The sequence below is a fragment of the Haliotis rufescens genome, unplaced genomic scaffold (assembly GCF_023055435.1).
Source record: "Haliotis rufescens isolate VD_foot unplaced genomic scaffold, xgHalRufe1.0.p SCAF_9, whole genome shotgun sequence".
In the NCBI taxonomy this organism is placed as follows: Eukaryota; Metazoa; Mollusca; class Gastropoda; order Lepetellida; family Haliotidae; genus Haliotis; species Haliotis rufescens.
Genome location: NW_025964383.1, coordinates 45,504,012 through 45,576,100, shown reverse-complemented (window position 1 = coordinate 45,576,100; position 72,089 = coordinate 45,504,012). Strand labels below are relative to the sequence as shown.

Below are 72,089 nucleotides of genomic sequence, written 5' to 3'. Positions count from 1 at the left end.
ATAACACCAAACGATTCGGGTAGGTTGGGGTTGGATCATGGCCATGCCGGGTCCCACAACGAGCGCATTTAAGGGAATCAGGAACTTGAATTGTTCTCGAAGATCAGATATACATGGTAAATGAGGCAGCCACGAGTGGACTTGCGATGGCGGCGGCGGCGGCGGATGTGCCTGTAACAGCCGGTTGGCTTGACGCAGCGGCGGCGGTGGGTGGACTTGCGGCGGCGGTGGCGTTAGCGGGTGGGCTTGTAATGGCGAGTGGACTTGCGGCGGCGGGTGGGCTTGTAACGTTGGCGGTATGCTATGTTTATTTCTTCTGTGTCGTAACATGACATCTCTCCTTGCAAACATTTTTTCACAGTCCGGACAGGTGGCAATTCCCATGGTGATCCAATAATGTGTGCGATTAGAGGGTATGAAGCTTTCTTTTATACCCTTGACTCTGTTGATGCTTCAAGGCAGCAAGTGCCCGTTCCACCACAGCCTTCACCTCCGACACATGTTGTATTTTCATGGGTTGGGGTGTTGTCTTTCGATTCCTGTTTAATTGTCATCGTTTTCATTTTAGGTGTTACCTGTCTCTTCTTTGTCTTCAGCGTCGACTTCTTGGCTGCTTGTGGTTTCTTTCTCTGTTGTGATTTTCTCAACGTAGTCTTCCTAAATATATTTCTAGGGTCAAGTCTAATCTCTGATGCTTTCTTCATGTGTGAGTATGTTAAAAAAGCGATTATATTAGTATATAGTCTTTGTCATACTACACCCGTGAAGGTCCAGGTTATAGAATCGATCTTCAGTAACCCATGCTTATCGGAGACTGACGGGGATTGGTTGGTCAGTCTCGCCGACTCGGATGACACGAGCCATCGGTTCCTAGTTGCACAGATCGCTGCTCATGCTGTTGATCACTGGATTGTCTGGTCCAAGCTCGTTTATTGACAAACCACCGTCCTAGAGCTGGAATAATGCCAAGTGTGGCGTAAAACTAAATTCACTCACTCACTGATACCAATACATCTGAAAAGTAATGTCATCATTTAAATGGTGAGTTTAAACGCGTATTTTATCCTTACAAGGACGAGTGCACTCCACACACCCTTCCTGTTATCCAATGTGTCACTGTTTACAGTTCGGGCGAACATAACCGTATAGACATGTGTGCAGGCGAGTTCATTCATCAGAAATCTGTCATTTACGATGTGTTTATAGATATGAACTGCTAACCACGCTCAAAGTCACGTTGCGTGTCGTGGTAGTCAATGCATGGTGACGTGACTACCTCGTTGTTGTGCGCTAAACGTAAACTACACCGCTAGCTTGCTGATTGCGTAGTCTTATCTATTTTGTCTATGTTTTTTTTTCCATACAGGTTGTCTAACGTTCATGGTGTACAACGTGTAGACCATATAAGATGAATTTGATCCAGCTAGACGTACATATTTTTTTCCCTACCTACATTACCCGGCGTATATCGTGTTGACACAACTCGTCTCTATTGTGGTATGGTGGTACTTTCAACACACACCCTGCATTCATCAAATCAGGTCGCACGCTCTCGCGAGCGCGGTCAATTTGAAACGACTACGTGAGTTGTACACTAATTGTAATTTCTACTAACGCCTGAAATTAACGAAACCATTATGACCAATAAACAATTTGAAACGACGTGCTCACGTGAGTTGTCAAGCGCTCTCAATTCAAACGGGGCTGCTTGTCTATTCAGGGCAACACGCCATACACATAGCTCTAATGAATACCCTTTACTTTTGTTTACTTACAAATTCTTTTCTGCCTTATAAACACACACACCTTTCATTCCCCCACACCTGTGACGCGCTGTCCCTTGCGCTCGCTCCGATAGGCTGGGGGACCCTTTCAGGCTCCCTCCACTTTTCCATCCATCAAAAGGAGCTCCTGCCTACTGATACTATACTACTATTGCCTGAAGTACATTTTACTCCAAAGGCAAATTACCCTGTAGCCATGTCTCCATAACTTAATTCTCATTAAGTTTTAGGCGCTAATCCCCGTTGTTAATCCTCACCAACATTTCATTGTATATTGACTGACAGCCAACCTGGACTACTTTATCACTTCCTGACTGACTGACTGATATAGGACATTTAACGTGCGCTTTCCGACTGTAGCGTATTTCGCACACGGGCCTGGCCGGACCATTTAGTGTATTCCGAAAAGGGTGAAAGTGGTGTGTGCAACCCAAGAGGGGGCTTTTAGGGGTTGCTTATATAGAATTTGTAGAATTGTTAAATTTGGAATAAATGCTGAGGAGAGAACTAAGGGAGCTGGGTGAGGTGGGTGTTTGTATGTTTATTGGATTTTAGATTGGTAGATTAACGAGTTTTTAGATGCGCTTAATTAGATCTGTTTTGATTAGGAATACGCCTAGGGCCTTGTAGTTTTCTAGTTTATTTTAAGGGTTTAGTATTTCCTCTGGAGTAGGAACCTTATTTAGATTGAGGGTGGTTTGTAGTGTGGTTCTGTGTATTTGGTAGTGGGTGCAGTGGATGAGTGCGTGTTCTGTGGTTTCGGGTTGTTTGCAGTGGGGGCAGTTGCCTGTGGTGTGTCTTTTAAGTTTTTTTGGGTGGTTATTTAGGTTCGTGTGTCCTGTTTGGAGTTTTGTAATTAATCTGTCAATTTTACAATCACTTCCTGTTAATAACTGTTATTGATACTATGACATTTATTGCCTTAATTGTTCATCCCCCCACCCCAGAAGTCCCATGTCCAGAGCAAAGTCATTGTCTTTCCATTCTTGTTCATTACTATAAATGTGCTACCATTACACTGTTGCTACGGTGTTAGTCAGGCTTGGTATTCCGAGTGCTGGTGTAGGGACGACCTCCCGGCAGGATGTGCCGCTCGTTGGAAAAACGCCCAAAGTTGACACTGATTTAACATCAGAAGTCACTAAAAACGAAAACCCAACCCTACTACGATCAGTAGCTATCACTAAAATTCAAACTACCTGGGACAGCTGGGCCAATATATAACTGATAGATCCAAGAATCCTATCAACAACAGTGCTGGTTACAAGATCCATATCCACAGCTCCAAACCCCAAGCACTTTCAGTTCGCTTGCCTGATGGTCAGTCTGGCATGCGTTCAATAGGCTGAGGCGCTTTCTGAATGCTTACTGGGCGCTCTCCGCTGGCGCTCGGGTGTAATTGAATGATCTGGCAACTGCCGCCGGCAGAGGGCGCGGTTATCAAAATGGCGTTGCAGACTGATTTTAGCAATATTGTTGACCATTGTGTATGTGAAGTATTATTGTTTAGAATAAAGATACGATAAACTTTCCGTTAGTTAGACGGTAACCGATCAGACAACAAAACTCTATTTCATGGCATTATCGTGATATACATCGACCCAACTCATGTAATCCTACCGACTTAATTAACATTTGAAAATCAAAATATAGACTAGATTGTCAGTGACACTTGACACTGAATGAGATTTCTCAGTTTCGCTGTACAATTCACTAATTTGTGGTAGACAGGCTCGTCTTGGATCAGATACCAGCTCGCTATATCCGTTAGTTCGCTGAAGAGAGTTCGTTATGTACGTAAATTTTATATGATAATATATAGGAGATAAATCTTGGATTTTGTTGCATCCGTTTGTTCGCTCTATCCGTGTTCGTTATATCCGTGTCGTACTGTATTTAAGAACGTACTGGGGTAAATAAAATAAAGTCGAATTGGAACGTTAATTGAATAAAGACTTCTGGTTCTGCATTGAAGTTATCGAAGATGTTGATTTAAGAACCCAAATAGAATCTTATTTCTTTAAACTGCATTCCAGGTATTTTAATTACCAGTTATTTGGGTAAAACATTATGGTTTGATGTTTATATTCATATATATTTAATTTCAATATATTCTGGACAGTAAATGAAGGGGAATAAATTAAATACATCGGGTAAGACATGTCACTATATTGCCAAAACGGCAAGAACAAAGTCTCATAAATCACAACAAAAAAAATTAATTACCTATAGGGTTAGAAAAAAATCGAGTTACTAAAAATCGCATGTGCACTGGTGCAATATCGTTCACGCGTACTAGTATTTGTTATTACTTGCGCGTGAAGAGATCACCCGTTTAATAAACATACAGCTGTATTACACATTGTGTAATACCAAAACGTGTGCTTATGTACTCTCGGAACACGTTTCACGAGCAAATATTGAAAGCTCTCAACATCCCTTGGCTTATTCAACGACATTGCGTGTAGAGTTGAGTTGAGAGGAGCTTATGCACAGTCGATGACCCCAGCAACCTTGTTGCTAGGCTGACGTCACACTGCATTGTTTCGCTGATGGATCTTGCAAATCAGGCTGAAACCATTGTTTACGTGTTACTAGAATGTCAAGACCATGCCCCAGCCCGAGCTAGGTTAAAACAAGAATTGCAGTTAGATCCGCTATCTGTCATAGATCTCCTAAAGCCAAGAGATGCAATAGCGAAGACCAAACTAACTCTATTTCTGAGAGATGGACAGCTACTCAAACGTATATAAACAGAGCAGCCAAGGATAGAAATGAAATCATATCAATATATGAAAATAGAAATAATATCAATGCAAAAACAGAAATTATGTGAACACCAAACTCAGAATAGATAAGTGTACCCTACTCACACACAGGAGTCCCAAAGAGAGACAGGTCAGCCGAAATTGCCTAGGCAGAAGGCGACCTCCTAAACACTTAATGCAACAACAACACACACGCACGCACTCACACACATTGAATCTCACCTACAAGCGGAACTGCGGGGATAATCTAAATGCATGATGTAGTAGTGATGTTGCTTTTGTAACTTCTGACTACATAAGGCTGACCTCGAAATATGTTCTGCTTAGTGAACATTTAACTACATAATGTCTTTAACGGTGGTGTTCTTACCTGGTTACGTGTTAAACCATCTTTAAAGTATATCACACAACTAGTTTCACTTATCTTTCTTGTTACAGTGTCTTGTGAAAGGATCAGGTGCTTACCTGGTACCGCCATCATGGTCATCGGATCTCAGATATGAAGGAAACTCTACTCACTCACGTAATCAAATTACATTGCTACCATTCCACTGAATTACGCCACCACTCAAAACTGTATCTGTTTGATGCGATTCAACATGGTGAGTCTTTGAGATTGGGTTAATTTATCTCACCATGCCCGAAAAACTAGGATGTACCATTTAGGCCGTCTTTTCTGCAGTAACATATGCATTTGAAATATCTAGATGTGTGGCATTTGGAGCTTAGAATAAACATTCTCTATTAAAGTCTCTGTTTCTTTAACTTGCGTAAAGCAATGCTCATGATGTCATTCACTGGATTTTCTAATCTCGATTGTGTACAAACAGTCGTCGTAGAGCTGGAATATTGCTATTAATTAAATAGCTAATTAATGTAGCCAACTGTTTATAGTTCCCAACATGTTTACAGTAGGTGAAATAGTTACTTTTTTTACAAAACAATTCACATCTGTCACAGAATTATTCTATTTATCAAAAACCCTTTCTACGCACTTAGTCCACTCCCGATCGCCTAAGACATTTTCCCCGAAAGAACAGTGACAACAAGCAAGACAAACATCTGTAATGGGGGTAAATGACCAGCAAAAATGTCACAAGAGGACAAAATTCTGCATTCTTCACTTGCTCAATACTGATCAATGATGTAAGTATAGGCATTTGGCTTGTCCCGTTATAGCACGAGTTGGTCACGAATGATCACGTGCCTCCATGGAAAGGTGACAGTGACACGTGGTCTTGTGCACAGCGCACAGGTCACAGATCGATCCAGTGCTCAAATCTTCTCTGATCCATTGACGGAGTAGTACTATTGTGCCGCGACCCCATCTATCTTTTCAAATGCTTTACTATTAGGTCACAGTAGGGACTTCCCTGTATTGTCGTGAGCGTGTGTCCCGGTGGAGCCGTGGTTTACCTGATGCATCCTGTTTCTGTTCACACTCTACACATTGGTGCCAAAGTCAAAACAAGTGGCTTATTCGGATTCTGATCACATAGCCCAACCCATCTTTTCATTTTCTTAATGTCAGATCCACAATTTTGAATCTGCAATCTATTACTATGTGGTTCCAGGACATACAGATCCACAACGTCCACGTAGTTTTCCCACTCACACGCGGAGATAATAATCACCGAAGTGTGGTCCCAGCCGTTTACATTGTATAGCAGATCGTATAGTCAATCTGACTCAATCTAAACATGACATTATACTTCTATTAAGAATAGTCAACTTCTTGCGTTCCCCTTGTAGGTAATATTGGCGTGAGACAAGTGTATAGACGAACCTCTACTTTCACCAACGGTGCCCTTATTGATTTGTGTGAACTGCCAATAATACAACTCTTGGGGAAACAACAACTTGGATTCAGCTCTGTTCCCTTTTAAGTCACCATGCCGTATGACTCATTACAAGACTCGGTTCGGGTCTCCATATCTGTAAAAAGTGTGAAGCTCTTTTCCAGTCTCGAAATGTAAGTACTGGAGATGACTTGAAATAAAAAGACTCACAACACGGGTGTAGGATGATGTTTTAATGAGTGACAACAACATAATCATTCAATATAGGTCCATGAAATAACAATAGTCGCTCACACCTCGTGTTCATACATCGACAAACACTCCAAATGACACAATGCGTAAAATGCAAAGTTATAATCATGACCCTCTTAATAAATATGTAACAAAAAATGACATTTAATTGTGATAACAAATGTACAACTGTATGATATACTGAGAGAGCAATAGTTTCACTGTGTTTGACACACTTACCAATCACACCTTACACAATGCACATGTACAGTTGGCAAACATATCAAGTATTTTCCCCCAAGCGGAGCCTACACAAACCCTGTGCAAGACAGACCAGTTAGGAGATATATTAATGTTAACACGAACATAGATAACTAATAAAAAAACAATAAAAAAGAAGCTAACAAAACACGTTGTTGATACATGTCGGCTATATTTATAAAAACACAAATGTAATAACATAATATAAAACATTAGGACAGTTAACAAATTAGCCAGACTCCCGTTATGCAGGTATTGTCATGGCGCTCAACACTAGGAGACAGTTGAGTCAACTATGTGGTGTCGGATTGTAAACATAAAATGATACAAAAATACATATTACAGCTAGATACCTCGTGAAGACATAGATCAAGTTGGAATGTCAGTGAAACGTACAAGCATTATATGTCAAAGCTCAGATGATATAATGATGCGTACTCCAAATGTGTCGACCGCATACAGTTCGCTTCTTTGAGGAAGTGAGTTAGTATTCATTACGTAGGAGAGCTGCATGGGGAATAGGGACAGGGAGGGTAATTCATGACGCACAATGCACTGTACTTTCATTTAAACGGCCGCGCCCGCGCCCGCGAAGCTACGACGACATTTGGTGTCTTTTTTTCGAGCCTTGTCCACCAACACGAGATTATGATATCGATAACTTGTTGAAGCCTTCCCATAATGTTAAGTTCTGTTGTTTGCATTTGACTTGTAACTGTCGCCGGTTTCCCGGTACTCCATGCGAGGCGACATACTCCAGGATGGTGCGTGGGTGATTCTTGAGAAACTAACGGTTTTTCTCACGCTATTTAAATGTAAATGTTCTTTGTTTTGCAGGCGACCGCCTACGTGGTCTAGTGGATTCATACTTAAAGACGTTAAAGTATGATACTTGAAGATACCGTGCCTGGCGCTCGCCATTAAAGAGATAAACTGTGGTCTGGTCGGCTCGAAGTATACTGTGTCTGAGCTGGATAGCTAGGTTACGTGAATGAGTGAGTGAGTATGATTTTAATTCACTGTTAGCAATATTCTAACAATAGCACAGTGGGGACTCCAGAAAAAAGGTTTCAAACAGTGAAGCCACGAGGGGAATCAAACCCTGTGTCTTCGGCGTGACTAGCGAACGCTTTAACCACTGGGCTACGACGCCGACCTAGTATTCATGTGAAACTGTGGCATGGTATCTCAGTGGCACTAGAAAACCGGCATCATTCGGGACTAGTACAAGTAGACAGACAGACGGACATGTACACGAGTGTCGCAACAATAATCTTGCACGCGACGTTAACGCGGCATTGAGCTTCATTTCACCTCACCTGATGTCTAAATTTTGGCACGTTAGATTTTGAATGATTTGAAAAAAAAGAATCTTCCTCATGATAAAGGTTATCTGCATGACCTCTTTGTGCAGAATGTCAAATAAAAGAGCCCCAGATCTGATATCATGTGTTCAAAAAGACATGGTGGCCAGCGGCCCACAAGACATAGTGTTACATATCCTATATAAATGAAAACATAGTTTTAGCATGTAACAATTAAAAGGGTAAAGGATAACCAATCAAAACAAACAGAAGATTTCATCCCTGTACGACACACGCGTGACCTTTACATTCAGTACATTCTATTTTAAGGCCGCGTGGAGAAAATATTTTCAAGTTTGACTTATTTTAATATCCAGTCAGTCATAATAATTTATGTTCACCTCGACTCTCGAACCGGTTAATATAAAATGCCAATGCAAGATATTAACCAGTCTTGATTATCCACTGAAACAGATACCATTTGGCTTAAAAGGCTAAATAGTTGTGAACATGATATGGCTGGGCAATCTAAAACCGGTGATGATACCAGGTGTTAGCGAAAAGGGAAAGCATGTCCTGCCCTACCGGTAGAACCCGCCACTCACACAAATAAGTAAGTATTTATTGTCTGACGCTGTACAGCAATACTCCTGCAATGTGATGGCGGCCTGTGATCAAACAAGGGGTCGATGAACGAACAAATCTAGTGAGACAATGGTGCATTTACTGATTTTGTTGAAACGATTAATTGGTTTTGAATTAAGCCTGTTGTGTAAACGTGCAGCGATTCTACAGCACCTTAGTAAAGAAAAACGTTTAAGAAATATAATTTTTGAAAACAGTGTGTGTGGAAGGTGGGGGTTGGGTGGTGTCAGTGTTTATGCCTCGGCCCAAGTACTGCTATCAATTGAGTGTCTCCATGTTCAAGGTCAGATGACACGGATTAAGCCATAAATATAAACAACAGTAATAATGGGTAGTGACATAGGTACACAGCTCGTTCAGGATGCCTAAAAGTCAATGGGAATTAACAATTGTGATTAAGTGATTCTAGATATATACATGCCATGGCTACAGTGTAATTAGCCTTCAGATAAAACTGTTCATCCATACCATGTCTGTTCCACATCAGTCGCCGTGACAATACAGTTCCATTTGATGCTTACGTTTTCCAACTGTGGAGGCTGTCACACTTTGACTATTACTTGCACAATCTCTATACTTCCTGTGTCACATTCGAGATGAAGAATGAGGTTTCATGATCATTGTCTTTCTCAGTACTTGGTCCTCGCCCTGTTGGAAAGGAGATAACGATTTTATTTATACGCGTTTAATCATGTAGAACAAGTATCCACTCTTACAAAAGTAGGGAATCATGAAACATAAATGTTAGTGCCAAGTATGTAAAAAAAGATAAGTTATGAGGACACAAATCCTATGCAAGAACATGTATATCTGTAAAACGTAACACCAAAACACATCCTATAGTTTGCACGTGTCGCACTCAGTAGCGCCATGCACATACGTTGGGTGTTATTCTTGATTTGACACTTTCAAGGAAGGTTGATAATCTCTGTGGACCATTATTTCTGTCAATGTCCTTTTATTTTAATTATCACACGGTTGTGATTTAGTTCATTTCATTCATTATTTGTAAAGGAACCAGCGATACGGATCTTGCAGCAGGCAAAGGGCATGCTAGAAACTGGCAAAAGGCAGCTTGCAGTGGCCAATACGTTCAATGTTTAATGTTTCACAATGATACAGGCATACGTTTTAATTTTTAAAAAATGAGTTGTTACAAGTTTCACCAAGAAACAGTATTACTGTCGTTTGTAGTAGTGCGACAAGGTGAGGAATTGGCGGAGAGATCGCAGGGAGTTCTTGTTAACCAGCACTTCTTGTGTAAATAATATTCGGAGTTTACAGTTGAGTAGAAATCAGATAACAACTGGGCTCAAAACACTGTGATACTAAGGAGGGCTTTTCAGATACGTGAGGCAGTATGCATGTTGTATTGACAAGGTCTAATGTAATGACAAGTGAATATAACTGGCAGGTACTTTCTGTGATCAAGAGAAAATTCCGTCTTGAGAAGCCGTCTTGGGTTGTTTGTGCACATCCTGCTGCCGTTTGCGATTCATGTCTATTCGTAGCTCCAGGATAAATCCTTGTTTTAATATCGATTGATTTTGAATTATGTTATTGAGTTTAACTCTTGTCAATTGCAATTATGTTATTGTATGAAAGGCCACAGGCCCATATACAACGGAGTTACATAACATATTTTATAAAACAACGTCAAGGTAACAATTCACTTCGTAACAAAAAAGCATTATGTATGAACAAAGCCAGTTGATGTTGTGTTATAAGATCCTTGCAAGACTGTAATGAAGACAATCTTTTAGCATTAAAATGAGATAGAGACCACTGCGGTAAGTACTTGTCTCTTAGATTTTCGTATATAGGGCAAATAAACATGAAATGGTATTCATCTTCGACAACAATGTCACAAAATGGGCATAATCGTATCGATTTCTCAATAGATGAAAATCTCCCTGTGTTAATTTTTAGATCATTCAGGCCAAGTCTAAAACGAATAAGGGTGTTACGAGAATTCCTGTACCGTAAATTTGATATATAGGATTCTGGTTCAAGCAATGACTTGAATTGGCGTTAAGTATCATATCTTTAACTTTCATAAATATCTGAATGCCATTTCTGATGAAACATGTCAATGGCACGCATGCGAAAGTACTTAATGAAAGCATTTGCATTACCAATTGTCTGGGACAGCCAAATGAAACCGAAGCCATATGTAAAAGCAACGTACGAATACAAGAAGCCCATGTGTTCTTTCCAAGATTGTCGAGGTGTACGAGCATGTTGTAGGCTTTCTTGGGTAAACGGTGTTCAGGCATTATTATTATTTTACACCAATACTTCAAACAACGAGTGTAAGATCCAATGTACAATGGGAATCTCCCGCATTCTCCATAAACCATATTACTTGGTGTTGACATACCAACATGTCAAAGTGATCAAGTGGTCGGTTGTAGATTTGTGAATGAATGAAATGTACAACATTTTTTACTTCTCAAATTACATAACTTATCATTAAGCCAATCATATTTCGGCAAAGTGACACTTACCCTCTGAAAAATTAATGAAACGTTTCATCAAACCACAAGTCCAATTTGAGTAAATATTTCTTTTATATCACACATCGTACGTTAGAAAATTAAATAGAAATATGTCTCACTTACTATTTTGTAAATGACTGAAGAGAAAAGAAAGAACAAATTGAACAAATTAAATACATACATAAGCAGTCAGTACATGGCGCTGCTTAATGCTGGCAGTTCAATGCTTAATGAATGTTTACAATCACGAGGATAATTTAGGCTTGTCATCTCCAAGTCAATCTATTGTGTCCAGACATATTTAAATACATGAGCCATGAAACTTACCATAATGTTTTGAACTTTGCAACTAAAGATTATCCAAAGTAAATATTACAAATTAACAAAGAGAAAAATAAGCTGTCATGCACACTGTAGTTTTACTTCTATATCTTGTTACCACCGTATATATTTCTAGAATCAGTGACAATGATTTAATAGTGGTGGATTATCCAACACTATGGTCTTACTGGGAAGTGTTTTGGATATGAACTCTATGTTTAATTGATACGCTCGCGGATACGTAAGAGGTCTAACAGGTTCAGGTGCTTCTTGCATAAGCCCAATAAACACACATTGAACACACTTCTACTCAGAAGCGGTCGTAAAATGTTCAACTATTGTCGAAACAAACGTGTGTGGCGGTGTAAAAGTAATATCAGTTGAACTCCTATTTCATTTCTGAAGCGGCTGCTATTGCTAGAGAGCAGCGTATATATGAAACATAACAGGAGATATCTGTGTACTTAAGAGCTCCTAATACCATTAATCACTGTGTATATATTTGCAAAGTAGGAATTCCTGTGCAGCAGTTTACGCATAGACATGCTGCACTGACCAGCTTCTTTCAGAAATACAAAACTGATTGTGTGGTCGTGCATGCTCCAATACCATATAGGAGAGGTTGTGTTCACTGTCGTGGTATAAGCCGTTTCGTCAATACGATTCAGACGTTGTTCTGTTTTGGGCATTAGGATTGAAAACGTATCCTCACAATTCCAACTTGGCTCTACTCCAAGTCCTTTGTGTGTATGACTTTTACTTACTACTGATTGGTTTTCAGGTTTTTAATGGTGCTGTTACAAAGATACAAAAAGTCAAACACGGCAGGACAATCTCATTTAGCTAAACTGCGTTGTGCCTACATGCCAATACGGCATCAATAGTACATATAATTAAGACAGTTATTCCATTATTCTGTAGAGATTAATGTACTTATAAGATTGCCCCTCCGTGTTCTATATATTTCACCATCAGTAAGTTATGTAATGAGTTCATCTTACACCATTTAGTGTTTCTGAGGGAAGATGTTTCCGAATAAATGTAAACAATTGAGAATTCAAGAACAGAAGCTGCTCGTCATCACGTCTTGGAGACGCCAATGGGGGTAATGATGCTTTTAAGGGTCGTGATTTGAATGAATGACAATATATGTATCTGACCACTGACGATATTGCGCGCAGGCGCAAACGTACCGAATGATATCCATACAAAGACATAAATTGAAAAGCAGAGTTGTATTTACAATCCTTAAGAACATCAATGCAACAATTCAAGGAGGCACTTGAGCTTGGGATCCGAGTGATGCTATGTTAGTAGTTGCCCACGTTTGTCATATTACTGTATTGAGAAGAGAATCGTGTTTTCACGATATCTTACAAGGCTGATAGTATGTCATCATGCCTCTTGTGTGCATTTCCCAGTTTATTTATAGGCTGTCAAAACATGGAATATTACTGAGTGGGGCATAATTCAGTAACTCATTTCATTCACTCATTTACTCGTAAGTATAGGCGAAAAACTTGATAACAGAACAGAAAATTACCAAAAGAAGCCCTCATCTACAGTAAAAGTATATACGATACATATATTGGCTTAACATACCAAGAAACTACATACAATGTACAACAGGAAGTTTGTGTTATGAGTAAATGAACTAAATAAATGTTTGTTTTGTACAAAGTGTGTAAATGTGTAAGGGTGTGTTATTCATCTTTTGTTTGACAGAAAATAGCAAATATATCTCACCCCAGTGCAGTATGTAATCGGGGTATATTGTTCCTTGATATAGATCATAAACAGCCATGTCACATTATAAATAACATAGGTCGGGTAAACATTTGAGTACATAGAGGTCGTTAACGTGGAACAAAAATACATGTGTAATGACGTAATCAAAAATAATATTCAAAATAGGGATGGTTGCAATACACCCATATACAAAACTCAAAATGATTACATAAATACACAATATAGCACAATATGGTTATGCATACGTTTCATGTTCATCTTGATAATTGACACATGTTTATACAAAATGAAACTGACATTATGAACAGTCTTTATATATGTAATTTTAAATTACGTATTAACTTACCGAAAAATCGTGAAAGATACACGATCGTCTCCAAACCCACATGCATATACTTAGAGCACAGCCACAGTCAAGCCTCAAAGGCGTTCGTTGAGTAATTATATCCAGATAATGTACACCGACTAACAGGACTATACACAGCGCAGCTAGCTCGAAATACATCGAGAGCTACACACACGCCTCGGCTTCAGTTTGAATTGAAACCAACCAGTGCGACCCATTCACTCAATACATGGATATGCTTCTCATGGAACTCAAGTTTTTGACTGCATTTGACCCTAGGTTATTACACCATTCATATCCCGACAACGCAAAACTTTGACTCCTCCTCTCTCTGTACATTACACTCATGTCCAGAATTTCCTAGACTCTTCTTTTATGAGATATTTCTTATGAGTATGGACTTTTCCCAGCTTTTATTTCAACACTAAGCTGCAGTGACAACGGCAACGATTTTCGAATTCCAGCTAATGCATTAAGGAGCCTAAAGCAATCAACGGAATTTTAATTATTGGTTGTGATGTCCTCTGCTGGTGGTATATATTTATGGTACACAGTTGTCTCATCATCAAAAGGGATGTCCCTCACTAGGTGGGAGTAGGACAGGCTGTCTTCAGAAGTACCATCCGATGCAGCATCATGGTCAGTGTCACGGTCTTGTACTTCCCTGAGTTGTTCATCATTCGCCTGGTTATCACGGTGCTGGTCTTCTAGGTTCACATCTTCATCTGCTATTTCCCAATACATGGACGCAGGCTGGTATGCCTCCAAGTAGTGGTCTGCTTGATTTGTCCTATAAATAATGAAGGTAATCAAAGAAATATCAGTAAGCTACAAAGGACCAACATTTAGTAAGCTAAACTAGGTTATGTTAAGATTTGGCATATTGAAATACGAATATATTAATTTCGAGCATATTCAGACTTTAGCTTACCACGACCACAGGTCCAAGTGAAATTATGGCGGGGCGTTTTATCGTCTGCCCATAAACGTTTTCGTCTCTGAGAGCTCTGAACATTTAGAGGTAGAGTTGTTTACAAAATGCTTTACAGAAGCAGCCCCTTCCTGCCGCGGCTATTTCCTCCAGGCTTCGAAGTCTTAAAATACCACCATTTACTTAACAAAGTAAACATTACTTCCAGACCTTGACCTTAATCAAAGTAACTCCTCCATATCACAACAATTATAATTTATTCTCGGGATTTGTGTCAGTCGCATTAATGAATATAAAGGATGTTACCTTTATCAAGCATATGTTACATTTTACATTATTTTATTGTATTTCATTTCAAGAGAAGAATTTATTTAGACTATGTGTCATTCAACTTCGAAATATTGTATTATATATTATAATTTATTGTATTATTTGATATCGCACAGGATGTCGTAATGTAATGTAATGTCAGTTATGTTATAAAGTTTAGGTAAACATTTGTTGTATACATGTAGCTGTAAGGGTCTAGAATGGCGATTTGCATGCTATCATGACGGTTATATAGGTGATGAAAATGTTATATTTCAAGCTGTATATAGCATATGCCGCATTGTTCACAAGGCATATACTTCTCCAACCCGCCTGTCCAATTTCCTCTGTCATGTACTACATCGCAGAGAGTGACTAAATGCAGAAACAAAGACGTGAGGTTTATAGTTTTCATTGAATACAGTATTGTTTGTGTCTTAAGCAATATATAGATAAGAAAGTGTATGTGTTGGCATCCAATTACAAAAACTCAGTATTTCCGTATTTAGGGAACGCGCGGGAGAAAAACGCAAGTGCAAAGTTGTAATTTATCAATTGAACTGAAAACCATATTTGTTGCGATTCTAGAGTCCGTATATTCAAGTATCACTGACGAGTCATGATGTAGGCGCGAGCCCAAGGTTGTTGCAAAAATCCTACAACTGATGTGAGGGAAATCATCATTTGTATGTCATATATATTTGCGAATAAAACATTTGGTGATGAATAATAGATTGATTTTAAGATGAATCACAACAAGGAAATAACATCCTCTTATTTGCAAACTCTGATGAGATATAGCTTAATCTTAATTAAAAGGGCGTCACTCGTTGTTATCATTTAGACGATTGATTACGTATCAATTAAATCACAAATCTGTAGGAGAGTTATTAGTTAAGGTAACTATAAACATAGGTAAACGAACTGCAGACAAATATAACAGAAAGCATTCTAAATTTCTACTGGACTTTATGTTACAAAAAACACTTTAAAATTAACCTTTTGGCGCAGTGACGTCCGTATGCAATGCATATTGCTACTATGATGGCAGCAAGGCAAAGCACACACGCTGTTGATGTTCCGATAATGAAAGTGTCACCAGGAGTACGCTCTGAAGAAAACAATAATGTTAATGTTAACAATTAATATCAGGACGTTCAAGTCAAGGTGTGTGTGTGTGTGTGTGTGTGTACTAGCACTTAACACAGTTTGTTTGAAAACACTTTATTAATAGCTCTAAAACCTACAGCCTTGAATTTTTTAACTTATTAAGTACAAAAACATGGCTAAAATGTGTAAACAGGATGAAAGTTCGAGAGATGATCTAAATATGATGAAGTCAATGACTGAAGATATTTATCATATGTGTATACTATCCGTATCTGTATGTCTCGAAATAATAGATTGGGTCATGTTCAAATAATAAAATGTTTTTGGCGAATATTTGACTTCCATTTGCATGTGTTTGTGACGGGTGCCAATACCTGGTATCATCTCTGTTTGATAGTGATTCATAAACACATATTACCCTAATATGTTTTCAAATCATGCAACCTTTAAAGCTAAACACAAAACTATGGGCTGGCTACGGGCTGAATAAATGAATGATTCAAAATACTTTAAAAATCATAATCTGGAATGGAAGTCGCTAGTTTGAAACTAGTGCCGCAAAGCCCAAGAAAGCTGCTTTCTTAGTGGCTAATGTCGACTTCCTGTTAGTTATGTCATTGGTCGGTCAAAGTTCGCGAAAGGTCTTCTGACGTGACCCGTAATGGGATGTCCTCAGCGGTAGCGAGAACTTGCATGTGATTTTAATAAGATTGAGGTAAACATGTGATTACTATTGTAATGTTTATCAAAAGCTTTATTTTGTTTATTGTTAAGATAGTTTATCTCTACAGTCGTTGTAATATGCAGCTACCAGCCGGCTCGGCGCAGATCAAAACACGGGGCTGTATATGTAAAGCTACGTCTAAACAAGTTCAAGTAAAATATATGTAAATCTAAGCTTTAGTAGTTTGAGGAACACTTGTCACCTTCCGTGAGTGAATACAATGAAAAAAACATTGTTCAAAAACTCAATATTTACACTATGTCGCCCATGGACCTGGCCAATGGATAGGCCCATGGGCGAGAATATGTTCCTTTCCTCAAAACTCATGTTTTTGTTTCGCAAATACATTAAATGTATTCATTCAAGTATCATGACACAAAATTTAACTCATTTTAATTTAATTCAACGATTTTATTGCGATATTGGAATATTTCGCCCATGGGCGAGAATATTTTCCTTTGCTAAACAGTTTTAGTCTCGCAAATACATAAAGTTTTATAAGCTTGACACATGATTCTACTCATTTTACCTTAATTCAACTATAACAATATTTCGCCCATGTTTTCGTCAGTCCCTTTAAATAATTAACTAATTGTGTACAGACTATTTTGTATCATGTGAAATATACTTTATGTTATATCATTACATTACTATTTAAAAAGGGCCTTTGGTTGGATGTTTCCTTTACAGAAGTTTTACAAATTTCACCTTTTTTACATATTGCAACGATACGCCAATTCGTTGGCGACATTTTCCAACACTTTAAAGATTAGCTAGTTTCGTTTTCATTTCCCATTTTATGTCTCGTTGATACATCACACTGGGCAATTACGTGACACTAGGTATGCGATATACAGGTACACGTGCGCGTATTTTAATGGAAACAAAAAAAGTTTCGTCTTTCATTGCATAACGTCTGGCTGAATATCCCACATTCTAACGAAATATCGAAATAATTATTTAATTATATGCGGTGTCGAACTGACCAATGGGAATTATGTGTACAGGCGATTGAGGAAAACTTGAGTGAATATTATAACACTAAAGCAACTTTTAAATGCATTGTCACTTTTGGTATGAAAATGGTAACAGTTCAGAAAAAAACAACAGCCTTCTTATGATAATTCTCATATTCTCATTAGGACGTTGTAACTAATTACAGTGTCGGCCTTATTTACAGGTGATTCTACAATACTTGCTCTCGGTCAATTACGATCTACCACACCACGCGTGAATAAACAGTTATGCAGGTGTTGCTGTGGGCAAATACCTAGCCTGAAAATGTATATTTTTTTGTGGATACATGTTTTACAAATTTCCGTTGATATGTGGATATATTAAGCACAAAGACAAAAAATGTTTATGAAAGATGAATTAGTGCCTTGAAATATTCATCGAGATGTGTATCATCGTTTAATGGGGTCATTCAATAAAAGTATGTTTGGAGGAGATATCAAAGGAGCCGCCCAATATACACAGTGTCGTCCGGTAAACTACCACCCCACCCTCTCCATAATAGTTATGTAATCGGTACACAAATATATTTGATGCGTGTCAGTGTGGAAGGAGTTTGAATTACGTCCGCCACTGGCCACAGAAATCCTCAAAGTATAGTAACAATCAGCAAGGTCAATGCCGTACTAATAACCTAGTGACTCACGTAACAACGGCTGTCAAACTGTCTGCTACAGCTACCATACCATCATCTCTGTTACAACTGGCTTATTCAAAATATTAATTGTAGAAACGTCGTTAAGAGACTAACGTATGTCGTATACAGTCCTCATATATGATTAAAAACAGTAAGTACGTCAACTGGGAATTCAACTGGATGTTACCTTCCTTATATCAGCTAACAGCCCTGTTTGTGAAAACATTTACTAGACATAAGATTTAAAGACTAATAAAATCAATTGTAAGACCGCATAGACCATAAAACCGAATAACATATGTCTTGGTATCATCTCTTGTGTATTAGATGATGGTAATGACCTGAAATGTTATAACGTTAGATTAAGACGGAGAAACATTAAAGTGTTTTATAATACTTGAGAACATGAGCAATAAGATGTAGCAACATAAACATGCATGGAATAGGGAAAATGGTGAAAACAAATTGAAATAGATTTTTATAAAACATTATTGTACTAATTAACTGGCAAGTAATTGTCATGCTGTACGCATGGTTCCATATACAAATTCAGACATACAACCGGTATGAAACTGAGAACTGAGATGCCAAATACAACCTGCATTCACACACGGAAGCAAAATATACTTGTGTGTATGCCCTCTCCTCTAAAAAATGTATCACTAAAGTATTTGCATTATAAAAAATATAGGAATGATTAAACTTGGTAATTTGGTAGGTCTCCGACAGATATGATTTTCAGGGTTTATTTACACCTTTGATTGATACGGATAACGTACATGTAGTCTAGTCACTGTCTCTAATGTATCTGCTTGTTAGAAATTTTCTTTTATCGAATATAAATAGTTGATTCGTCTTGTCACGCCGTCATTTTTACTTGATCGAATGATTTCGACAAAAAAAAACGGCAGAGCGTTTTGTATTTAATTATATACATGTATTGTTGATTGTAGAAAATGCTTACATCACTGTATCCCAGGGGGGCACGGGTGGCCCAGTCGTCTAAGGCGCCGCGATTCGCTGTGCAGAGATGCGTCCCTTGGGCACGCCAGAAACCTATGATTGTGGGTTCGAATCCCGGTTCGCCCTGATTATGTTTCTAGGTTTGTCAGCACCATACCCATGCTCGTGGGTTTCACCGAAGTGGTAAACGTCTGAGACCTGCATCACTTCGGGCTTTCCTGCCACATTAAGCTGACACGCCGCGATATAACTGGAATACTGTTAAAAGCGGCGTTAAACCCAACTCACTCACTGTATATCAGAACGCAAAACTGATAACTTAAAACATGTTATTAGTACACAGTTAACTGTTACTGTTACATATTCCTTTTCGAACAAAAAGCCTACATGTATACTGAAATCGGTGTCCACTTTTAAAAGGCTATTAGTGCAGTCAGCCATGGTAAATGGAGAGACAAAAATAAGGTGATTAATTATAGTCTGTTGCAGAATATGCGGTATAAGTGTAGTCATTTATACATATACACATTACACATATATACATGAAATACACGATAAGATACAGTGCAAGAACAAATTAAGACACGGTTTCTATTAACAATAATTATACGATTATGGATTTAATGAGCATGCTTAAATTTTCAGGCCAACACGGTTGAGATACAGCATCGGCATACTCAAATGGAGTTGTTTTCGGCCGATCGTAAGTTCATTGTTTGACTGAGCACACTTGTGTCGGGGTTGCGATATTTTCTTCTCTTTGTTGGCAGCCTGCCATCTGCCTGTATTTTGAGAAAGGTCTCAGCATGGGACACTTGTAGATGTTGGGGCGGTTAGGGCCAAACTTTTTCAGCTCAGAGTGTTAGTGGTCCTGGAACCCATAGTGTCAAACAGGTTCTGCACAATACGTCCATCAGATTCTACTGTTCAGCAACATTGTCACTTAATTTCAGAACTGTGGCATGATATAATAATCAAGGATTTCGAAGGTGAACGAGGGGAAAGGCAGACGCACGTGGATATACTCTCAGGTTATTATTGTCTGGAGTTCACATTTTGGGGCATTTCATATACTAATTGAACAGAGTTCACCTGCACATGTACACTTTAGTGAGACAGACTGTAACCAAAAATGCAATGATCCGTAGCTCTTAATCCCTTATAACAACGGTAACGACAACCAGGGTGAGGACACAGGTTAAACAGTGTCCAACAGACAATCTCAGGTGGCTAACGCCATATATCCCATCAAGTCAGCTCTGTTTTTAAGCGCATAATTATTTTTTTACATATTGAAATAAAGGAATTAAAAAATCATATTTAACAAACCTACACATTACCAAATACAAAACTGTATAACCCTTTCTAGACTTCGTTGCAATTAACCTGGATCATTCAACTCGCTCGCGAAGGTCGTATACGACTTTAAAGTGAATACATCTACAGTGTACAAGTAACTTTTAACTGTATCATATATACTCATGATAAGCAATTATTTTCGTTCCCAATTCGAATCAGCACATTCTGAGGCTAAATCTGCAAAAGGACACACACAATATTTCTTTGGTTCACTCCCAATTGACAGGCGACCTTATCATCCGACAGACCAATCAAGTGTGACCAGTGTACCTGCCTAGTTTTACCTCCTAATTACTAAGCTGCCCAATACTGTCATACTGTGGGCAGAGTAAGCAGCTCCAACTTGTTGAGTGATACAGACTAACCAGATTATGATTGTGTTTGTAAGTTGCGTTTAATCTGTGTCGGGTTGCAGTTGTGTTATTAGGCAAGACCAGGGGTAGTTTTTTCAATGAAACCGTTTAGCCTTTGAGTTTGTTTTGCATTCAGTTCATTAAATACATTGTTAGGTAGAATAATAACACGTTATATGGATTAAACATCTCCCTAAACTGATTATAATCCTACATGTACTCTAAGTTCCGTACTATATTACTTTGCGGAGACATTTAGTATAATTTTTGAGTTGGCATTGTATGCTGTCTGAATGACTTTACACAAATCCCTGCGTCAATGGACCCGTGAAGATCTTCAACAACCCATTCTTGGCGTAAAAGGGCGACAGCGCTTGTTGTAAGAGGCGACTACCGGGATCGCGTGGTCAGGCTCGCTGACATGGTTGATGCATGTCATCGTATCCCAATTGCGTGGATCGATGCACATGATTTCAATCACTGGATTGTCTGGTCCAGACTCGATTATTTACAGACCGCCGTCTTACAGCTGAAATATTGCTAAGTGCGGCGTTAAACAACTAACAAACAGACACAACTTTGAGAAATTCACAACAATCACTATGACGAGGCATGCATATCTTGCAATCAACCTGAATCCAATTACTGGAATGTCAAACCCGGGCTCGGTTAAAACAAGAATTGCAGTTAGATCCGCTATATGCTGTAGATCTCCTGTAGTCAAGAGATGCAATAGCGAGGCAGAACTATGTCAATTTATGAGGGACAGACAGCTACTCGAACATATAAAAACATAGCAGCAAAAGATAAAGTGAAATCATATCATGTACGAAAATAGAAATCATATCAAAACAAAAAGAGAAAGTGTATGAGTACTAAAACTTGCAATAGATATGTGTACCCTACGTACACACATGAGCCCCATTCGACAGTATACAACACACGAATAACTGTCAAACAAGTTTGGGTACCCCTTCTGTTCAGGCAAGTTATTTAGTTCAATAATTTTGTATTAAAATCCTTTTCAATTTGTTTTCACCATTTCCCAATTAAATGCATGTTTATGTTGCTACATCTTATTGCTCATGTTTCCAAGTATTGTAAAACACTTGAATGTTTCTCCGTCTTAATCTAACGTTATAACATTTCAGGTCATTACCATCATCTAATACACAAGAGATGATACCAAGACATATGTTATTCGGTTTTATGGTCTATGCGGTCTTACAATTGATTTTATTAGTCTTTAAATCTTATGTCTAGTAAATATTTTCACAAACAGGGCTGTTAGCTGATATAAGGAAGGTAACATCCAGTTGAGGACTGAATACGACGTACGTTAGTCTGTTAACGACGTTTCTACAATTACTATTTTGAATAAACCGTTAATACGCCAGTTGTAACAGGGATGATGGTATGGTAGCTGTAGCAGACAGATTGACAGCCGTTGTTACGTGAGTCACTAGGTTATTAGTACGGCATTGGCCTTGTTGATTGTTACTATACTTTGAGGATTTCTGAGGCCAGTGGCGGACTTAATTCAAACTCCTTCCACACTGACATCGCATCAAATATATTTGTGTACCGATTACATAACTATTATGGACAGGGTGGGGTTGTAGTTCACGCGAAACGGACGACACTGTGTAAACTGAGCGGCTCCTTTGATATCGCCTCACAACATACTTTTAATGAATGACCCATTAAACGATGATTCACATCAGGATCGCGGAGAAAATACAAGTTTCATTCCCGTTGAATATATATATCAAGGCGCCAATTCATTTTTCATAAACTCTTTGTGTCTTTGTGCTTAATATATCCACATACCAACGAAAATATGTAATACATGTATCCACAAAAAATATACATGTACACAGCAACACCTGCATAACTGTTTATTCACGCGTGGTGTGGCAGATTGTAATAGACCGAGAGCAAGTATTGTAGACTCACCTTTAAATAAGGCCGACACTGTAATTAGACATAACGTACTAATGAGAATATGAGAATTATCATAAGAAGACTGTTGCGTTTTTCTGAACTATTACCATTTTCATACCAAAATTGACAATGCAGTTAAAAGTTGCTTAAGTGTCACAATATTCACTCACGTTTTCCTCAATCACATTGAAACACAATTCCCACTGGTCAGTTCGACACCGCATGTAATTAAATAAATATCGAGATTTCATTTGAATGTAAGATATTCAGCCAATCGTTATGCAATAAAAGACGAATAGTTTTTCCCATTAAAATACGCGCACGCGTAACTGTATATTGCACACCTAGTGTCACGTAATTGCCCAGTATGATGTATCAACGGGACATGAAATAGGAAATGAAATAGAAACTAACTAAACTTTAATGAATTGGAGTACACGCACATGAATTCGTATGATAAACTGTCAAAACGTTTTGAGAGGTAAGGCCGGATTCATTACAGATTGCTACTATTTGTAAAACAGGTGAAATTTGTAGAACTTCTATAAAGGAAACATCCAACCAAATGCCCTTTTTAAAAGTAATTTAATGATATAATATAAAGTATATTTCACATGATACAATATACTTTGCACACAGTTAGTTGGTGCTTTAAAGGGACTGACGAAAACATGGGCGAAATATTTTAATAACGCCGTAAAATAGTTAAATCATGTGTCATGCATGTAGACACACCTTTATGTATTTGCGAAACTAAGACTGTTGAGCAAAGGAAAATATTCTCGCCCATGGGCCAAACTTTCTCGTCCAGGGCGAAATATTTCAATAACGCCGTAAAATAGTTGAATTAAGTTAAAATTTGTTAAATTATGTGACATGAAACTTCTAAGAACACCTTTGTGTATATGCGACACTAAAACACAAGTTTTGAGCAAAGGGAAATATTCTCGCCCATGGGCCTGCCCATGGGCCAAACCTTTTCTCGCCCATGAGTGAAATATTTCAATAACGCTATAAAATAGTTGAATTAAGTAAAATTGAGTTACATTATGTGCCATAAAAATGGTAAGCACACCTGCATGTATTTGCATAACAAAAACATAAGTTTTGAGTAAAGGAAAATATTCTCGCCCATGGGCCAAACCTTTATCTCGGCCATGGGAAAACTATTCGAATATCGCTATAAAATCGTTTAATTTAGTTAAAATGAGTTAAATTGTGTGTCATGATACTTGAATGAAGACATTTAATGTATTTGCCAAACAAAAACATGAGTTTTGAGTAAAGGAACATATTCTCGCCCATTGGCCTGCCCATTGGCCAAACCTTTTTCTCGCCCATGGGCGAAATATTTCAATATCGCTATAAAATAGTTGAATTAAGCTAAAATGAGTTAAATTTTGTGTCATGATACTTGAATGAATACATATATGAATATGAATGAATATATCCCTTGGTATGTTCCCATGAAAACAGCATGTTTAATTTTGTAAATACCTTTGACCGCAAGTCGGCAAAGACCGTAGAGTTTCTGAACTTTTGGGTTTCCAGAATTAAAATGGGACGTGCTAATATAAGTAAATGGCAGTAAAGACAAATCTTGCATTGACGATAAGTAAGAATTGTTTGTCCATGTTTACCAGAACACCTTCTGTCTTCAAGGCATGTCTCTATGGGACAATCATGTCGACATGTAGATTTGCAAGTCTGGTGAGTAATATTACATCCTTTGTTGCAGAATCCAAACTTCCGGTCACAAACACCATCAACGCATATCTCACAGGTGTTGTTACAAAACGCACCATAATAACCATTGTTACATCCTTTCACACAGGTTCCGTTCTCCGAGTGGCAATCAAGATCGATGCAGTTCTCGTTGCATGAGCAGTCAGTCCCAGCATACCCTGGTGCACAACCATCTACACACGCCCCTGACTCAGCGCAGGCCACATACGAACACTCTGGGTTACAGCGGGATGAACAGTTTTTACCATACCATCCGGCATTACAACCGACGACACAATCTCCTGTGGTTTTATTGCATTCGGTGATGCAATTGATGGAGACGTTTCTGTCACATTCCAAGATAGAAACTGCATCTGTGTCGGTGCCAGGACGGCAGTTTTCACTGCACACCTTATCACACCAAGGTCCATAGAAGCCAGGTTTACAGCCTCCTTCACATCCAGACTCACAAGATCCTGGACAGTTCTCACATGACATATCACAGTTCAGACCCCTGTATGGGGCGTGGCAATCGTCACATATCCCTGAAGACCTTTTACAGGATTTACATCTCTCAGAGCAGTTCTTACAGTCAAGGCCATAGTAGGAGTCAACACATCCAGAAACGCAGGATGAATTCAGCCTGCAGTATCCTCCATCACATCCACCGTCACACACTGCACATTGTGTCCCAGGGTTGTCACATGGTATGTTGCAGCTTGTACCCTGGAAACCTGGAACACATCCCTCCGTGCATGTCTCGATGCCTCTTCCCTTTGTGAGTTCACACGACCGATTTGTGCATCTGCTGCTGCACTCTGACCTGCATTTCTTGCCAAAGTATCCACGTTCACACTGTGAACAGTCTCCGTCATCGTCACATTCTCGGCAGTGCTGACCATTGCGGCATGGCGTGGCTGAAAATATAGAATCAGTATGGTGTTCAGTATGACATCAAGAAGGGCGTGACATGATCAACTTTGGAATGTTTGATTTGCATTGACCTGTTTTGTAATGCTCATTTTTTCATTCGTATTAGATTTCGTTATATCTTCACAATTATTTTGATAAATGTGAGTTTGCTATTTGTTATCCTTAACCATGCATTAATTACAATCGAAGCCCGTTATTTCTAACTCCTTTGGGCTAGATATATAGCTTAGGATCTTCGACAGATACGAATCAACCTTACAACTGAGAATAATAAAAAGACCACTGAAATATAAACAATAAAAGAATATGTTAGTTTGTTTACTCCAACCCATTGATTCTCGGAAAGCATCAACGGGGGTACATGAAATACAATTATATGCAATTTATTACATGTACAAATTGAAATGACAGCATTTAACACGAATTATGAGAATAGGATACGTTTATAGTAATACAATTTAACAATCCTATGACACATTGTTAAGGCATTCAGATCGGCCTTTTTATCTCTTACATTGTTAATGATCATAAATGTCTTAACTTGGAAAGTTTGGAAACTCTTTAATTAAGAGTTCACATCGCTGTATGAGAAAACCTTTACATCCATAGGAATAATAAAACTCATCTCCCACAGCAATTGAATCACTTAAATATTCTATAATTACCAATGTCAATGTATCATACTCGTTTGTAGAGGTTTTAACGCCAGAACCCGTGATCACGATGATTTTGCATATGGAGTTGATTCAATACCAAACCGAGATATCCGCGATATATCAGTAAACATTCGTGGGTAGTTATTGATATATTTCCTTGTTGATACCAACTTTCGTAAGTTAAATGGGTGGTTCCAATGTGGAAAAGAATTTAATTACATTATTGTAGACTATGCAAAATAAATCAACAAATCCATAGGAGATTTTAGTTACGTAAACCAAGCTCAAGATGACCTTGTTTTTAATTAAGACATGGAACTTAAAATACCCGTTTTGAAGAATATACCCAAGTATGTAAATTATGTACTAGCTAGTTGGAAACAGAACTACGATTAACTGTATTCGGTGCTACTATCGCTACGATAATAAGTTAACTAAATATACGCAGCACGGGGACCCGGCGCTTACTCGGGCTGAAGTAGTAAAGGCAGTTTCCTGGTCGAAAATCGGTAAAGCGTCTGTGTTTGATAACATATCAGCTGAAATAGTGACGAATGATTGCTGCGTTGACCATTTATTCACTTCGTTACAAATGCATGGAACAGTTTCTTCTTAAGAAGTGCCCCGTAACACTTCTAACTGTGACTCTCGATGCAAAATGGGCAGGACATTCTGCTTGGCTTTTCAAGAACTCCCCCTGTTGGGCTTACTTATAAGACACTTATCAGTGACAGGAAAGGGCTCCTTCTCTTGTTGCATCCATAGACTGAGAAAGTAGCTACGTATTGACAATATTTTAACTGGTGCGTAATCTATCCCGAGAAGTATGTTCCTCATAAAAAGTATTTGAATGACATTTAGAAGCGATACACATAAGGAAAATAATGTATGGAAGTCAAATTCTTTTTTATGAGAAACATCACTTTTTGGAGTTCAAAGTGTATCACCATTTCACCTGGTGAAGAAGTAAACATACAATTCGAAACATTGTGTTACTCATAATAAAGTGATTGCCATCCATAAATTCTTTCAGATATGTATGATTATCCCTCCACTACATGAAAATCGAATTTACTAATCAGAAAACATTTTCAACATGTGAAAATGTTTGCACATACATAGGAGATACCATATATCAAATAAACACATGGAAAGAACATAAGATTAAAATGCTACATAATGAAATTTACAGACCATCTGTTCCCTTGAGCTGGCCTTATGGCCAGAGAGTCGAAGAACTGAAGCCGAGCGACCGACCGCTCGATCGTGATTAGCAGGTGAATCGCTAAGATCAGTGGAGCATGACGACCTCTCATTTCAACTTCTTTGAGAAGCGTTTAGAAGTTAGGGTACTAAGTAGAGATAAGATAAATGGATGAAAACTTTGTAAATGAGAAGTTGTAATAAAGAAACTGTTCATCAATATACCCTATCCTTACTCTTATTTCAATTTATAAGTCAGTGTTGGAAGAAAAGTCAGACAAACTAATGCATTACTTATACACTGATCTTCTGTAGCAGAGAAAGTGATTAAAACAAGGAATATGTTAAGAACTTACCTCGTATGATTAGTACATTGAACGCCAAAAACAGCATCGTCACAGAAGTCTTGAAGTGTCTGAAAATGTAAAAGATTGTATACCGATATGAATAACAATTAAAACAAGGTCATGGCACTGTAAATGTGTGTACATTAAACCTACTTACTGATTATTAGAGATAGACATTGTCAATGTTGCTGTGTTCAGCTAACTGATGGGGCTAAGCGTGTGACCAGCAGTCGTGGAGTCAGAGTTTATATTTCCGGGAAACTGTATTCTTCCTCAAAATGGGGAAGTATAAATGAATCACCTCGTGTCTCATAAAATAATAGTTGCTAACATGAACGCAAAGCCGAACGATCGCTCACAAAAGTTGGAGTGATATGACAATCGGTGTTGTGAAATGGGAATACAGATGCAGATAATCGACGAAAATTGTAAAATGCCAAACATAATCCCACCTGTAGAAACACTGAAGTTGTCCGACATTGCCGAGGTCGGATTGTATTCGGGAAGTCATAATTATTTAAATACGGGTTAATTTGTAAAAGCTTGTACAATTTATTGACATCCTTAAGAAACATGAGAAATAAATGACTCGTAAAACACTGCGCACCTCATGGTTTATTCTTCCTGCACTGTTGTATTGTACCATAAATAACTCTAAATCGTCGTTTATTTCTTATATATATTTATATGTGATTGGTTTAGTCCCTGCTCACATGACCCGTTCGTCTTTCAACAAACTTAAAAAAGTGACGTTTACAAAGTTTAAGCTCCACTTTAAGACTTTACACGACTTTTAGACCGGAACTACTTTTCATGTGGCAACCCGAGTTGAACATTTGTGGATCGGCAATAAAGGACAATAAATCAACATTACTTTTCCACTCAAGGTTCATTAAAAAAACCTGGATGCCACATTCTCGTCCCTCGTCTTCTGCCTTCAGTTTGAAGTCAAATAACATTAAAATTACATAACACATACACATACACTTGAAGGATTTCAATTTCGTGGGAAATATCCGGTTCTGTGATATCATCAACTGTCATTTTAATCAAAGGAAAATTAGGAACATAGTAATTATCGCCATTTTTGGCATATTATTAAATCATCATTTAACATGTAATTACAGTTTGCCTTGAAATCAAAATATCTAATATTCGCACCCAGAATTGAGTTTTAAAATAGCACATATAAATGTAGGAACAGTGTAATGACGATTTGCATGTATGTGTACATCTCCTGGTTTATTCGTCTGGAAAGGGTGAGTTAACGGACTGACTGGCTCCAGGTTCACATGCTTTAAGTCTACTCTATTATGTCATTGTGGTAATTTCCGTTTTCTTTCCTTTGGTTAGAGAGAATAAAGTCGAAAGCTGCTTCTTCCTAGGCTTCTGTTGACAAAATAGTGATGCGGTTCATACAGATTATGGTAAAATGCTTTCCCACATGGTTCAAAATAGATTCATCAAAATCTGATACACAAAACATTCGATGGTATAAAAAGAATGACTTAACGCTCAATGAAGTCACAGTCTCTGACGTCATAGCACCTTATATGTTTTTCATCGAATGACAACATTTTGTTTTGAGTGTTTAAAACAACCACTATATCACAAATCACGATACAGTGATACTCTGAGGGGGGAGCAACGGGATATGTGTGCATATATCTACATAGAATCAACATACTGGTTATAACTAGAATTGTTTTAGAATGTTAATTAGTTTGACGCGTTTTCAACACATTTCATCTGGAATAACATGGCAACTGGTGTAATTTGAATTGAGAAGAGTAGCGTTCATATGTTGACTTCCAAGTGTAAAGTTGACTTGCAGAAGATTGAATGGGTACACAAGGGTTTCTTAAATTGCTTTATATCCAGTTTTCATGCATATGACATGACACTTTTAACACATTCATAATTCCAAATATGTGTTTTAATTGACTATCTATTTTTGAATTCTTCATTGGTTAGTAATCTACCTTCCTTATGTATCAAATTGTTCTTGTACCAGACCTTTCTAATTTACATAATCGGTATTTTATCCACATTAATATCATCATTAGTCCATAAATGTTGGGCTTGAAATTCTTGTTTTCATCATGTTTGGAGTTCTGAATTTAATATTGAATTTCGACCAAACTCAAAGGACATCTTTCCCGAATACGGGGTATTTGTTTGAATTATGTAGTGGCTGCCTGCAAACCATATCAAACATTTATTGGTTAAGAAGGATAAATTCATCTTTCGATTGCTGGTATCTTATCAATTTACACACCTAAACTTCTGTGATGCTATCATTTCCTTCAAAAATGAGGTCCTTTAATTCAGGCATGTTCAGGATTAAACATCATAATTCATGATATCACGTTTCATTTTATCAGGTATACCCTTCCATATGAATTTAAAACACTTCATTTGAAGTTATATTTATGACTATTTGGAGGAACTATATATGATTCAATTTTGAGGGTAAGAGTGACTTTAGAAGAGTGCCTCTCCATCAAGGAGTTAAGTTCAGTGACTGCTGTTATAGTGATGGATTATTGCTGACTGCTGAGATACAGGTGGAATATTGCTGACTGTTGTGATATAGGAGGAATATTGCTGACTGCTGTGATACAGGTGGAATAATGCTGACTGCTGTGATGCAGGTGGAATGTTGCTGACTGCTGTGATACAGGTGGAATATTGCTGACTGTTGTGATACAGGTGGAATATTGCTGACTACGGGGTTATTGCAGATTGCTGTGGTTTTGATTGATTATTACTGCAAACTGTGATATGGCTAGAGTTTTCCTTACTGCTTTGATAAGCCGAATCGTTGGTGTCTCCTGTTGTCTAGATTTATCATTTCTGACTGCTGTGATATAGCTGGATTATGTCTGAGTATTGTGATATAACAGGGTTGTTGCTGACTACTAAGAGAAAGACGATATATATGATTAATGTGATCTAGTTGCATTATTGCCGAATGCCGTGACAAATATAGGTTATTCCTGACTGTTGTGATATATCTGGATTATTCCTGACTGTTGTGATATATCTGGATTATTGCTGACTGTTGTGATATGATATGACTGGATTATTGCTGTCTGCTGTGTTATGACTGGATTATTGCTGACTGTTGTCAAACAGTTAAATTATTGCTGTCTGCTGTGATATAACTGGATTATTGCTGCCTGCTGTGATATGACTTGATTATTGCTGCCTGCTGTGATATGACTTGATTATTGCTGACTGCTGTCAAACAGTTGGATTATTGCTGCCTGCTGTGATATGACTGGATTATTGCTGTCTGCTGTGATATGACTGGATTATTGCTGTCTGCTGTGATATGACTGGATTATTGCTAACTGCTGTCAAACAGTTGGATTATTGCTGTCTGCTGTGATATGACTGGATTATTGCTGACTGCTGTGATATCACTGGATTATTGCTGACTGCTGTGATATGCCTGGGTTATTACTTACTGCTGTGAAACAGCTGGATTATTGATGTCTACTGTGCTATGACTGGATTATTGCTGACTGATGTGATATGGCTTGATTATTGCTGACTGATGTGATATGGCTTGATTATTGCTGATTGGTGTGATATCACTTGATTATTGCTGACTGCTCTGATATGGCTTGATTATTGCTAACTGCTGTGATATGGCTTGATTATTGCTGAATGCTGTGATATAGCTTGATTATTGCTGAATGCTGTGATATGGCTTGATTATTGCTGATTGGCGTGGTATGGCTTGATTATTGCTGATTGATGTGGTATGGCTTGATTATTGCTGACTGCTGTGATATGGCTGGATTCATGATGACTGCTGTGATATGGCTTGATTATTGCTGACTGCTGTGATATAGCTTGATTATTGCTGACTGCTGTGATATGGCTGGATTCATGATGACTGCTGTGATATGGCTTGATTATTGCTGACTGCTGCAATATGGCTTGATTATTGCTGACTGCTGCGATATGGCTTGATTATTGCAGATTGGTGTGATATGGCTTGATTATTGCTGACTTATGTGATATGGCTTGATTATTGCTGACTGCTGTGATATGACTGGATTCATGGTGACTGCTGTGATATGGCTTGATTATTGCTGACTTCTGTGATATGGCTTGATTATTGCTGTCTACTGTGATATGACTGGATTATATCTGTCTGCTGTGATATGACTGGATTATTGCTGACTGCTGTGATATGACTGAATTGTTATTGTCTGCTGTGATATCACTTGATTATTGCTGACTGCTGTGATATGGCTTGATTATTGCTGATTAGTGTGATATGGCTGGAGTCATGGTGACAGCTGTGGTATGGCTTGATTATTGCTGATTGGTGTGGTATGGCTTGATTATTGCTGACTGCTGTGATATAGCTTGATTATTGCTGACTGCTGTGATATGGCTGGATTCATGATGACTGCTGTGATATGGCTTGATTATTGCTGACTGCTGCAATATGGCTTGATTATTGCTGACTGCTGCGATATGGCTTGATTATTGCAGATTGGTGTGATATGGCTTGATTATTGCTGACTGATGTGATATGGCTTGATTATTGCTGACTGCAGTGATATGACTGGATTCATGGTGACTGCTGTGATATGGCTTGATTATTGCTGACTGCTGTGATATGGCTTGATTATTGCTGACTGCTGCAATATGGCTTGATTATTGCAGATTGGTGTGGTGTGGCTGGATTCTTCGTGACTGCTGTGATATGGCTTGATTATTGCTGACTGCTGTGATATGGCTGGATTCTTGGTGACTGCTGTGATATGGCTTGATTATTGCTGATTAGTGTGATATGGCTGGAGTCATGGTGACAGCTGTGGTATGGCTTGATTATTGCTGATTGGTGTGGTATGGCCTGATTATTGCTGACTGCTGTGATATGGCTTGATTATTGCTGACTGCTGTGATATGGCTTGGTTATTGCTGACTGCTGTGATATGACTTGATTATTGCTGACTGCTCGCAAACAGTTGGATTATTGTTCTGCTGTGATATGACTGGATTATTGCTGTCTGCTGTGATATGGCTTGACTTTTGCTGTCTGCTGTGATATGACTGGAATATTGCTAACTTCTTTGAAACATTTGGATTATTGCTGTCTGCTGTCATATGACTGGATTATTGCTGACTGCTGTGATATGACTGGATTATTACTGACTGCTGTGAAACAGCTGGATTATTGCTGTCTACTGTGATATGACTGGATTATATCTGTCTGCTGTGATATGACTGGATTATTGCTGACTGCTGTGATATGACTGAATTGTTATTGTCTGCTGTGATATCACTTGATTATTGCTGACTGCTGTGATATGACTGGATTATTGCTGACTGATGTGATATTACTGGATTATTGCTGACTGCTGTTATATGGCTGGATTCATGGTGACTGCTTTGATATGGCTTAATTATTGCTGACTCCTGTGATATGACTGGATTCATGGTGACTGCTGTGATATGGCTTGATTATTGCTAACTGCTGTGATATGGCTTCATTATTGCTGATTGTTGTGAAATTGCTTGATTATTGCTGATTGTTGTGGTATGGCTTGATTATTGCTGACTTATGTGATATAACTTGATTATTGCTGACTGCTGTTATATGGCTGGATTCATGGTGACTGCTTTGATATGGCTTAATTATTGCTGACTCCTGTGATATGACTGGATTCATGGTGACTGCTGTGATATGGCTTGATTATTGCTAACTGCTGTGATATGGCTTCATTATTGCTGATTGTTGTGAAATTGCTTGATTATTGCTGATTGGTGTGGTATGGCTTGATTATTGCTGACTGCTGTGATATGACTTGATTATTGCTGACTGCTGTGATATGGCTGGATTCATGGTGACTGCAGTGATATGGCTTCATTATTGCTGACTGCTGTGATATAGCTTGATTCTTGGTGACTGCTGTTATATGGCTGGATTCATGGTGACTGCTGTGATATGGCTTGATTATTGCTGACTGCTGTGATATGGCTTGATTATTACTGACTGCTGTGATATGGCTTGATTATTGCTGACTGCTGTGAGATGGCTTGATTATTGCTGATTGATGTGGTATGGCTTGATTATTGCTGACTGCTGTGATATGGCTTGATTATTGCTGACTGCTGTGATATGGCTGGATTATTGCTGACTGCTGTGATATGGCTTGATTATTGCTGACTGCAGTGATATGGCCTGACCACCCGATGAATATGTTAGCCTCTTGCATAGCTCGCGTTGGATCGACTCTAACCGGAATACCCACTGGTTGAATCGATTGTATATTATGGTGATGTTACATAAAATAGCTTAAACAATGTTAACACGTGTGCACGTCAATAAGTGTACAGGTGTGTGTTAGAGCTTGTGTATGTTTTCGTTGGTGGTAAGCACTAGCATCTAGAAGCATGCAGTAAAAATGCAGTTCTATTGATTTTGTCCTTATATATATTTTTATATATTTGAATATATATCTGTTTTATGCACCAGATCAGATCCATTACTCTTAAGGTTTCCGACCTGTATATACATTGCCACTGTCACCTTCTAATGCATTGTTTATATGTTTCATTCATCTTGTTCCGCTTTTCTTGGTCCAGTGGAGATGGCGTTTGCCCGGAGGGTCGGTTGTTCTATCTATGTAGGTGTTACAAGATGATACTTCTGGTTTCCGTGCATGGGGCTTGTGATTAAGGCGAGAACACAAGGACTGCTCGGGACGGAGTATATGGTGTCTGAGTTGGGTAGCCCTGTTAAACAGCGACATGGCATCTTAGTGGGCACGTACAGTGACATTTAGATTCATTGGCCCAACGTAAGGAAACCATCAAGGTACTGCCTAGCAGGTTTCCCTGCATAGTTCCTCGGGCAAATTTCCCCATATATTTCGTTTGGGCTCTTTGGCATGTTTGAATTTTGTTACGTGTGGTATGAACGGCAGGGGTTCCTGCTAATACCAAAAATAACTATTACAAGAATCACACAACAATCTCTGAAGTTTAAAGCTAGATTTAATAATTAAAACAAAGGTAAGTATCTAACAATTCTCAGTTTCTCAGTTACTACGCTCATACACATCTATTTAGGCAAAGCAATATGGCAAATGTGCAATATAAGTAATAGTCACTCAGATTTCTTGACATCACATTCCCAATGAATTCGATTTCACATTGTTCCAAACTTATATATCACAGTTCACAGGATAACTGGACAACAACAGTTTCCTCCATTGAAGCGCCGACATGACCTTCTAACTTTGTCTCCGGACATAACGCTGGGCTGAACTGCCCTCGTTCAGTTAAACCATGTTTCTCCCTCTCCAATTCTTTTCCCTCCCCCTTTCTGTTCGATAACTTGCCCTCATTTAGTAAACAAATTTCCAAGTAAGCTATCTACTTCAGCACACAACAAAGGGTTACCAAGCCAACTCAAACTCCAATCACCCCACAAGCACGCTTCTCCCCGTCAGGCAGCTTGCTTCACTCAATCAAGCATGACGCCGTCCACCCAAACTGGACCCCTTGTGAACCACACAAATATACAACGTCACTCATAACAATTTAAACAAGGTTTAAATCTCTTAATGTATATTGCTTATTTGCGACATCACGCGATATTTATTTTATATTGCCCTTTAAACGTTTTCCGGTCTCTTGATGTTTATATTTCCTGCACTACAGAAACTCATATGATCAGGTTTATTTATATCTGGTCACGTGTTTATTATACGCAATAACACTAAACACATTTCCAGGGAACGTGAGCGACTCACCGAGAAATCCTTTGTAATGCAGTCATAGTAGAACCTTGATTGAACTACTTGACAAAGCTACCAAATAATGAAATTGACGCAATATGGACTACAAAACATCGGTGGCGTTGAAGTTTGGCCTATTTTCACAATACAAAAGCAGCAGCGTAGTATTCATTGTGTCTGCAGTGAATCGACAAATATGGATTTCAGCAGCTGGTTTCATGACGGAAGGACACATTTGCATAACTACTGTCCGATTTGCATTGCATATGGTGGCGATGGTTATAAGACATTCGAGTCGCATCAGTCAGCCATCCCACAGTCAGGCAACACCTCTATCTCAATGGGATGATCCCTAGCTGGACATAGCGGATAGATTAGACAGCGTGGGAATTTTATCATATTTCACAAAACATAATTTGAGCTCAATTCGTTTATTCGTAATATAATATAGGTCATCGTTGACGTCGAATAATAAATGTACATCGACAAGTGCTGTATAACATGAACAATTGTAGATAACAATAACATATTAAATTATGTATTGTCGGTAATTTATAGTACTTTTTATTAAAATATTAATATATTAGTTTCTGATTTCACAATAATTGTTCTGTTGGCAATTATTTACAATAATGCCCGTTTGTGTGGCTCACATCTAAATCGAGATACAATTTTTTTTTAACTTATTACCTGTTATATAAACTTGTATATAAAAAACTACACGTACTAATGAAGGTTTAAATAGTGAATATGAGTTGGTCTTAGACATTTCAAACATAAAATAATGGTATTGTTGTTTATAACAGTATCTTAATCCATACACAAACTTAGAACATTGACACATTATCAATACACATATAACCAAATCCAGGAGAGCACATTAAATGTTTTTACCCTTTGATACCCAATTCACTTTATACATATCTAGACACTTGTAAGCTTATTATTTGTGTTCAAATCATTGCAATCGTTTTATAACTACTAATGGATAACCCATCCATATAAAGTATCATGATTTTGACGATTTAGCTTGTAGAAAGCGTCTACATGCTGCAAACTGCATAGATTCGATTGTATTTACTAGAATATTATCATGATATGTACATTTGCTTTAATGTCATTACAACCTTGGACATATTTTTTTATTATATTAATAATGTATTTTGTGTACATTTTCTCAACATGTATGATACTAAATGTAAAAAATGAACAGTTGCAATAAGACATCTCGTTTGATGTTTTAGGCTATCTGACCGATGCGGGCATTCCTCCATTAGATCTGTACGAGTTACCTCCCATGTCTGAAAAGGACGAAGGCACTGTGTGCTGAATACAAACCAGTCCAGTTACAACCTACAGTATCAGACTGAACATGCTACCACTAAGTACTACCGGGCCCGAATGGGGTCAAGTGCTGCTTGTTCAAAACAACTGCCAGTACATACATCCCATATATAATGACATCACACACTATTGTCGCACATGTGATATGTGGCAGTCTGACTGTTGTGGATAATATTATATTCAGGCATAACAGTCTGTAGTGTAGGGCGTTACATACGGGAACAGTATCGGATCTTGTTGGGGTTTAATACCCACAAACGTTGATGTAATAGTGTTTTCCCATGAAGCCTTCAATATTGACATAATGTTAGATGAAAGGGAAGCAACTCTAACACACGTGTAGTGTTTAAGAAGGTAAAAGCTTTCTTACTCCTCGACGCTGAAATCTTGTAATGTAGTCATTCATACAAAGATCAATTTAAGATTATTTTGGAAAATAGTGAATATGATTTTATCAAAACGTTCTGTAAATAAATAAATAAATTGGTGGATACATTTTTGTATAAACGGTCGCTCTGAAGCATTCGTCTTCATTAACGACTTCCGTGAGATAAGTTATCCACTTCTTATTTGAAAGTTCTGCCCACCACTGAAAAACTAGAGAAAAATATATTATTCTAGAATTTCTGGAACAGATTATATATGTGTGTGTTACGCATATTTCCACTCTTTCAAATATAGCTGGAACATTGTTGACACCAATGGAAAACAAAATCAATTCACTTACTAATGGCATGAACAACATTCTAGTCACAACAGCGCTGATTGGATAATATAAGGACATTAATGCGTCTGTGTGTTTGTTGTTTCACGTCACCCTTCTGCAACAGCAAAGGTTACTTGGGACATACTCTCATCTGATATTCCCACTTGGGATATATTTGTTTAAACAATAGTAACTTTTACCCAAAACAAAATAATCAGAAGTACTCAGTGTAAACGCCGCATAAGTATTTCAGTTGAAGTTACTCATACTGCAGAGATGGTCGGGTAGCCTATTGGTTAAAGCATTCGCTCGTCACGCTGAAGACCCGGGTTCTATTCCCGATATGGGTACAATGTGTGAAGCCCATTTCTGGTGTTCCCCGCCGTGATATTGCTGGAATATTACTAAAAGCGGCGTAAAACCATACTCACTCACTCACTCATACTGCAGTTGAATACACGATGCAGTTCGCTTATAAACTTTACATTAATATTTTGTTTGTTTGTTTGTTGTTTAATGTGTCAGCAATATTCCAGGTATATGACGGCGGTCTGTACATAATCGAGTCTGGATCAGACAACCCAGTGATTGGCATCATGATCATCGATCCACGCAATTGGGATACGATGACATGCATCAACCAAGTCAGCGAGCCTGACCACCCGATGCACACACGATCCCGTAAGCATAGTTGCTTTTTACGGCAAGCATGTGTTGCTGAAGACCTATTCTAAGCCGGGACTTCACGGATCTCACATCAGTAATCTATCCATGTACGTTCAATTGTGTTATTACTCCACCGCGTAGAGAGAACCCGTTTTATAACAATACACCTGTAGTATACACTGTGTAATAACATCACGTGCAGACATGACTATTTGGGCATCAGGTGGTCATTCAAATGGGGGCGGTAGGTGCCATTGTGCAACTGTACTCTGCAACGTCTACTCTAAACCCGATGGACACTACTATTTTTCACTTAACACCAGTGATGAATGTACACACCACGAATGCATCTCAAAACTGTATTATTGACATTTTATATTTGAATATGTGTACGTGGGTTTTTACAGTTGCCTGTGATCTATCACAGGATTAGAGAAACCAATGCGTTTGAAATAGAGTATTCACATTGTGAATGCAAGCATCGTGGCAATATAGTTTGCGACGCAACTAGGGTTCAGAGCATCATCGTCCCAGTATTCCTCGCCGCGTCTATTTACGACCTTTACCTTCATTTTGCACATGAGAGTAATCGCCCTTGATCCAAGTGGACAGTCGTTGGAAATGTCCTGAGGTCAAACGATACAATTCAATGACATTTACACTACTAGCTGACACTTATAAAATCATGACATGACTGATTGACTAGGACTCCACTCGTTTACACTGAACCTTATGTTATGAAGCCAGATTTTGTCTTTAAAAACAGGTACCGCTAACGTGGGAATGTTGGTGTTTATGCAGGGATACACCAGGCGGTGTGATAGCACAACCGTGATAGAGTAGATGAACTTCAGCTCGCCACGACCTGTGCAAGGGAGGCTACTCCGTGAGGTACAACATCGTAATCATTAACAGTGCATTGACAGCTCACATGCCGGATGCAGGTAACGTTATCACAGTTAGTTCATTCTCATCAACACTTTCACAGTGTGGACGGTGCATGAGAGACGTATTTATGGACACTACATAGGCAACATGTCAGGCATCAAACAAACACTTCCTTTTAATCCAGATTGTGTGAGCGGCGGGTGTTACCGACAAGGCACCAGATACTTACCAATTCAGCGCACACCTGGAGTTATCACTGATTCTTAATCATCCACTCATGTAATTGTAATCGCTCTTGTTGTCTTGTTCGCTCACTGACAGTTTATCGAGACTGATTATGCTCTGGTGTGGAAGTGTTATTTCACTGTTAGGAAGATAATAAAGATTTGTGCTGGTGTCATGGCGATAATTGTAAACAATTAACGTCAGCTGTGAGACTTCCAGATGTGACGTGGTGATTCATGCATGTGTGTGACGTGGTGACGTGGCGATTCATGCATGTGTGCGACGTGGTGACGTGGTGATTCATGCATGTGTGTGACATGGTGACGTGGTGATTCATGCATGTGTGTGACGTGGCGACGTGGTGATTCATGCATGTGTGCGACGTGGTGACGTGGTGATTCATGCATGTGTGTGACATGGTGACGTGGTGATACATGCATGTGTGTGACGTGGCGACGTGGTGATTCATGCATGTGTGTGACGTCGTGACGTGGTGATTCATGCATGTGTGTGACGTGGTGACGGGGTGATTCATGCATGTGTGTGACGTGGTGACGTGGTGATTCATGCATGTGTGTGACGTGGTGACGTGGTGATTCATGCATGTGTGTGACGTGATGATTCAGGAGACATTCTAATAGCCTGAAATTGATTTCAAAACCAAGGTGCATGTCAGTTTCCACCAAATACAATTACCAGTTATCTAAATGTCACGACTACACACTGTTATCTTCTTTTTGAGCTAAAGTTAAGAGTGTCACTGGTACTGATAGCCGTCGTCGCCTACCTGTTTCAAGCAAAACGAAGTGCATTCAATTCAGCGACTTTTGTTGTTGTTACCTTTAAACAACGATGTTGCACATTTTGCTGATGGTCAGTATCGGGATGTGTTGGAAAAATCTACTTTGTCGAAGATTTGTTTATATTTTCTACATGATGGGGCGAACTATGTACTAATCAGCTATCACATAATAACTATTTTTGACCGTGTCATACCTCTATTACTCACTCATTCGCTACGGTAACACTTTATATCCAAACAATATACAACACTATCAACTCTACATTCAATATAATATGTTTTGATAGCTCAGTGAAAGGGCATCCTCGTTTAAAGTGAAAGAGTTTGCATTATAACATATTTACATTGGATAATCTGTTCCAAATCATGAACTCTGACTATGCGATACACTTACAGTACAATATACGTCCAGCAAAGGTTTCTGGGTTATGCAGAACTGCACGTGGACTGGATGCCTCTTTACCACACGACGAAAAGCGTACATTGTGTCGCAGTGATACTTGAGCACTGAATGACAACATGACATTATAGCATATTTCAAGTATTTGACAACTCAAAGAGTTTTGCAGAGAACAGATTGTGGTCCTTACAACACTAGTCTCGAAATAAATACTTCCTTGTACACTGTAAGCAGTGTGAATAGATCACGGTCGCGTGTTATGTGTCAGGTTTGGGTGTAGATGTTCATCATCTGTATGCCACTGACCACACACACACACGCACGCACGCACGCACGCACGCACGCACGCACGCACGCACGCACGCACATATGCGTTAACAGTGTGAGAAGGAGTTTGAAGCTAAGGTGAGGCAACATTCGGAACAAGTGGAGGTGTGATGTGCATAAAGGAGTTGTTTCCCTTGCACCGTCGAGAGTGAGCACGACAACACCTCTCTCACTGCGGCAGTGTTGATATGACTCATCAAACCGTACTGGCGTAACCCGCTCGTGACTGTCAGTGCGATGTGAGCGATCAGTGTAGTGTACCTGAAACTGACGGAGTAGTCTCCCTTGTATCGTTCATGCCAAGCAACATACACAAAAACACATACACACACGCACGTACACACTATGGTTTTACACGACAGTGTGAATGGATGTATGCAGTAGGATCCCAATGGTGATGTTGTCACAGCAACAGAGGGCAATTATGTAATTGAATCTGTATGGGTTAATATTACTAAAGTTGTGGTCTATGCATTTGTATTATCTACAGGGCCTTTTCGTAGCGTCTTGTGATGGTATATGCAAGTTTGTAACTTGATGATTCATGCATGTGTGTGACGGTGATTCATGCATGTGCGTGACGTAGTGATTCATGCATTTGTGTGACGTGGTGATTCATGCATGTGTGTGAAGGTGATTCATGCATGTGCGTGACGTGATGATTCATGCATGTGTGACGTGGTGATTCATGCATGTGTGTGACCTGATGATTCATGCATGTGCGTGACGTGATGATTCATGCATGTATGACGTGGTGATTCATGCATGTGTGTGATGTGGTGATTCATGCATGTGCGTAATGTGGTGATTCATGCATGTGCTTAACGTGGTGATCCATGGTTGTATGTACTATTTTGTCATGTGTATATGTGTACAGATTGTTATATTGAATGTATATTGCGGTGATAGTGATGTATTTTCTTGTAATTTGCTATACATTACTGGTATATATAGGCCCTCCCCAACCCATTCTGTTAAGGGATGGTATGTACTGCTTGTTTCCTTTCGTGATTTGGGTGCAGTATTGCTGACTGAAGTGTGATTCACTGGCACAGAAAATATATATAATCAGTGTAATTTGACATGTTATGTCAGGATAGAAAATGTAGATAATGTTACAAGAATGTCATATATAGGTAGAATGCTTTTCCTTACCAAGATAGTTTGCTACCGATCAAATATGCCACTGTAGTACAGACCCTTGCAGAATACTGTGAGGTTATCAGTATACATTCGGGTGAAATTGACATAATGCCATCCGAAAATCCTGTGATTGTAATGTAGCTAATAAATATATACTGAGTACATGATGCATTTGTATAGATACATAAATGTATCATAAATTGTGTACAAATTTCATATGATATGTTGACAATGTTATGGTTGGATGGATGTTAATAAACTTCAATGCTGAACCGCCTGCTGTCTGATCAACTTGAGAAAATGTCTGAATAAAGGGGATCAATTATATACGTTTGTATTTTCAAAATGAAATAGACGAATACTGACCTAATATACCTTGTGTTGTGTTAGGTACAAAAGATGAGAATGTGTGAGGGGATTTATCCATGAAGGATTTGAGACATAAAGTAACGCCATAGCGATCGCTTCCATTCCTTTGAAGCTCTAATGTTATTTCTTGAATTACCTTAAAGTTTGAACATACGTCTTTCCTGCATGACATTTTTATGAGTTAATTCTTCGTCAGTTTAGCTTCAGATGGTTAGATTCATAATGACATCATGATTAACAAGAAAGTTAAATGGTCATCATGTATCTTATCCCAGATTATTCTCAGTGTTATAGAGCAGTTGACTGCATGTGACATCTCTACTGTTGTTTCACTCAGTGCTACGTGTCATTTTACTTCACTGAATTATCGATTTCAAATATTCAGATAAATATGCAGTCATTCTAATTTTGATATTGTAAGGATTTCAGGCCAACATTACATGCAACACAGAGGTACGGAAACAAGATGTTTGCTTGACAGAGACAACAACGAGTTAGATTACAATGGAAATCAGATCCCGCGCCACGGGCAGGCACACACTACTGTTAGGGAACCGTTGCGTTTGGGGCGAAGCTGTCAAATACTGGTAACAACCTCACACACTGTAAAATTCTAACTCTCAGGCACAATATTGTAAAAATGAAATAGGTGGAGTAAGATTGAACACAGCTTCAATTGGCAAGCGCTTTTAACTCGTACCGCGTACATGTCTCATCAGGCCACAACTGAATAACGGACAAAAAGAAACATGTAGTTATGTGACGTCATAACATTTAGGAGAACTTTGACGTCATAATACCAAAGTAACCACGGGCAAATAATTTACGCCTTAACATTCTACTCAGGCGCGTTACATGAATGAAATGTTGCTCTTTTTGAAATAATGTAGGTTCATGATAAACATTTAGCTTATATAGTGGGAAAACTAAAAGTATAATGTTCTGTCTACAAAGCACGAAATTCCGTTTTAGAAATTGCAATCGGTCATACTACGAACAAGCATCAGGTGATTCATTTATTAATGAATGTAATAATATTTACCTTCTCCGAAGACGCCAGGGGCCCACACGCCATGACGTCTGACAAAACAAACTAAATTTTCGATAATTCAGCACATCTTTTAATAAGGCTGGCACTCCACTAATATGGTGCAATATTACACTTATACAAGTAGGTGCATCTTAGGACATTTACATGCTATATTTCACTTTTAAGACCTTTTTGATGATTTCTTCATTTCATATGATTTGTGATAATACCTAAACGTATACGGTTTCAAGGTCGATAGGTGTGTTGGAATAGTTTCGTCCCCGTGAAGATACTAATAAAATAATATATTATCCTTATCCACAGCAATTCTCAACGAGAAAACTGCGTTACAATGGACTAGTTCTGAGCATAGCGGAGTAAAGCCCCCACTTCTTGTGTGTATTTACCCTTTGTCGTCTTTTTACGTCATTAAGGATAATCTATGTTCTTCATTTATACAAATCCATTGGATGTACCATTATAATGTTCAGAATAAGGCAGTATTTTGTTTTCGAAAAGCTTTTTTCATTGCTCAGTAATTTTATCAATGTATTTATGCATCAGGAAATATCTGACAACTGTTAGCACTTTCTATTTTTCAAACCAGTGTAAAATATGCCGTTAATTTTACACCATCAGATTGGAAATTTAGTATTTTTCGTACCCGGGTAATTTTAAAGTCAGAGGTAGATCCAGTTCCGCGCAACTGTACTTCTCGCAAAAGTTCAATTTTCAGAACAATTGATCAACAATTGATGAATATATGTACATTTGATAAGAACAATAAAGTCTTTTACACAAATATCACTTGGCCTTGTCCTTATTAGTCTCTGCAGTAGATGATGGAGTTCTAGGGATAAGCTGCTGCATCAGGGTCCACATGCCAGTTATGTCACAGCATGTCAGATTACTGGTGGAGGAATTCCCAATGTCATGCAGGTCTTGTACGTTTAGTACTTTGGTTGTTGTTGGTGTTGTTTGTTGTTTAACGCCGTACTCAGCAATATTCCAGCTATATGACGACGGTCTATAAATAATCAAGTCTAGACCAGACAATCCAGTGACTGACATTATGATCATCGATCCACGCAACTGGGATCGTTGACATGCGTCAACCAAGCCATCGAGCCTAACCACTCAATCACGTTAGTCGCCTCTTACGTTGAGCATATAAGCTAAAACCCATGAGCATGGTATGGTGCATAAAAGGACTCTCCCAAACTGAGAAAATAATAGTCAGGCCTCTGAACCCCTGTGCATCGCTACCTAAACGTTTGTGCTGTCTTGGTAGGGGGACAGTAATGTGTTGCAATTTCCTGTGTACCGTTGCGTCCCTCTGATGGGCCAAAAGCCGGATATGCGAGGCCCGGATTCGACCTTTGTCATGTTTCTACATTTATCACATTATACCAAGGTAGAATCTATAATCTGTGTCACATGAAGTCGACACAACTCACTCACTATTCAGACAACAGTGTGTTTTGTAACGTTCTTTGTTTAATCGAGCGGAAAAGCTATTGAATTGGAGTAAACAACGAAGTTAACAGTATACCTACATATTATTTTATGGCAATCAATATGAACACCTAAGTATGCCAGTTATGTATGTATACATATCTAACTTCAATTGTGGATGTACTTTTGCGGCTTCTTTATATTAACATTGGAAGAACTTTCTGAACTTAATGTATAATCAGCTGAGCTGCAGAGCCCCAGGCCTATATATTACTTTGAGGATATGAATATGAAGATATAATATTTAAAGATAAATATAGAATACTAAAAGAGCTCCCGTGTAATACCAATTTTATGAAACGAGTGAATAGTTGTGGTATCTGACGAGTGAAAGCGAGTCAGATACCACAACTATTCACGAGTTTCATAAAATTAGTGTTACGCGGGAGCGAGTTTAGTATTTTATTTAGGACTTGCCATTGATAACGTTTTTGAATTATACTGTTGAGTATGAATAGGCTGACACCTACACGATCCACGACATACTCCAATTGAGTTTAACAGAATAATACTTCAAACACGTCAAAAGCTGAAACGTATGAATTTCATACCATACAACGGTCCACCTTTAAAATTAACAAAATTATCGAAGGGCTAAGACTATCGCATCTCACATATTTTAACTTAGACTAACGACCTCTCGTTGCGCTACAATACGATCGCCTTGTGGAACGGGACTTGCATCTCAAAGTTTTCAATAACGTCACAATACCCGATGACGTAAATTGTGGAATTTTGTTGCAAGATCCATCGGCGAAACAATGCCATGTGACGTCAGCCTAGCAACAAGGTTGCTGGGGTCATCGAGTGTGCATAAGCTCCTCTCAGTGATCTATCAACTCCACACGCAATGTCGATGAATAAGCCAAGGGATGCTGAGAGCTTTCAATATTTGTTCGTGAAACGTGTTCCGAGAGTACATAAGCACGCGTTTTGGTATTACACAATATGTAATACAGCTGTATGTTTATTAAACGGGTGATCTCATCGCGGGCAAAATCATAAGACGCTACTTAATCTAATCAGGTGATCAGCTTTCTCTGACTTGGTTAATTTTTGTCATCGCTCTAAGACGACCCTTATCGCTGCACGTGCTGCCAGCCACTGGTTTTAAGTGGCACAGGCGTGATTATTTACAAGCCGCCGTAATATAGATGACTGTGGTGAGGAAAAGCATTGACACCCAAGGACCATGAGTCCTTGGTATAACCTTGTAGACGACATACTAGTCATGTTGTCTTTCAGACATATCTTCCCTCAAATGACCGCCTCCGTCCTCTAGTGGTAGGTCGTCTGCCCGGAGTGCCGCCTCCGTCCTCTAGTGGTAGGGCGTCTGCCCGGGGTGCGGAAGGTCGGGGATTTGATCCCCGTCTGCGTCATCAATAATATACGTTCATAGATGGTAGTTGTTGCTTCCCAACCTGGCGCTTAAACAACACACACACGTGCATGCACTTCGCTATTTAAATGGAATTATCTTGTACACGTTAAGCTCCATTTCACTCACTTCACCTGATTATCGGTGAATTTTTGAACTTTCAACATTAATTCATGAGAGAAGATAGTCCTTGATCCCGAGTAGTTACTCATAGTATGTGGATTTCCTGATCTCAAGTGTAGACATTAACTCTCTATTGCTGGGTTGACGTCACATTATATTGTCATGACGTCAAGAACATATATTACGTCATCTACAATTTCATTTCAGATCACCTCACCACCTCATCCCTCAAATGTTCTGATACAAGTTGTCTTTAACAGGTTTTTTCATCGTGCAAGATGTTCGAGGTCCGATGCAACTTTTTTTACAAATGTAAAGTCGAGTTTAACAAGAAATTAGTCAAGATGTATCGGTCTCTGAATGAATACAAGATACACTTTAGAAACAGACAAAAACATGATCACTTGTATATAGAAGCCGTATATGACGTACAGACACAGACATTATCCCAGGCAGCGTGTGTTTGTCAAGTCACAACTAAACAAGACCCAAGAACACGACAATAATTGTACGCCAGTTTCGTGTGGACATTTCATTTTAGCAAACTAAGGTGTCTGTGGAGAAGTAAAATGTGTCAGTTGCTGATTAACAAGCAAAGATGTCCCACCAATCCAGGTAATGACATAGATATTTGTATTGAATATTTCCCCGGGCTACATCTTGTACAGCGCCAAATTACAACAAGGTGTGATTCTGGAGACATTTGACTGCGACCTTTATAGATAAACACGCTCGACGAGTTTTAACTGTGGACGTTTACATAAGTGTTCCGTTTTTGGTTATACTTCAGACAGGCTTTAGAGTGTATGTTTTTTCTATATGAAAAATCTTTGTATTGATTGTACTAACACAATATTATGTCTGGTTGGTACGCTTACACTACACTTTTTGAATGAACTACAATGAATTTGCAACAAAATAAATTATTAAAATATGTCAAGAATGTTTTTCTTTAACACTGTTGAACTGCAGAAATGTACCTCAGAATATTTTCTGATCAATCGACCAGGACATCACATACGTTACGTTTTTCTTGTCGTCTCTGCAAACAATCAACACAACTGAACTGAACTGAACTTTTTTTACTCTCGGGTTGCTAGCAGCGACATAAGAGACGCAATTAAAATACTGGTTGAACAAAAATGTGTATACATAAAAACAATATTACAAACTCATAATCATAACCACCTGTCAAACAAACATGATTGACCAATAAAAAAAATCCGTAATGGCACAGAATCCGTCATTTGGTCAGAAAACTTTAAATCTGTCGGATTTTTATTAAACGCTAAAGGAGTTTCAAAGCAACTTTAAGGGAATTGCTTTCTGTGTTATATTTGATGTGTCTTGCATTTGCCTGACGAAAGATCAAAAGCAAAATGACTTCTTATAGAATATTGTTTAATATGTATCTAGACCTATTGCAGCATACACGGTCGGACATCATGCTTGCAGGGACCCACCATTATTCTGGGATTATTAAATGAGGCGTTGAAGAAACAATTTTGTCAACAAGTAATTTTTAAAGACATCCAGCAAGTCCAGTGAACAATTTATTGTCCTCTCCTTTTTGTTTTGGTTAATGGGACTGAGAAAAAGGCACATCCAGTTAAATTGTGGCAATTATTAATATTTATATTTTACAATTTTTCAACAATTATAAGTTGTTAGGGACCTGTGTTATTACCGGGAATCCTGTAATGTAAGCAAATACACATCGAATAGAAATGACGCGAAGAATTCAATCCTGACAATACAATAAGGTCAAAGAACAAGATCGTCTTCCACGTACCAATACACATTCGTTAACTTTACATCAGCATAATCCATTAACTCGAGTTCAACTACCCCGCTTCGATTAGTTGGCCAAAGGATTCTATTCGACTCAAATACCACTCGTGAGCATCCAGCTGGGTTGAACCACCATGACGCGTTTCCGGTACTGGCACAACCGTTGACGTCATTGTCATAAGTGCCAAAACGTGCTCCATTCAGGTTCTTGGCAGCATCGCCCGCGCCACCAAACCCATCGAGATATTCACCGTTCTTGGATTCCCTAGAGTTATCCCAATGCCAGGCATAGCCTCCACTCGAAAGTTGTTATACCAGACCCTACCATAATTTACATCACGAACCAGTACGAGAGCATACATATCGTATCTGCCCTGTTTAGTTAACTGGTGAAGGTTTTCAAGGCCCATAAAGTGAAAATCCGGGACGTAATTTGGCGTGCCATTTTTTATTTGCTTCCATGACACTTTAAAATTATAATTGTGTGACCATGGCACGGAAGCGATTATCAAAAGCCACAAGATGGCAACTGATCGGAATGCATAACGCAGGAATGTCTCGTAATGCCATTGGTCGGAATTTGGGGTATCATCACACTGTCGTAAGCCGTTTAGTCGAGAAATATGCTCAGCCCGATGATGTACAGGACCGTCCCAGATCCGGAAGACGTCCTGTGACGACACATCGCGAAGACAGGGACCTTCTTCGTCTCATACGCCGAGAACCCTTTTTAACAAGTGCTCGTCTGAAACTGCCCAATCGTCGTTTCAGAACCAGAACTGTCAGGAACCGGCTGAAAGCAGCAGGACTGAGGGCTAGACGAGTCAAAAAGTCCCTTGTTGAGAGATCATCCCAAAGTTGCTTTTTTAGCATGGTGTATTGCGCGACAGAACTGGAATCTGAGACGGATCCCTTGGTCAGACGAAAGTCACTTTCTGCTCCACATCACACTGATGGAAGATCGAGAGTCTGGAGGCACAGGAACACGGCCTACACCCACAGGAACATTAAACTGACTGTTGCATACGGCGGGGACTCGGTAATGGTTTTTGGGTGTATCTCTCATGATCGCAGGTTGGATTTGGTCACCATAAGGGGCAATTGAACAGGGGTTCAGTACATCAGGGACGTTTTGAGGCCAGCCGTCTTTCCTCATTTTGACAACCACCCTCTTGCTACTCGACCACAGTACATGGATGACAATGCAAGCCCTCATCGTTCGCATGCAGTCGTGGATTACATGACGGCCATTGCAATAACGACTCTACCCTGGCCAGCAATGAGCCAAGATTTGAACCCCCTTGAACATGTTGGGGATATTCTTGGGCGATGCATACAGGCACGAGATCCTCCGGCACAGTTGGAAGTTGCATTGCATCAGGAGTGGTTGTTGTTGACCCATCAACAGATCCAACGTCTGACTGGAGGCATGAGACGTAGGGTGGAATGCGTCAACCGGGCACATGGCCGTTACACCCGCTACTGATCTGTTTCACGCGTCATGTCTAGTGGAGACTTTAAGGAACATATTCAATCACAACACACCAAAATCTTCTTTAGCTGTTGTCAAATGTTTGTTCTATCCGATGCCATTGGTATCGCCCAGCTTCTGTGGTCAGTCATCCCATGCCATGATTTTTGCCATTTGTCATGGTTCAGAAATATGTGCGTGCTTAACTTGTTTCTTTGTGTATATATACATGCAATCACATGGACCTTGACTATGCAAATTCATTTCTTCGAAACACTGAAATTGTATTCCTTATGCATGTGTTCAATTTCGAGATGCATTTACACTGGCAGTATTTGTTTCAAGTGGAACAAATTCCATGTAAAACAGAAATATTGTATGACGCTCCTCCTAAAATGCCTGATAGTACCTCAGAATTTATAGTACCACCTCAGTGGTCTAGTGGTACAGCTTCCACGCGAAGAGCAGAAGGTCCGGGGTTCGATCCCCGCCCGCATCATACCGAAAGCCGTTAAAAGATTGTACTTGTTACCCTGTCTGGCGCTCGGCATTAAGGGGCTAAGACAAGGCTGGTCGGCTTTGAGTCAGTATATTGTGTCTGAGTGGGGTATTAATGTTAAACTGTGGCATAGTATCTCAGTATAATCAGCATCTTTTCGGACTAGTACAAGAAGACACACACACACACACACACACACACACACACACACACACACATGCGTGTCGCTATATAAGTGCAAACATCTTGGACGCGACGTTATACCAAATTTCACCTCACCCCTTTCACGTGGTTGTAATGGTATGATCTGTTTGACAGTGACTGTTTGAAGTATTACCAACCTCGGTAGCGACTCTGACAGTAAGCCCCTACAAATCCCCCGACACAGTGGCAGGTCCTGTTCTGCGGGTAGAAGACAGCCCCATTCTCGCATGGATTTATCTGTGAATATTAAAATTGTACAAACATTTATACCGTTGAATGTGTGCATAAGATGATGAATGAGCGTGTGAGTGTTGACTCGTTGCAGTGTCTGTGATTTTAATGTATTTCATAACGTTTCGTTTAGTGTGTACAATGTATAATGGGGAAGGAGATGTGTTTTTAAAGAGGATGATTAAGGTTCAGCCAGCACTGCGCAAGTTTCATCACGTTAACCTCCGACACAACATGAATCTGAATCCACACGGGAACATGGCAATCAAGGTGAATGAATACACGACTATCAGGGGCTATGAAACATCTCAGATAATGCAGAATCATGTCAACTCGCTACATTAAACAAGGATTGATGCGACGACGTTCATACGATGTTATATGAAGGTTCATACTCCAGTGAACTCACACAAAGTGAAAGTCAGTTCATATAGTTTGTATCGCAATTTGCTATCTCAAATGATGTAGGCCTAGACATATACACACTTTTACTTAGTACATGTGACTTCATGTTTACACTAACACCCATACAACAACCAACTGTGTTGCGGAATAAATTAAGTAAAAAAAAGAGGTGACAAGAGTGAATATACGAGTGCACAACTTGCTCTTGAGGAACATCTGACACAACACGTGTATTTAAAACATATCACTATCAGCTATCACCATCTTCATCTTGTTCACCAGGGTAGGTCGTCGCGAGGTTATTTGTAAACAGTCATGCAGTCAAACTCTGACGTTTGTAAAGGATGAAAATGGTCAGACAGAACGTTTCTGTTTGTATCCGTGCAAGGGAATTCCAAGGGGTTCCCCCAGGAATGTGGAAGTAGTCTGTCAGTGTTTACGTCATTTTAAAAAAAAAGTCTCGTGAAAAACGCATGAACGTCACAATGTCGTCCATACATACATGTATGAACGTCAATGTCGCAGTCATGTGACCGATCTCTCCTCCAATGGCCGAATATCTTGTAAACTTTAAATTAAAACTTTATAGTCTGTTGAAAACTGATCACTTACACACGTTCTGCATATTTAGTTTCTTGATAACCTGGATTCAAGGAAACTATTAAATGTACTTGGCGTGTCAACACGCCAGAAAAACAAAATACTATTGATCAGATAAATCCCAAAATGTTATTTAGTGCTTCTGTCATACGTTACACAATATATAAACTTCCCATCGACACATTGTATGTCTGTAAGTGATAATGATACAGGCAAAGTTTCATATTTTAATAGGTGGACGCAAAATACTATCGGCATGTATGTGATGAATAATGTTGACCTTAGAATTTACATTTGTCACATAAATCAAACCTACTTACTATTGCCGTTTGGCCGCAGTCAGCAGTAGTTGGTGACCCTGAACAGTTTCCCTCTGTGTAAAACCGACTCAGCTGACACGTGTAGCCACCTGGAATCTTGCAGTAGGAGTTGGTTGTCAAAACGTCACTGTTTGTTCTTGTGAACGGGCAACTCCGGAACGAAACACGTCTTCTTTCAGCAAGGATACGTCCAGAGTACGCCTGCAGCAGCAGGAAGACCAGGAGTGGCTTCATCTTCGTACAGTCAACCGTTGCCTAACTATGTGACTTAAGCAAGGCGAGGAAAAACACAATTATTTTGATGCAAGGATGACAGAAAACAAGATCAGTTTTGAAACGAATGTGCACACAAATTGATACAGAAAGTTATATATCCAGATGGCGATTTTGATAGCGATGTATATCTGTATAAATGTAATTCCTAAACAAGTGTGCGCACGTACATAAAGCTACAACATTGTTTATGCTGCTTGTTACATTTGGGTGTTATAAACAGTTTTGAAAGCTTAACAAGTTGGGGATACTCGTTTTTATAATGACTACTTCACGAAACAACGTTTGCCTGAGACTTTGTTCACCTACTGGATGGATGTCTGTGTGTGTTTGTTGTTTAACGCCGCACTCAGCAATATTCCAGCTATACTGGGGTTATCTGTAAATAATCGAGTCTGGATCATACATCCAGTTTCTAACATCATAAGCATCGATCCACGCAATTGGTATATGATGACATTCATCAACCATGGCAGCGAGCCTGACCACCCGATCCCGTTAATCGCCTCTTACGACAAGTACAGTCGCCTTTTACGGTAAGCATTGGTTGCCGAAGACTTATTCTACCCTGGATCTTCACGGGTGTACTGGATGGAAAGAACGATACGAGCAACTTATTTTGGAAGATACATATTATTGTTTTAAATGTCTGTGTTATTCATGCTGAAAGATACATCGAACAATTCAATCGTTCAAGGCGCGTTTTTACAGGTTTCAGGGTTTCTGAAGTCGAATATATTATGACGAAGCATCACCAAATTGTGAATAATAGCTTACTAAAGATGATTTAAATATTTCTAAATACTTTGACACTTGTCTAATGATAAAAAAGCAAACTTACAGTTTTGCAGTTGAGTGGCCAAGAACTGCAACACTACCGTTTCAAATTTGATGTTGATAGTGACGTATCTCCTAGACGTTCTCCGAGCTTGCTGCTGATCCTCCTTATAAGGAAATAGTAGTTTATCCAAGCGACACAGCTAAAGAAGAGACAGTCAGTGAAGACACAGCGTTTACACAACATTGGCTGGATGTTGTCATAATAAAACAAACTACTTCTTTGCTTTAATCTCGCTACTCTGTGTTTCCCATCTTTCCACTGACTTAAAGTGTGGAGATGGGTAGCTGTTTGGCATAATCGATAAACCCTTCACATAAGAATTGATTTTCACATTGTGCGAGTTCGGTGGAGTAAGGTCATTTATTACCCATATGGGCTCAAATATGCAGTGTAATAACTTTTTGATATTTGCACAGTGTGCAATTAGTGTTTCTCGAAGCTGATTGGTCAGTTAAACAAATGTCAATTTTCATTGGTCGACGGGACTATTTTTCTCTCATTGAGTTCATTCAGAAATCCAGAGCATTCATTCACATGTTTTCCGTGCTACAATCTCACTTAATCGAGATTTATAAGACTAGAACATAGTTTCATATCAACCACATGATTTCACAGTATAATGAATAAAGCATTTATTTCGCCCGAGTTTTAGTTAACAATAAGCGTAATTACAAAAAACAAAACTACGTGTGCATTGTTTGTAAACAAACATGGCTGACCATTTGACACCTGTCAAACTAAATGACCTCGTTAAAGTAGACGGAGATCTGACAGGAAGAGTTATTCGCATAATTCAACCTCTGAATACATTTCATGTCTTTGTTGTCAAAACTGCATATGGCCAGATTGAAGTTCCAAGTTTCAGATTGTGATGTTGCCAGAAACTGTTTCTAGTGCGCTAAAACTCAACACCACCAAGTCCGGATTTGCGTCTGTGTTAGAGGACTTGCTGTTTGGCGAATCTTTCGACCACACGAATCCCCAAAACCGGACTTTGTATAGACAGGTTTGCCTTTGTGAACGATGATGACATCGATAACTGCCAATGAAAAGGAAAACACAATGAAAAAGACTAAATTTGACAAGTTGACATGAACTTAGTTCAAATTTATACTGGTAAGAAAAACACGAAAAATAAGACTACTCACACTTTCAATGATGGCATAAGAATAAAAGCAAATTCCTTTTGCAACAACAGTTAGACTTTCCGAAAGACATTATAAACATACGCCATTTCGTAGAATTTAAGTTTGTAACATTGTGTGAAGAAATAAGAACGCGACACTTTTTTATACAATGTATACGTTTTTGTAACCACACGTCAGCACAGTACGGCGCTGAGCGGTATGCAGGCTGACTGACGTCCGGACACCATAAGACTATAAGGGTAAATGACACAGGAAAGGTGCAACTAAACATTATTCTTTGCAAATTTATCAATTCGGCATGCACATCAGACGGTTCAGAATTCGAAATGCCTACTTTGAAGGAGATCAAGGGTAGCACCGAGTGCTACCTTAGCGACAAGATTACCAACATCTGGTTGCGAAATCGATGCACTTTGCTGAACTCAAATAGGTTTTGAAATAAAAAAAAAATAATTAAAAATACAAGGAAAAGAAAACTTACCCCAGCGAGGTGATCCTATGTCCGACATTGAACTAAATGAACTCCGTGAATGCGGACAGCTTGTCACCAAGTCTCCAGATACCGTGTTAGTCTATCAACAGGTATTCGACCATATTATGAATCACATCAAAATATCAACAAACTCCCGTTATCTGACTGTGTCCACTCCACAAGCGCGTTTGACTCAGACAAGTCCTCCTAAAATCCCACATGCACATGTTTCCCATCAGTCACACTTGTCTCAAATCACAAACGATGTTCATTAAACTTGTTGTCCGGATTAAACTGCAACGCCGGTTCTCTTGTCATTCCTGGTTTCGGCTGTCTCATATCTTGGTCAAGTCGGGTCATTCTTTCCGACACTGACAGCAATCGTATTTTTCAAAGTTTACCTACTTGTCGTAACTTTTCTCAATCAAACATGACTTCTGTACATTCCTTCTATGTTGTTGATACAGGTTTTTGCATTTTTACCGAATGACACATGAAAAAATTGACAGGTTTTCCGTGTTTCCTCTTCTCAATGTGAAATTCATGTCCATGGTGATGCACGACGGCTATTGTCTTGTCAATGAGAGGTCTTGTCAAAACAAGCCTTGAATAAAAAGCCTGTTGAACCTTTTTTGAAAATTGTCTTCTTTTATCAATGTTAGATAGTGTACGCTGTATAACTCAGACAGAAATATAACTGCAATAATGTGATCTTTCAAGTTTTGTTAACAGAACTATATTTTTACGCGTAGCAAGACGTTGTTGATTGAATAATGCGGCTGGAGTGAGTGGACAGTGTTTTTTCACACGCGGATTGATACAAAACAGCTGATTCTTGATCGGCGACAGTTCATTGTTTTTTTCTTGAAACATGTCTTTAATATGAATATGGGTAATAAATAGAATAACCCACGAGGTACGAGTGATTACGGAAAATATGTCACTCGTGAAATTAATCTTTTAAGTTCCTCGCTAAAGCTCGGAACTTAAAACATTAATTTCACTCGTGACATATTTTCCGTAATCACTCGTACCTCGTAGGTTATTCTATAATTATGTGTGAGCGCAGCAATGTAGGAAAGTCAGAGCTTGCGATGTTTATTATCACAAAATGTAAGTCAATTCATATTTTTTCATATATTTTTGTTGCTATTTCGTAGGAGATTTACATAATATCATTCCGTACGTGTGACATACTGTCTAAATGTGTGCAAAATTACTACCAATATTGTCTTATACTGAAGTAGTAGAACAAAAGCTAGCGATTCTATGAGTATTAGGACCCAGGTGAAAATTTCTACAGCAACATATTTTTTACTTAAGTGGCGACTATGCTTGTCGTAAGAGGCGACTATCGGGATCGCGTGTCCAGACTCGCCGATTTGGTTGATGCATGTCATGTATCCCACTTACATAGATCGATGCTCATGATGTCAATCACCGGTTTGTCTGGTCCAAACTCGATTATTTACCGACCGCTGTCATAGAGCTGGACTATTGCTGAGTGCGGCGCCATGCAACAAACAAAACAAGACTTCCAGCATAAACCCAGCAGGGGACACCAGAATTGGGCTTCACATATTGAACTGCTCTATTGAGAACATTTCGGGGGACTTAGCGTGCCAGTCTCATGTCCGTATGGCTTCTCGGCACAACGTGTTCTGGCTTTGTCATTTAGCATTTCAAGATTTCAGCCGATGATTCAAGCGAATGGACAACGACAGGACGCACAATTTCGGCAATATATGGCTGGCAAATCAAATGTCCATTCATGATAACCAAATCAGTTCGTCTGTCATGGGTGATACCGCCCCACACCATGACACTACCGCCCAAATACCGATCATGGTCAAGAATTTTTGCCCTGACTACCTCTCGCCGCTACGTCGCCAACAACTTGTTCTGCCATCGTTGTTTCGGAGGCAAAACCATGATTCGTCTGTAAACATCGTGTAATGCCTTTGGCGCACAGCCCGTCGCTGGTTTTGCCTAGCCCACTCCAATTTGTGCCAACTATATAGTAAGTTGTGAGGGTCACACCCTCAACAAGACGCCTTAATTTCAGGCGGGCAACATAGAGCCGGTGTTTAACGATAGATGTTAAAATTCACCACAGACGAGAACTTACACTTTTTGATTTTCCAAACGTTCAGGCAACATGGGATGCTGATTTTCCCCCTCGCCATTTTATCTGTTCACTTTGACTTGTCTGTGCACGTGCAGTCCATGACATGTGTGTGGTTAGATGTTCGACTCAGGTGCAACGCCGTGGTATTGTAACTGTACACCTCAACGATAGCTCATTCAAATAATGAGTTCCCTTACTCTTTGTCGGCAGTATACCATGACCTTTAGAGTTTAGAATTTATATGAAGAGAGACATACGGAAGAAGAAAAAGAACAACATGTTTATGCTCATGATTCACGAAAGTAACAAAGACAAGTTGACAATGTATACACGTTACGTTGTTTTGAAATATACTTTTAACGTGGTGTTATTTTTCAATCAATCCGCCGTCTGGTGTAATTATGTATACGTTGTCATCAGTCATCTGAGATGACGCGTTCCAATACGTCCCAATAAGTAGATCTGCTGACTCAGAAAGTTAATTTGACTGAACCAAGGCACTTTCTAGTTATTGTTTTATTGGATAACGGATGACATAATCGTCAAGGAGAAACAATTCGCTGTGCAGAGATGCGTCACTTGGGCGTTCCAGAATTATATAGTCGTGGATTTGAGTACAAACTTTGATCTGAGGACGCTGATGGTTCTCCACATTAACTGCAATTACATCTAACATGAAACACGCGTGGTTGCAAATTGATTTGAAAAACAACACTCTACTTAAACGATATACATAAAAGCTACTTACCTGTTTAACATTAACTCATATCGTTTGTTCCTAATCATTTGTTGCAATACACGAGCCGGTAAAGTATTTGTCGTGTATTCAATCGCCATGGTTTGTTGCAATACACGAGCTGGTAGATTGTTTGTCGTGTAAACAATCGCCATGGTTTGTTGCAATACAAGGAATGGCTAATTTTGGACAAAGGTCGTGAGTCAACTTGGGAGGACAATTTAAACGCATCTGACAGGCATTCCTATGTTAAGTCTATCCCTGCTTACATGTCAGAAGACATAATGTTTCTTCACAAGGTCTATATATTTCTTCTCTACAGTCTCTGGGTTTGCTGGCATCGGGGGCGCCAACAGAACTGTTGCCAATTTATTTGGTGTAGGCAAGTCAACATATATATGAATAAGATCGTCCTTTGGCGTTGGAATTTACGTTCAGATGACAACATATTTTCAGCCCAAATTTGCATATAAGTAAGTTTATATTTGCACCTGCTCCAGACATGGGCAAATTTGGTCCTGGTTTATATAGATGGACATGAGTAAACGCGTTCATATGACAAGTATACTTACGTCCCTATATTTACACACGTATGCGAATATACACATACATATAAAAGTGCCTGTGAACGGGGCATTATTAGATAACAAAATTGACAGTGGACAGTAAAATAACTAGCGTATCACATATTTGTATTTATAACTAGCATGAAACTGTAAAAAATGGTATAGCTTGCCAGTAATCAAGGTAACGCGACGACACTGGAGACCATAGGATCTTACAGTACATCTGCTACCTGCATGGAGATCCTCAAAAACAACAAACAATCTCACCCAAGTCTGCAATGGAAAACTCGAGGACGTGAACGGCACACGCAACGTCAATGTCTGTAACAACATGTCCTTCTTCAATGTCAACACAAACACTACAATCACTTCACTGATCGACACTCGACACCAGTAGATCCACTACTTCCTGATATCCCCAGAATCTCGCCATGTCGGCCGCTGTCTCCCCATCCACGTTCCTAGCGTTGATTTCCGCGATGTTCTGTGAGAGGACAAACTTCACCGTCTCCATATATCCTCCATCACAAGCCCAGTGAAGGGTGTTGTTGCCGTCATCGTCCACAAGCGAAACATCAGCTCCTTTCCTCACAAGAAACTGTACTATTTCACTACGTCCCCATCGTGCTGCCTCCATCAACGGCGTCCTCCCGCCGATGTTGCTACTGTTGATGTCAACCAGACCTGCTGCCAGGATCCGATTCACAGCTGCCAGATCCCCTTCCATGCTAGCTTTATGGAGTTTGTAGGCTGCCTGAGAGTAATCACGTGCGGCTTTCCGTTTTACTGAAGCACAAAATTAATGAGGTCTTTACCTTACAGCTGCATTTTTCACGTCTTTCAATGATGATAGAAAGGCAGTAGACATTTATATTTAGTCTTGTTATTTGGCAGACATCAAGAAGGTGTTTGTAGAAGGAATGATAAGAGCTGATGATGTGTTTTAACTTTTAGGTATTTACATGCTAAGAATGTTTCTGAAACATTTTACAGTGCTGACAACATTTAGTGTATGTCTGGAGAGTAGTTTGCCCACTACAATACATGTATCGTTGGTTCCAACTCACCTAGTGTATCTAGTCTTCTGGGGATCTCAGACTTGCTCATGACTGTGGAGTGGAATAGAAACTATTTTGATTAAGTAGTATGTCTGTGTGGTTGATGTTGCCAATATTTAATATATGCTGTCATATTACATTATGATTATCGACCTTTTTATTGAAAAGAATATGTTTTTGATGAAGGGTGATGTAATTACAACATCATAATTATGCACACAGCGACATTGTCATCAATGGTCCTAAGTGTTCTCCCATCAACTGTGGAGCTTAGTCTCATATGTGGCAGCAGGACGCGGGGCTTCAGTCATTCTCCAGAGTTTTTTTTGTTTCGAGGAAAGCTACATCACATGGACGTCGTCTGAGACGTACGAGACTTGACATGAAAGCATCCAAAGATGTTACAGAAGTTATATCTGACAACAGCTCTTAAATCTAGGAGTGGCGTTTACAGCAGCCTGTAAAGTATTTTCAATGCAGCAATCATACAGTTAGATCTCTCTAGACGACGGGAATTGAATACGTTAACACCATGCATATGATCACTTTATATGTTGCAAGATTTGACTAGAATTTAGTTCGGTCCATTCACATGTTACTGTACTTCATCAGAATATTTTTTACATTTAGGAGTGACATTTACAGCAGCCTGTAAATATGTCCCAGTGCTGCAATCATATATTTAGGTACTACAGACGACGGGAGGTTCGATTAGTCGGTTCGCATCATTTTGTTGTCTTTCAGTAAACAGTTCAACAAAACTAGACTCCACCTAACAATGACAAACAAATACACAAAAGAAACTGGCCATCTTAAGACTTAAGTAATCATTAACCCTCATTAAACATAATTACACATACCTTGACTTTGCCACATATTGTATTATCTATTTTTGAAATATTAGAACAGCAAAGAGGTGGGTTGTCCGTGCTCAGTTATGATACAATGGGGTTGGATTGATCTGTGGTTTGGAGCTGATGCACTCGTATTTATTTACATAAAGTTTGTCAAACATAACTGATATTCTCATCACCATGAAGCGGCAAGGACTAAGGCGGGTAACTCATACGGGTCACGTGACCACGAATATGACCGTGCCTTTCCGCCGAAGCCAAATCCCTTTCGTACTGAACTCAAACAACAAAGAACGCGTACTTCAGGAGAGATGTCACGCGTTATAAAACAGGCCTGGCAGACGGCGGTGAAAATGAAGACTAGGGGAGCAGAATGGAAGACATGCCGCGTCCAACAGATAGAACAGCGGAACTGACAGCAGAGCCAATAAGGAACCGACGAACGGGAGACGTCAGACATACAGATATGACGAGGTATTTCACCTGTTAATGTTAATATTTTAACATTTTAATCTCCAACAGGACAGGGAAATAAATGTTACTGACAATACCCGCCCTAACAGTTACACCTGGCCAGTCAGAGATGAAAGCCCAAGCGTGGGAACCGCTCGTAAAATCCACGCGGCTGATCACCGACCTGTTGCTAGTACCCCCATGCATGACATGCAGGGATGATCTGACGGCAATGATACTATGTTGTCGGAGGAAAGCTTATGGGCTTTTCTTTTAAAAAGCATTCGCGACGACATGCAACAAGATACTTATAAGGAGCTTCCGTCAAATGGATCATTAAGCAATACCTATATGGGATTGTGTAGATGCGCCAAAGGCATCATTGAAATATTTCGAAAGAAATATCAATGAATAAACAATAGCGGTTCTCATTTATTCGGGCATTTGCTTGGAACGATGTCCAAATATGAGGCAGCACTTGCTCAAATCCTGAGCACAGTTAGGTTGGCAATACAGAGGGTAAGGGTGTATGGATGGCGCTCGTATCACGAGCAGTTTTGCGCTATATAAATTGGGCTAACATTGACAATGACCATTGGCATATAAACTTATTGCATCAACCAAACTTTATTCAGCATGGAATGTTTTACAACCAAAGACGAGAGTCACAATTAAGGCACCATGCTGGGAGTTTCACCAAAATGTTGCCTGCTGACTAGATGAAGAGCTCCCTAAGAAATAGTTGAACTCCAGTGCAAGGGCTGTTCTCCAATCAGGCTCGGCGTCGTCGTGCAGACATATCCACATAAAGAAGGCTCTGCTCTACTGTTGGAGGGTTTTAATTTTGGCATGTAAGTGATTATTCATTATTTAGAAATATTTTGTTTTGTCAACAACAACCATTAATCATTAGAATTTATAAGGAAATATTACAGGGCAGAATTGCCTGTCCCTTTAATACCTCTCTATTGACTAACCTGAAAATTTTGCCTCAACACTGAATACCCAAAAAGGAGATAGTGGAATTTAGATAAATTCAGCATGTATCGTTTCGAGCAAATAATTTCATAAATGACTTCATTGATCAACATGCTGTTTCGGTTCAGTATACATGGTTTGATGCTTCCATTCATATGATCCAGGTGCTTGGAAGTGGTGCCTTGTTACTTTAGGGTGACATAAAGTGTCTTTTGACTGATTCAAGTCAGGAGACACAATTGCCATAAACAAATATTTTGTGGATATTTGTCTCCCTGTGGTTTATAAAATAAGTTGTGCTGTTTTTTTAAAGAAATGCTTACTTCATTGACTGGGCTACGTCATCAGGGTCGAAAACAGGTCAGGTACAGCTCTATTTGGATGTTTTCTCTTTGGCGGCCGAAGAGGTAATGTTGCCTGCAAGACAGCATTCGTAACATTTAAACAATGTGCATCCATTTCGAAAATGAGGCCATACAACAATACAATTTACTGACATTCTTAGATATAGAAACTGATACTATAAAATGGTGAATCTGCAAAGCACAGGAAAAAATCGACCATCACTTTAGTTGAATCCAACAGTTTCTCACAAAGCAAAAAGAGCAGCTTTAAAAAAAATCTAATCACTCATCAGTTGGTCAACTTTGTGGTGGGGCGGCCTTTCTCCCGGCATTTTACCGATATTACAAAGGATTTAAGAAGTCACATCATCAGTTACGTGTGACCAATGTCGTCAAACATGATTTGATACTGATAAGATATTTTGAGAAACCGTAACGGTATCCTATTGTTTCTAGAGAATTTGTGGTATGTCAGCGACCACTTGCAACTGTTTCACGAAGACATTGCAGTGGATTCGGGCTATATTTCAAACTCGTGGCTATGCATATCTGGATAGCTCTTCCAAATAATAAATGCCTTTTCAACACTGATAATTATATAGAGCGACAAAACCCTTTCCATATCCAATAAAAATATCTGCATAAATCGGTTGTACGATTCCGACTATATCATGAGCATTTTTTTATGAATCACTATCAAATAGTAACGATACCAGGTGTTTGCAAAAAGGTGGCACCCGTCACAATAACATTCAAAGTCAAGTCAAGTCATGTATAACATGACACATGAATCGTGGCAATACTAAACACGTTGACCTCTAACTCCACTAGGGTAACGTTATTTGTCTTAAATTGAATCTATTCATCAAGGCACATCCTTGGAAACATTAATACCATTGCTGATTCCCTTTCAGCGATTCCACATCTTAGCACCACAGGGCAAACACACGCGCACATGATTCACCTTTTGGAAGCTTTCAGATAACTTGAATTCCTACAATTATCAATACTTAGTGAGCATGTGATTATGTAATTTCATCTTTATGTAAGTTTCGGTTTTGATTTACCATAGGGCATAATTGACCAGTCCCATTGTGCCATTTTTGCGGTATATTGCCAACATGGCGTTAGTAGGTAAAGCCCCCTTCACTGTAGCCCAGCATATATCTGCCTCTAGTCGCACAGGAATCAAATCTGACCTCACCTTAGCTCAATGTCATCACTGAATATTAAATTCTCTAACAAAGATCAGTAAGGTAGGACAAGCATTATGCATGCTATGGCCCATCAAGATCCAAGGATATGCCCTGTAAAAGCAATGTCACGGTACCTATCAAGACTGTCTGGCTTACCTCAGAAGACACACATATAATTCTTCATATATTTAGATATAAATAAATAAATATTAGATATAAATGCAACATACAACACACATTCTTTATGCACACAACAGCAGCATTAATGGGGGTTTATCCATGTAAGATCAAGTTATGGGGTTGCTAGAATACCGACACAATTATTTAAGCAAAATATCTGCATTGGTAGTGTCCATAATGGTAACACTTAAGTTGCCGATATATGGATAAATGGAACATGGAAAATGTCTGTGTCTGTAAGTTGGGTTTAGCGCTGCTTTTAACATTATTCCAGTTATATCACGTCGTGTCAGCTTAATGTGGGAGGAAAGCCCGAAATGATGCAGGTCTCAGACGTTTACCACTTCGGTGAAACCCAGGAGCATGGGTATGGTGCTGACAAACCTAGAAACATAATTGGGGTGAACCAGGATTCGAACCCACAATCATAGGTTTCTGGTGGAGCCTTTGACGACTGCCCCCCCCCCCCCCCCCCCCCTGGCTCCCACTTGAGAATGAATCAACAATGAAAAGTTCTCCAAATCTCACTGGCTATGTATAATTGAAGTCATTTCAGAGTGCCAAGCTACTGTGACTGTCCATATTTGTCTCTGGGGGATCCCGTAGCACTGGTAAAAGGATTCATATCATATAGGTAGACTTCTGCTAGCCTCTTTGGAGAGCTCTCTAATCGACCAATAAGTACCTGATACTTGTATTGCTCGCAAAGGTGGGGGTGCAAATTGATTAGGCTGTCTATCATATCGTTCTTTACCGGAAGGAAATGTGCTCAATGTTGGCCTAGAAATAGCATATGAAGCAACAATCCAATAATCATATTAGGCATTGTGGGTATCATAGGGGATGGATTCCTTTTACTTTAGCTTATCACAAAAGTTACAGACTTTTGTTGGGACATTTGGGTTGACTGTAGGACAAGTGTTCTGTGGATACAGATACAGAGATCTTTGATGGAGAGGCCTCTGGTCTACACAAGATTTACTAACCACTGACTCATGAATTTCCGGGTCATACTGTTACCTATCACTATTTGTAACATATGCAGTGAAGTCATTGCGAGTAGGCTCAAGTTCTGGGCATTAGGATTCAGTTTCTTTGTTGACTGGGATTCCGGTGATTCATCATTCTTTCTCAACATGGATTCAGCCAGCTTCATGTAGTTCTCTTTCCGAATTCCGAATCTTCCTTACTTGTAATTCAGCATGCATTCGCTCTCGCCACTTTGGTTGCCTTTCTTTCAACCATTTGCGCGCAGATATGCGTTTTGCATATTTCTTCTTAAAGGGGAAGTGTACACGCAAAAATCACTTTCTTTCTTTTTCTAAACAAAACGCAATTTTAGAATTAATTAATATCTGTGTTTGAAAATATACACTCATTGTTTTCACAGTGAAAGTAGGAAGCTCACAATAGTGTGAAAATGATATGCCGTTATGAGGCCTTCGTTTTTCGAGCTAAACAGGCCTGAGTTATGCCCTTAGATTATGAAGTAATTGGTGCCAATTCAACTGGGTCCCTGTCTATTCTCAACGCAAAAGATATCAAGTACCAGTTTGCGGTAAAACAACATGGCCTACGACACACTCCGGCGCAGTGGTGACTCAGCATAACACTATGCTGGCTGGCATCTGAGACGCTAGAATCACACACCTAGACCTACACCACGTGAAGCGGCTCTAACAAAGCATGATGACGTCATAATGTTTATCAATTGGCACCAATGACGTCATACTGCAAGGGGCATAAGCCATGGTGTTTTTGTTGTGGAAATAGAACACTTGGTAAATGTGAAAAATATAAATCGTTTTAATGCGAAAAATATGTTAATTAATTGTGATATTTTTATATTTTTGTCTATGACACTTCTAGGTTAACACTTTTAATGTGGAAAAAGTACAAGAAAAATAGGTTAATTTCCGTGTGAACTTGCCCTTTAAGCTTTATGCTGTGCTCACCACGTTGGGCTTGCTTCTTCATACATGCAAGTTTGGCAGCCTGATGATCCGACAGATTACTGGCAGCTGATATGCGACTATGAACCAGCTCTTATGACTGAGACGTGGCTGATTGGAATCTTCATCTGAAAGTCTGCTGTGTTCACCCGAGATTAGTCTAGTTTATGACCTAAACTTGTGACTTTTATATGAATGTCTCTTAGAATTTCTCTCCGAATGACGTACATCAGAATAATATGACGCTGAGCAATTGGATTCAGATTTGTTTGTTTGGCCCACCCTACTAGAATGTCTGGGGCTCTGAACGGAAATTGTTTCATCCATATCAACGTCGGAGCCTGGCAATACATAGCTTTGCAAATATGAGCGGGGATAGCATTCTCTTGTTGACGAGAGCCGACGCTCCCTCTTTCGATTCCCCAGACGATTGTAGGCATGCAGACACTTCCTCCCTCTGTGCTACTGTCTCTTTGGTTTGGGAATCACGATCCATGTCTCAATGCTTCAATGCATTCGCCATGTAATGTAGGGTCAAATTGGTGTCAAAAGGAATCACACGCTTCACGGAAGTTGCCATTTATTCATCTAAAAATAGGATTAACAAAAAACGAGGAATAATGTTAATCAAGGCACTTCAAACACTTTCTTACAGGTGTCATGTTCAAAAGAAAATACTTGCTTTGAGTAGGTAAACATGATTATATTGTTATATCATATTATAAGTGTCATTGGTACGCAGCGGGATGTGGTGTATATACCAACGGGAAAAGGTAACTGTGCATCATATTAAATTCAATAAGAATACAAGAATAAGGGTTGGCATCACAAGTCATTAAGGAACATGACTCATTACTGTCAAAGGAAATTTCAATGGTGCATGCTACCGGGACCTCATAGTTCGAGATCATGTTCTACCCTTTATGCAAAATCAGGGACGTAACGTCACCTTGCAGCACGCCCACATGTTGCATGTGTTGTAACACACTATTTGAGGCAGAACAACATTGATGTACTGAAACGACCGACTGTTTCCTAACCTTACTTGTATGAATGTCTGTATCGGTTGTCTTCTGAATGTTTAATTTGGTTCAAGTGCTAGCTAGTAATTCTTATGTTATATTTTGTATCCACCTTCACAATGGCGGTTACAATCATGTATATATGTTTCAGTTTATAATATGGTAGTATGGCATTTTGTATACTTTTATCTGATGAGAAATACATTTAATTAGTGTATTGTCAGTTATATTGGATTCAGGCACATATTCACTGTGCCGGGTGCGTTGTTACACGTCCATGTCAAGGGGCTTTCGGGTAGTGCATTAAAGCGTACGCGTTCGCTCGTCACGCCGAAGATCCGGGTTCGACTCCCTACATGGGTATAATGTGTGAAGCCCATTTCAGGTGTCCCCCGCCGCGTTATTGCTGGAATGTTGCTAAAAGCCGCATAACACCGTTCTCACTCACTTTCTCCCATGTAACCGACATTGCACTCATTGCTTATAGTCTGTTTCAGTGTTGTGTCATGTGTTGATATACTATTCTATATGTTAACAGTTATATCATATATCAAGGAAAGGGTTTTGTTATTGTAAACAGTTTCATTCAGGAAGTATTTGCATTGTAGGATGGATGCTTCATATTTGAAACACAACCTACATTTGCAAAAAAATAATGTGTGCGTGTGTCTGTGTGATTGGGAGACCTGACGGTCAAGGCTACTCAGTATAAACTAGGGCAAAAAAGGTTTCTGTACACCATAACAAGAACTTTTGAATAGAATTTGGTCAACCTGATATCTAATATGAATAGTTCAATTGTCCTGAAATTTCGGAAAAAATCATGAAACATCAGATATTTCCGATCATGGGATGATGAACTAACTGAACACTTGTAATGATTGTGTCAAATATCAAAGACGCTTTTAAGGTCACTCATGAAATGACTTGTACATTGTTTCATTCAAGTGTTTGTTGGTATTGCATGGTTCATATATGTAACACCAGCTAGTTTGCAACATGTTCTCAAACATGAGACTAAATGAGGCTAAAGGCAAGACCACTCGTTAGGAAGTAGACGCCCTAAAACACTGGTGTACAATATAACTTGTTCATTTATATTTGGAATTTTATGAAACTAACTATATATATGCTGTTCATGGCTGAAATTAGAGGTCCAGGTACATAATCCATATTACTTCCGCTTTAATGGCATCATTTCCGGTGTGGAAAAAAACATGTGCAATGAAGCCTTTACCTTACTAACATCACTTCCGGCTTGAAGAAACGTGTCCAATGCAGTGCCACTCTGAAGCAGCTAAGGATCATGTCTTTAACTGCCTTAATATCATAGTTACATACACTTCATCATTAAGATTGAATGTCCTTTGTATTACCTTAATAGGAACGTTATTTGTACTTCTGCTTAATTACCTTGTCCCTCAATTTCAGCCAATCACATGCTTGATTATTCTATAAGAAATATAAAACGTCAACGGTCAAGAGAATATTCAATCTTGTTTATCTAGCCAAATATAAATCAAATATGTGCCTTGCTGGAATTCAATGTAACAACGATGGAATAGCATATGCTACTGTGACAATAGGTCACATTGACCTACAACTGATATGAAAGATTGTCATCACTTGTCATACATAAGTATTCAAACAATATAAGCATTATAGGCAGAAAATGTCATTTAGTGAAAATGACAAACTTTACGAATTTCCTTGACCTAATAAGCAGGTCACTCACAACCTTTTGAGATCGCGCCACCACATCGAAGGATGATCTTATTGTACTAACGTAGAGTAAATGCTTTTTAACCTTAATATTAAGATTGACCTTGGCCTTTTAAATGAATGGTTCTTGCGTCAAACATATTTCCCCGTTGCTTTAAAGGAGATATGATATCAACGGGATGTCCGTGTGCCGTGTGGTTCCAAAAAGCAAATGCGGCGTCGATGGTCAAATTCAGACAAAACCTTAATGCATCCCCATGTGGCGCTGTTTAGTTTATTTGCAAATTTATGAGGTGGAATTAAAATATTTTAGAAAGAGATTCATTGAAGGATCCTTAGTAATGCCCCGTGATGACTAAGAGCACCATGCGGGTAGCACAGGTACGGTAAGTCCCCATGGTCCCTGGTATGGTGACCTAACTTTAGCTGTTGGTGATCTCTAGCCTGTTTTTGTAATGTGTCGTCTGTCATAATCTGATCATTTTATTGTTCTAAAACCAGTTTTACAATTATAATCTGTGATATACTGCTCGTTGTTGTACTGTCATTCGATGACAGTTTTATTTATATACAATATAAAGGCATAACTTGTTCAAGTCACGATATTGCTCAAATATTGCCGATCGGACTTGAAATATTAACTCACTCACTCACTCAGGGTAGAATGTGTCACCAGCACCCTATTGTTTGTCGTAAGAGGTGTCTAAAATTAAGAAGCCGTGTGGATTTCGGATCAGAATTAGTCCCTAGAAACAGTCTCTTTCTAAGTATGTTTCATTATAAACAGGTACACGTTGTTGTAAATACATTGTGCATTTTACCTGTGCCCTGCTGTTCTTGTGGTTGGTTTATCTCTCTGGACCGTACACTGATCATTTTCAGTGAATCTGCATTTGTGTCATGTCCGAATCCAAGTGTGATATTCTGTTAAGTGTTTGTCAACTTTACATGAATGAGTGACGTCCAATTGATCCCTTAAGTCACACAACTTTAAGGAGGCTCCACGTTTCAGCTGTACACCACACTCCACAGGGTAAAACATGTTTGATAGGCATTACTTAGAAGTTGACAGATGACAAGTTCGACACAATTTTATGCATAACAACTTCTTTAATACTGTAAAAGGCGACGTTTCGGTATAGATCCTTATTCCGTTGTCAAGCAAGGATCTATACGGGAAACGTCGCTTTTTACAGTAATAAAGAAGTTGTTATCCATAAAATTGTGTCTACCTTGTCCACAGGGAACTCATGCATGCCCATTCTCTTAAACATATCCATGTATTTTCTTCTTTGTCATTGAACCCAGTTGTCAAGGCATACACTCCATGTATTGAGATTATAAATGTAAAGTGGTTTAATTTGTGCGTCAGATTAGTCCAAATCCAAAGGGTATTCAAGTGTCCACCTGAACAAATAGGGTAACATATAGTACAAATCAGTAGTATGTGGGTTGTGCCACCAGTGGGGTAGGATACGGTCACCTTTTCGCGAACACCTATTTGATAATGATTGATAAACACATGCTTATGATACAGTCCGAATCGTTATGTCTTATGATTATGGAGAGGGTTTTGTCACTATTATATACATAAACTCAACCTTTATGCTTTATATGCGTTGGCGATTCAGACATTAGTGCTTTCTTATTGCTTGCCATCTTTATAATCAATACATGATAAGTGTCACGAGATGATCACGAGAAATTACCTACGTCTATTCTTGAAGAACTAAAAACGAAATTAAGTAACAAATTCAATTTTAAAGATCAAGTTCGCAGGAAGAATTTGTTGGATTTAACGCACATTTGTCAGCTTTTCTAAATCATTTAACAACTGTAAATTAAACGTGAATGAAAACATTGGTATTCATTATTTTGAACTGTTTGGTTATACAATCTTTATGTGAAAAGTAGTGCAACACAGACACAGCCCAGATAAAACAATGAGATCAGAGTAGTTTCTGTCGTAGAATACGGAAATGTACGTACAATTCAATATTTGCATTCAAAGACATATCTTACCTTCGTCGTGCACGTTATATCACTGTCACCTCGCAGCTCAGTCATGTCTCTTGTCAGATACTTGCGACACTTGGTCTTTGTGACTGGAAAATGCATTGTAGTTATTTTTATAATGCTTATTCGGGACAAGCGCTCCGCGCGACGTTCATTATTGTTGTAATAGTGCAAACCACTTGAATAGGTCTTTAGCAACCCATGCTTGCGGTAAAAGGCGATTATGCTTGTCGTAAGAGGCGACTAACGGGATAGGGTGGTCAGGCTCGCTGACTTGGTTGATGCATGTCATCTATCCCAATTGCATGGATCGATGCTCATGATATCAATCATTGGATTGTCTGGTCCAGACTCGATTATTTACAGACCGCCGTCATATAGCTGGAATATTGCTGAGTGCGTGTTAAACAACAAACAAACAATAGGTTTCTTTAAAACTTCATTTATTCAAAATACCTAATAGTGTCAATGTCTCCAAGTTCACAGAAGATCTGCAGCAAACATTCGGCATGTCCCTCTGGCCATAAGCTTCCTCCTGTCAGGACCCTCAATCCCCAGAGCCGTCTGTAAACATCTATAAATGTCCATTAACACCTCCTTACGTCGCCGGATCTTACATCAGGTCTTTTATTATCCAAAACAGCTTTATTACACTGCTATTTGCATTGTTCTGTTTTGAGATCACCTACATCTGTACAGTTATTATGTTTTAGTGAACAGTGCGAAACAGTGCGGCATAAAAAAATCTGTTAAAAAGAAAAATAATAACTCTACCCAAAAAACGGGCCCCCATCGATTTCGCTCGTTACACGTTTTATGATAAATAAAACACGGCAAACTTTCGTGTAGTGAGTGAGTGAGTGAGTTAATATTTAAAGTCACATCGGCAGTATTTCAGCCATATCGTGACATGAACAAGTTATGCATTTAGATTATATATGAAAAGCTGTCATCGAAGGACAGTACAACAACCAGCAATATATCACAGATTAAGATTTTAAAACTAGTTTTAGAACAATAAAATAATCAGATACAATACAAACGATACAATATAAAAACGGGCTGTAGATCGCCAGCAGCCAAAGTTAGGCCACCATACTAGGGACCATGGGGACTTACGGTACTTCTGCTACCTACATGGTCCCCAGCAGGATTTATACCATCCCTCAAACTTTCGTGTAGTAGTCGCTAGATGTCAGGACTAATGTGCATTCATCAGATTCCCATGCCCTACACAGTGGCAATTATTTGATATGTGCTAAACTAACAGAAATAATTGTTCAAGCAATGAACAGTTCAATGTATCCTGCTAAGATTGAATGGGTGATGCTTGTTGTCTTTGTTATATGTGTAAACAGCTGCATGTAAGGTAATTTGGCCATGAAGTATAACTAAAGCTTGAGGTATATTGATTATCTGATATCGTTCAATAACCATCAAATAGCCAATTCCCTTCCACTGATCTACCCACCTGAACTAAACATAATGGAGACCAGTATCAACATATGTTTCATTGGTGGGGATTGGAGATTCATTTTATTTTCCCTGAAATAAGGACACATGTGAGACAGTCAAAAGTACGTTTACATTTGCTTGAAATTAAAGGTGTAATTTTAATGTTATGATACGACTCTTGCTGTATCCGTATCACACATATATCTTTGTTAATGCCCATAACTCAGATGTGGGCGATAATTAATAAAGTGAATATAAATAATTTCATGGATAGCTCCTCATCACCTTTTTTCTGCCCATCAAGATCTAGTTTAGTATCGTGTACCCTCTCTGTTTAACCTATACCGGTAGAGCAGATTTGTCGTCATATTCTTTGACGATCCACAATCCCTCATCTCGGGCACCAACTTCATTTCCCCATATCTGGAGAGGAGCTGCATTTCTTTTCTGACTGCTTTCCTTCATTCATACAATGTATTCAATCACAATTTATTTCATTTTCTTTTTCCTGAAATGAAGACGCATGTTTGACATCATAGAATAGATTGACATTTGATTACATATTAACATTT

The 72,089-nt window shown here is 39.0% G+C and overlaps 2 protein-coding genes across 3 annotated transcripts; both read right to left on the bottom strand.

Annotated features, from left to right (window-relative positions):
• Positions 1-22,606: 22,606 nt before the first annotated feature.
• On the bottom strand, positions 22,607-27,123 carry LOC124149948 (cell death abnormality protein 1-like). Its single transcript, XM_048390441.1, has 4 exons — positions 27,075-27,123; positions 24,691-25,692; positions 23,063-23,080; positions 22,607-22,662 (listed from the first exon to the last, which is right to left on the bottom strand). The coding sequence occupies exons 1-4, from the start codon at positions 27,121-27,123 to the stop codon at positions 22,607-22,609; spliced, it is 1,125 nt and encodes a 374-aa protein (XP_048246398.1).
• Positions 27,124-58,562: 31,439 nt separating this feature from the next.
• LOC125377523 (putative ankyrin-containing lipoprotein Lxx09580) lies at positions 58,563-70,146 on the bottom strand. 2 transcript variants are annotated; one of them, XM_048391206.1, is made up of 4 exons: positions 70,069-70,146; positions 61,954-62,047; positions 59,355-59,396; positions 58,563-59,073 (listed from the first exon to the last, which is right to left on the bottom strand). In XM_048391206.1, exons 3-4 carry the CDS (start codon positions 59,392-59,394, stop codon positions 58,658-58,660), a joined length of 456 nt encoding a protein of 151 aa, XP_048247163.1. In that variant the 5' UTR covers positions 59,395-59,396; positions 61,954-62,047; positions 70,069-70,146; the 3' UTR covers positions 58,563-58,657. The 2 variants fall into 2 exon arrangements, with proteins under 2 accessions (XP_048247163.1, XP_048247164.1); XM_048391207.1 differs by lacking the exon at positions 70,069-70,146 and adding an exon at positions 68,868-69,073.
• Positions 70,147-72,089: the final 1,943 nt, after the last annotated feature.

Bases quoted from the DNA above. Each gene is read 5' to 3' on its own strand.
- LOC124149948 (XM_048390441.1), bottom strand. From the start codon at position 27,123: ATGCAACAAGAGAAGGAGCCCTTTCCTGTCACTGATAAGTGTCTTATA. The intron at 25,693-27,074 runs GTAAGCCCAACA...CTATATTTTCAG, and splicing joins CACTGATAAGTGTCTTATAA to CCACGCCATGCCGCAATGGT.
- LOC125377523 (XM_048391206.1), bottom strand. From the start codon at position 59,394: ATGAGCAAGTCTGAGATCCCCAGAAGACTAGATACACTAG. The intron at 59,074-59,354 runs GTGAGTTGGAAC...TTTGTGCTTCAG, and splicing joins CAGAAGACTAGATACACTAG to TAAAACGGAAAGCCGCACGT.